This window comes from Nicotiana tomentosiformis, chromosome 8 (assembly GCF_000390325.3).
Source record: "Nicotiana tomentosiformis chromosome 8, ASM39032v3, whole genome shotgun sequence".
NCBI lineage: Eukaryota > Viridiplantae > Streptophyta > Magnoliopsida > Solanales > Solanaceae > Nicotiana > Nicotiana tomentosiformis.
Genome location: NC_090819.1, coordinates 97,983,179 through 98,047,977, shown reverse-complemented (window position 1 = coordinate 98,047,977; position 64,799 = coordinate 97,983,179). Strand labels below are relative to the sequence as shown.

At 36.1% G+C, this 64,799-nt stretch overlaps 4 protein-coding genes and 3 non-coding genes across 9 annotated transcripts; 2 read left to right on the top strand and 5 right to left on the bottom strand.

The window, feature by feature from the left end:
• Positions 1–11,147: 11,147 nt before the first annotated feature.
• Positions 11,148–18,548, top strand: LOC104108025 (putative B3 domain-containing protein At1g78640). Of its 2 annotated transcripts, XR_688925.4 has the most exons (3): positions 11,148–11,533; positions 12,183–13,509; positions 17,025–18,548. XR_688925.4 is itself a non-coding variant. In XM_009616980.4 (2 exons), exon 2 carries the CDS (start codon positions 12,185–12,187, stop codon positions 13,304–13,306), a length of 1,122 nt encoding a protein of 373 aa, XP_009615275.1. In that variant the 5' UTR covers positions 11,148–11,533; positions 12,183–12,184; the 3' UTR covers positions 13,307–13,856. The 2 variants fall into 2 exon arrangements, 1 of the variants encoding a protein (XP_009615275.1); XM_009616980.4 differs by lacking the exon at positions 17,025–18,548 and having other exon boundaries at positions 12,183–13,856.
• Positions 18,549–19,536: 988 nt separating this feature from the next.
• On the bottom strand, positions 19,537–23,959 carry LOC104108024 (elongation factor 2). Of its 2 annotated transcripts, XM_070182542.1 has the most exons (4): positions 23,882–23,939; positions 22,985–23,028; positions 22,475–22,610; positions 19,537–22,191 (listed from the first exon to the last, which is right to left on the bottom strand). In XM_070182542.1, exons 3-4 carry the CDS (start codon positions 22,563–22,565, stop codon positions 19,751–19,753), a joined length of 2,532 nt encoding a protein of 843 aa, XP_070038643.1. In that variant the 5' UTR covers positions 22,566–22,610; positions 22,985–23,028; positions 23,882–23,939; the 3' UTR covers positions 19,537–19,750. The 2 variants fall into 2 exon arrangements, with proteins under 2 accessions (XP_070038643.1, XP_009615273.2); XM_009616978.4 differs by lacking the exon at positions 22,985–23,028 and having other exon boundaries at positions 23,882–23,959.
• Positions 23,960–27,924: 3,965 nt separating this feature from the next.
• On the top strand, positions 27,925–31,108 carry LOC104108023 (IQ domain-containing protein IQM1-like). The gene is made up of 9 exons (XM_009616977.4): positions 27,925–28,079; positions 28,601–29,083; positions 29,172–29,286; positions 29,384–29,449; positions 29,570–29,658; positions 29,748–29,835; positions 29,942–30,172; positions 30,257–30,358; positions 30,471–31,108. The coding sequence occupies exons 2-9, from the start codon at positions 28,647–28,649 to the stop codon at positions 30,903–30,905; spliced, it is 1,563 nt and encodes a 520-aa protein (XP_009615272.1). The 5' UTR covers positions 27,925–28,079; positions 28,601–28,646; the 3' UTR covers positions 30,906–31,108.
• Positions 31,109–50,008: 18,900 nt separating this feature from the next.
• On the bottom strand, positions 50,009–50,197 carry LOC117273776 (U2 spliceosomal RNA). Its single transcript, XR_004503798.1, has one exon. It is a non-coding gene; the product is annotated as a U2 spliceosomal RNA (small nuclear RNA).
• Positions 50,198–50,865: 668 nt separating this feature from the next.
• On the bottom strand, positions 50,866–56,523 carry LOC104084460 (uncharacterized). Its single transcript, XM_009588311.4, has 2 exons — positions 55,050–56,523; positions 50,866–52,330 (listed from the first exon to the last, which is right to left on the bottom strand). The coding sequence occupies exons 1-2, from the start codon at positions 56,422–56,424 to the stop codon at positions 50,886–50,888; spliced, it is 2,820 nt and encodes a 939-aa protein (XP_009586606.3). The 5' UTR covers positions 56,425–56,523; the 3' UTR covers positions 50,866–50,885.
• Positions 56,524–58,198: 1,675 nt separating this feature from the next.
• On the bottom strand, positions 58,199–58,394 carry LOC117273774 (U2 spliceosomal RNA). The gene has a single exon (XR_004503796.1). It is a non-coding gene; the product is annotated as a U2 spliceosomal RNA (small nuclear RNA).
• Positions 58,395–59,731: 1,337 nt separating this feature from the next.
• LOC117273775 (U2 spliceosomal RNA) lies at positions 59,732–59,927 on the bottom strand. The gene has a single exon (XR_004503797.1). It is a non-coding gene; the product is annotated as a U2 spliceosomal RNA (small nuclear RNA).
• Positions 59,928–64,799: the final 4,872 nt, after the last annotated feature.

The following is a 64,799-nucleotide window of genomic DNA, read 5'->3' as shown; positions in this document are numbered from 1 at the left end:
TGCTTGGCAAGTCTTTGAGGATATGGAGGTGGAGGCTTAGGCAATGGTTCCTTACCCTTTTGCACTATCGGCTCCGGTATGTTAATAACGTATTCCCTAGAAGAGTTCACCTCATCTTGAGTCTCTTACACACTATCATCAATGTCAATCTGAACTTCATCATTAGGTTGCACCACATTGTTCGGGATCTCTTCTTCTTACATCACTTGATCATCATTAACAAGTTGCCTTCCACTTGAAGTAGGTGCATTCCCGCCTCTTCCACTTATTGTGATAACCGTTATGACATGCCACGTGTTGTTACCACCCTTTGGGTTTACCACCGTGTTACTTGGTAGTGCCCCCTTAGGGCGAGAATTTAGAGCTTGAGAGATTTTCCCCATTTGAATTTCTAGGTTGCGGATTGATGTGTTATGTGAGGCAAGTTAGGCATCTGAATCGGCATTCTTTTCAATCATTTGTTTGAACATATTTTCAATATAGCTCATCTCATTGTTTGAAGAACTCGAACCATAGGAAGGATAAGGAGATGGATTGCTTGGTTGTTGGTACATTGGGGGCCTTTGAAAACCCGACCCCTGATTGCCTTGACTGTTGTTCCATCCATCTTGATTGTTACCTCCCTAATTTTATTGATTATCTCCACTCCAATTTCCTTGATTGTTGTTTTTATGCCAATTACCTTGATTGTTAGAATTTCAATTGCCTTGATTGTTTTGAGGTCGCCATTGTTGTTGCCCTTGAAAATTATTCACATATTGCACTTCCTCTTCTTGTTCATTATAGAACTCATCTTTCTCAAATCCACCATCTTCTTGCACATATTCTCCACTCGATTTTGCACTTGTGGACCCTTAGTCCTCCTCCTTTTCACCATCATGTTCACTCCTTCCATAGCATTGACTTGCTTCGGAGTTTGCACTTGATTTATTTAGTCCTTTGCTAGTTGAGTCATGGTAGTTATCAATTCGACAATGGCTTGCCCATGGTCTTGCAATTCTTTGTGAATGTGGATCATATTCGGGTCACCTTATGAAACATTGGCCCGGGATTGCCAAGCCAACGATGTTTCCTCCATCTCATCCAAAATCTCACACACCTCCACATAAGGCGTAGTCATAAAGTTTCCACCGGCTAGCTGATTCACTACACATTGGTTAGTTGTGTTAATCCCATGATAGAAGGCTTGTTGAATTAAATTTCCAATCATATCATTATTGGGACATTCCTTATCCATTGTTCTATGGCGCTCCCATATCTCGTGTATTGGTTCATTCGGCTTTTGGTTAAATGCCAAGATCTCATCTCGAAGTGTAGCCATGTGTCTGGGAGAGAAGAACTTAGCAATATTTTCCGCCAACTCATCCCAAGTGTGAATTGAATGGTTCGGCAATCGTTCCAACCAATCTAAAGCTTTCCCCCGTAGAGAGAAGGGAAAAAGCCTTAGCCTTAATGTATCCTCAAAACACATACTTAAATTAGGCTCGCTAGTCAAAGATAGTATAGTATAATATCGCATCCACAGGGATTGGAGTTAAACAGTATTTTTGTAGTTTCTAGCTTGATTGCTATCCAGGAGAATCAACAATTGAGATTTATATGATTAATAACTAAAATTGACTAAGAATCTAAAGCTATTGACTAATGACTATCGCAACAAAGGTAAGCAAGGAAGTTATCAGTGGTAGAAAAACAGGGGTTGATAGGATAAGTGCAAGATAATTATTTGGGATCTAACTCTAGATAATTCACTTCTAATGTTTAAGTGAGTCTCTCGAATTCACTTAATTATTAGTTCAAATGTCTAGCAGAAACTCCTCTCTCGATTAAGTCTCAACCTCACAAGATGAACCAATTTAAGCACATGAAGATATGCAAGAATGCGTAGTGGATTGGTCTTTAGGAAACTATTTTTCGATTATTCTCCTAACTAGGTTTAATCAATAATTCAACTAACCTCTTTCGATTACTAAGAAGAATTAATGAACTCAACCAACAATATAATGCAAAGATATCACAAGTTATGCCTCTCTCGGTTACATGAACAAGTGAACATAGATGCAACTGTTAAATCATCCAAAATGATTCAATACATAAAACTAAAGTTATAATCCACAAACAATCATCAAAACACAAAATCCATCAAACCCTAAAGGGAACTACTCCATAGATATGGAGAAATTTATCACAAATAAAGTTAAAGTATAGGAAAACATAAATTCAATCCAAACTCGTATCTTGAGTGAGGAAGGAATGATGAAATCCTTGTGCCCATGTTCTTCCCACTCCTCCTTAGCCTCCGTAGGTCAAATATGTGTCAAAAGTCCAGAAAATAATATTTTTCCATGTATTTATACCAAGTAGGGTCGGGCCCAGACGAAATCGCCTTCTCCTAGCCGAAATAGGATTGTCACTCTGAAAAAATTGCACTAGCGTGCCACATGGGGCAAAACGCTATGTGGGGCATTAGTGGGAAAATCCAGAGAACTAGTTCTAACATGAAGCAGGAATTTTTCACAGCCGCGGGGTGCCACGCGCCGCACTAGTGCACTTTTCTCAGAGTACGGATTTTTCTTGCGTTTTGACGTCCAGACTTGGTCCTTGACCCCCGAACACGATCCCAGCTTAATCCCTTGGGCTTTTACTCATACTTCAAAGCTCCAAATCACTCTAATTCATTCCATAACATCTATATAGCTCGAAATCACTCCTACAAGGCATACAACACACAATTAGTGCAAAACATTATCAATTAAAGCTCAAAACAAATAAAGTGCAGTGAATTGGAGTGCAATAAGCGACTAAAATACGAGATTATAGCCTACCATCATCCACCAAGACACATTTGATTTTAAAATCTAAAACATTAAGAGAGATTACTCGGGCATCGTTGTGCGGTAGCAGTAGTCCATCTGCGTCTTTCTCCGTGAAAGTAATGTCATCCTCAGCGACTTTCCAAAGTCTCTTACTGTGGGTTACTGACACCTTCATCTTTTTTGCCGCCGAAAATATCACACCATTAATCTCGTTCCCCCCCCCTCCCCCCTCCCCCGAAAATCATATTGATCGTTAGATGAGGAGGATTTTCTCCTGCTTTCGAGGGTTTCATGTTATCACGATTGCGGCCATAGTTGTTTTTAGCCCGGTCGCTTAAGAATTATCTGAGATGGCCATTTTTCAGCAATGTCGCCACCTCCTCGCGCAAATATTGGCAATCCCTAGTCCGGTGACCGTTGGTCCTATAGTATTCGCACCACAAATTAGGATCTCTCTGACTGGGATCGGATCTCATTGGCTTCGGGAACCATGCTTCCTTAATGTTTCTCATAGCCGATACTAGTTCCACTATGCTGACACTGAAGTTGTATTCGAATAGCCTGGAGGAATCTCGGGAACCCGATATCTCCTTGTCCTGCAATGATCTGTTATTTCGGCCGTGATCAGTTCTCCTATCAGTAGCAAATCTATCCACCGACCGGAAACCTCTGTCGCGTCCTTCGGCCTTTTCATAGGGCAAAAATCATCTTCTAGAAGACTGTCGATCTGTGTCGAAATCATCCTTTGATTTCTCCTTATTCTTCTCCCAGTCCTGATCCTTGGTTGATGCCGGGAAACCGAGATGGTCATCCTCAATTCTTATCTTCGACTCGTGCCGGTTGTGAACATCCGCCCATATTATAGCTTGGAACTCAAGCAAACTTTCTTTCAATTTTTGAGAAGCGCCGAAACTTCTCAGATTCAGCCCTTTAGTAAATGCTTCAGCTGCCCATTCGTTTGGTACGACAGGAAGTAGCATCCTTTCTTTCTGGAATCTGGTCACAAACTCCCGCAGCAATTCGGACTCTTATTGTGCAATCCTGAATATGTCGGTCTTTTGAGCTTGTACCTTTCTGGCCTCAGCATGGGCCATGATAAAAAAATCTGTGAGCATCTCGAAAGAATCTATTGAGTGCTCGGATAAAAGCGAATACCATGTCAGGGCCCCCTTTATGAGGGTCTCCCCGAATTTTTTCCGTAAGACTAACTTAATCTCGTGCGGAGCTAAGTCGTTCTCCTTCACCGTCGTTGTATATGTGGTGATGTTCCTGAGGATATGAAGTCATATCATATTTCGGCATGTCTGGCATCTTGAACCACTTCGGGATCAACTCTGGTGTCGCGCTTGGTTTGAACGGCAACTAGGTGTATTTCTTTGAATCCGGTCCTTTCAATACTGGTGGTGCGTCCCGGATTTGATCCATTCGGGCATTTATTTCCCTCATAAACCACATGAGTTCGGTTTTAAAGGGATCATTCTCATTGTTGTTCCCGGGACCGCTACCGTTCCCCCTCCCTATCAAAGCCGACTTCGCCTATCGGGGTGTTATTTTCAACCCTCTGCGCTGTTTGGTTTGCAGGAGCACCGAAAGGAACTGAACCTCATCCATTTACGTTGTTGGAAGCACCCGATAACGCCTGCCTTAACTTCGACATGACCTGATCCTGTCGCGAGAGATGGCCCATAATAGCCTTTTGTTGCTCCATCAAGATCCTTATTGTTTCAGCGACATGATCATCTTCAACATCATCAAGAGTTGTCTCTCGAACATGTCGTGGATATTTCCCACTATGGGCTGGTGTGGACTCATCCCTCTCGTTGCAGGTATCACTAATCGAGTCTTCGTGCTGATGCTGATTTCCTTGGGCCTCAATGTTGTTTGCGATGTTGACATTTTTATCTGCCATTTTTTTTATAATTTTTGCTAAGAACAAAAAATCAAACAGGTTAGTAATAGATGCAGGGATCAACTCAATTACACAATTGTCTAAGCTCCACGGTGGGTGCCAAACTGTTTACCCGTAAAATGGTACAATTGAATTTATACAGAGTTTATAGACAAGTGAATCGATTTGATCCCAAAATAAAGAAATCTTGGTTTCGGGATCACCGGAGGCAGTAGTAACGATATTAATAAGCAAGAAGATAAAATATTATTAAATTTTGAACAGTATATAGTATAAGCTTGTCAGAAAATTCGTGTATCTTATAATGGTTGTTGAACTTACTATTTATAGTTGCTCCTAGGGAACAAGGTCCTAGGATCAAGCCCCTCTTAAATGATAATTATGGGGGCCATTGAAGAATGTGTAACGGCATGCTATAAATGTCATATTCTCTGTAAGGGGCTATGTACTTAATGCTATATAATATTCTCCATTAAATATTACCGGGTGACATGCATTTATTTCGTCTTTATGAGCAACATTCCCTTCGGGAACAAACGAGATTGCTGCCCTCGGACTTGATTGCCATTTGTCTCATTTTTCATCTATTTTCGGCTTCACGTGTCACTTTATTATGCGAACATTTAATATGAATATATTTTACCTTATACAATGTGTGTGTGTGTGTAGAAAGTTTAAAATTAAAACTATTTTTAAATATAGAGTATGTCATTCCTTTTTAGATGAACTTAAAAAAAATTAACGTGACATATATGTAATTGTTATGAAAATAATTATATTGTGGATGTTCATTTATTACTCCGCTATAGATAATCTTCCTGAAGAAGATTATCCATTTAGTACTGTGTTGAAGTTTATCTACAAGCAGCTGATGCAGGCAGGTTGCAAGCAGCTCAATGAAATGATTTGCAGCAGCTTTTTATTAAACAGGCAGGTTCCAAGCAGTTCATGCAGACAGCTTACAAGCAGCTAAAGAAAAGCCTTGCAGCTGCTTCCTGAACAGCCTCGCAGCTGCTTCCTTTCTTCTATAAATAGAGGAGTTTTCAGTTCATTATGTACAGAAGTTTGAAGTTTGAATAATATATCAGTTTCTCTCTATACTTGTCTTTACTTTACAGTTTTTATTTTATAACACGTTATCAGCACGAGACTCTGCCATCCCGAGAAAATACTTTGAAAGTATCAGAGGTACGAACTTTCTTTTTCTAAATAATGTCAAATCTTTCTAAACTTGAGTTTGTAGCCCTGGATATATCGGGCAAAAGCTACATGTCTTGGGTGCTTGATGCCGAAATTCATCTTGATGCGATGGGTCTGGCAGACACCATCAAAGATAAAAATCAGGCATCAAACCAAGACCGTGCCAAAGCAATGATATTCCTACGCCATCATCTTGATGAGGGCCTGAAAATAGAATATCTTACTGTTAATGATCCAGTCATACTGTGGAATAATTTGAAAGATAGATATGACCACCTGAAGATGGTCATTCTTCCACATGCACATTATGATTGGACTCATCTAAGGCTACAAGATTTTAAATCTATCAGTGAGTATAATTCTGCTATGTTCAGAATTATTTTCCAATTGAAATTATGTGGTGATAATATTACTTATCATGATGTGTTGGAGAAAACTTTCACCACTTTTCATGCCTTGAATATGCTCCTGCAGCAGCAATATCGAGAGATGGGATTTAAAAAGTATTCTGAACTTATCTCACATTTTCTTGTAGCCGAGCAATATAATGGGCTATTATTGAAAAACTATGAAAGCCGACCTACTGGTTCTTGTCCATTCCCTGAAGTGAATGAGACGAACTTCCACCAAGCTAAGCGTGGAAGAGGACATGGCCCCAGTCGTGGTCATGGCCGTGGTCGGGGAGGAAACTCTAATCGTGGTAATAACAATGCACCAAAGAACCCTCCTCACCATCAACAGTGGAAAAGGAAGGAACAAAAGTATGAAGCGGTGCAAGAAGCAAAGCCAGAAAATGCATGCTATAGATGTGGAGGAAAAGGGCACTGGTCACGTACATGTCATACGCCAAAGCACTTGGTTGAGCTGTATCAAGCCTCCCTGAAGAAGACAGAGAAAAATGCTGAAGCAAATTTTATTTCTGAAGATAATTTAGACTTCATGCATTTGGATGTAGCTGATTATTTTGCACTCCCAGAAGGAGAAACAAGTCATGTGATCGGTAGTAAATCTGTAGAAATGTAAATATTTTAATTTTTGTTTTTTGTAGTAGATAGTATGGTTATGTAATTATTGTACATAAATAAAAGTTATGCTTTGATAATAATGTTTACTATTATATTTGTTTTGTTTATGTCATTTTGAAGAATATGGATAATCCTCAAATTATGTTTGGATCAAAGACCAATCATGAAGATATTTGTATAATTGATAGTGGAAAAACTCATGCCATATTCAAAGATCAGAAATACTTTTCTTATTTGCATAAGGAAAAAGCAAATGTTTCTACAATTTCTGGTAATATAAGTTTGATTGAAGGCTCCGGAAGAGCTATTGTATTTCTGTCTAAGGGAACAAAACTTATTATAGACAATGCATTATTCTCCCCCAAGTCCCGAAGAAACTTGTTAAGTTTTATAGATATCCGCCGAAATGGGTATCATGTTGAGACAATAGATGAAATGAACGTGGAATATCTTTGTATTACAAAGAATATTTCTGGCCAGAAATGCATTGTAGAAAAGTTACCAACTTTATCTTCTGGCTTATACTATTCAAAGATTAGTACAGTTGAAGCACACTCTATCGTAAACCAGAAGTTTACTTATTCAAATACGTTTGTGCTTTGGTATAGCCGTTTGGGCCATCCTGGATCAATAATGATGAGACGAATTACTGAAAATCTTGTGATGCTTGTTATCAAGGCAAAATGATCACTAGACCATCACCAATGAAGGTTGGCATTGAGTCCCCTACCTTTTTAGAACGTGTACATGGGGATATATGTGGACCTATTCACCCACCAAGTGGGCTGTTTAGATATTTTATGGTCCTAATAGATGCATCTTCATGATGGTCTCATGTTTGCCTACTATCATCTCGCAACCTGGCGTTTGCAAAGTTATTAGCCCAAATAATTCGATTAAGGGCACAATTCCCAGATTATCCTATAAAGGCTATTCGCCTTGATAATGCTGGAGAATTCTCATCTCAAGCTTTTGATAATTACTGTCTATCAGTTGGAATAAAAGTTGAACATCCTGTAGCTTATGTTCATACTCAAAATGGCCTTGCAGAGTCATTTATTAAACGGCTGCAATTGATAGCAAGACCACTACTTATGAAAATAAAATTGCCCACTACTGTTTGGGGCCATGCTATCTTGCACGCAACATCACTTATCCGTCTCAGACCAACACATTATAATAAATATTCTCCGTCATAATTAGTTTTTGGTCATGAACCAAATATTGCCCATCTACGAATTTTTGGATGTGCTGTATATGTGCCAGTAGCACCACCACAACGCAGTAAGATGGGCCCCAAAGAAGGTTAGGAATATATATTGGGTTTGAATCACCCTCTATTATTCGCTATCTTGAACCATTGACGGGAGATTTATTTACTACTCGATTTGCAGGTTGTCGATTTGATGAAACAAATTTCCCACAATTAGGGGGAGAGATAAAGGAAATCAAAAGAGAAATTATGTGAAAAGTTTCATCATTATCTCATTTTGATCCACGTACCCCTATATGTAATCAGGAGGTCCAGAAGATCATCCATTTACAAAATATAGCAAATCAAATACAAGACGCGTTTACTGATTTGAAAAGGATAACTAAGTCACATATCCCTGCAGAGAATGTACCTATACGAATTGATGTCCCAGAAGGACCATCTACTAGCATAAGAACTAGTGAACCTAAAGCACGCCTGAAGCGTGGTAGGCCTTTGGGTTCTAAGGATCGAAATCCTAGAAAAAGAAAATCGACAAATGATCAAAATGATATTATAAAGGGATCTCCTGAAGAGACCTAAGATCTGATTAGTTCTGAGATTCCTGAAGAAATCAATGAACCCGAGACTCAAGTGAGTAAGGAACTTTTAATAAGTTCTACTGCTGATGGGATTAATTTAAATCGATTTGAAATAGTGGTGGATAATATTTTTGCATATAATGTTGCACTTAACATTATGCAAGATAGTGAGGATTGTGAACCCCGATCTGTCGAAGAATGTCAACAAAGATCTGATTGGCCAAAATGGCAAGGGATAATTCAATCAGAATTGAACGCACTTTCTAAAAAAGAGGTCTTTGGACCAGTAGTCCAAACACCTACTGGTGTAAAACCAGTTGGTCATAAATGATTTTTGTGCGAAAAAGCAATGACCAAAATGAAGTTGAAAGATACAAGGCTCGCCTTGTCGCACAAGGATTCTCACAACGACCTGGAGTCGATTATGAAGAAACATATTCACCAGTTATGGATGCCATAACATTTCTATATCTCATCAGTTTAGCCTTACGTGAAAGACTTAAAATACATATGATGGATGTGGTTACAGCTTATCTGTACGGGTCACTTGATAATGAGATTTACATGAAAATCCCTGAAGGATTTAAAATGCCTCAAGCATATTCGAAATCTCGGGAAATGTATTCAATCAGATTACAAAGATCTTTGTACGGTTTAAAGCAATCTGGGTGCATGTGGTATAATCGCCTTAGTGAATATTTACTGAAAGAGGGTTACATAAATGATGTTATTTGTTTATGTATTTTTATAAAGAAAATGATATCAGAATTTGTTATACTTGTTATTTATGTTGATGACATAAATCTTGTTGGAACTCCGAAGAGCTCCAAAAGGCAATTGAATATCTTAAGAAAGAATTTGAGATGAAAGGTCTTGGAAAAACAAAACTTTGTCTTGGATTGCAAATTGAACATTTAGCAAACGGGATCTTTATGCATCAATCTGCCTATACAGAAAGGGTCTTAAAACGCTTTTACATGGACAAAGCGCACCCATTGAGTACACCAATGGTTGTTCGATCACTTGAAGTGAATAAGGACCCGTTTCGACCTCCAGAAGAGGATAGGGAACTCCTTGGTCCTGAAACACCCTATCTCAGTGCAATTGGTGCACCTATGTATCTTGCTAATGCTACAAGGCCTGACATAGCATTTTCTGTTAATTTACTAGCAAGATATAGCTTTTCTCCTACTCAGAGACATTGGAATGGGTTTAAGCATATTTTGCGATATTTAAAGGGAACTCTTGATATGAGTTTGTTTTATGCTAACAAAGGTAGTGCAAATCTTGTTGGTTATGCAGATGCAGGTTATTTATCCGATCCCCATAAAGCTCGATCTCAAACCGGGTACGTGTTTACATGTGGAGGTACTGTCATATCATGGCGCTCCACAAAGCAGTCAATTGTTGCTACTTCTTCAAATCATGCCGAGATAATAGATATTCATGAAGCAAGTAGGGAATGCGTATGGTTGAGATCAATGATTCATTTTATTCAAGAAAAATGTGGTTTGGAGTGTGATAAAAGATCCACAATTTTATTCGAAGACAATGCTGATGCATAGCCCAATTGAAGGGAGGATTTATAAAAGGAGATAGAACGAAACACATTTTACCAAAATTATTCTACACACACGATCTTCAGAAAAATGGTGACATTGATGTGCAGCAAATCCGTTCAAGTGACAATCCGGCAGATTTATTCACTAAATCTTTGCCAACTTCAACTTTTGAGAAGATGGTATACAAGATTGGAATGCGGAGACTCAAATATTTGAAATAAGGTTTTCATCAGGGGGAGTAAAATATGCGATGTACTCTTTTTTCCTTACTAAGATTTTTCCCACAGGGTTTTCCTTATAAGGTTTTTAATGAGGCATCTAGAAATGCGTATTACTAAATATGTGTACTCTTTTTCCTTCACTAGAATTTTTTCCACTGGGTTTTTCCTAGTAAGGTTTTAACGAGGCACAATACCTTTTAATGAACATCCAAGGGGGAGTGTTATGAAAATAATTATATTGTGGATGTTCATTTATTACTCCGCTATAGATAAATTATCCATTTAGTACTGTGTTGAAGTTTATCTACAAGCAGCTGATGCAGGCAGGTTGCAAGCAGCTCAATGAAATGATTTGCAGCAGCTTCTTATTAAACAGGCAGGTTGCAAGCAGCTCATGCAGACAGCTTACAAGCAGCTAAAGAAAAGCCTCGCAGCTTCTTCCTTTCTTCTATAAATAGAGGAGTTTTCAGTTCATTATGTACAGAAATTTGAAGTTTGAATAATATATCAGTTTTTCTCTATACTTGTCTTTACTTTACAGTTTTTATTTTATAACATTAATAATAATAATTTATTTATCTGTGTTTTAAAAGGAAAAAAACTGGACTAGTTGGAGCGTATCTTGGGTAGAGAAGTGAAAAAACCTAAAATCACACCAATTGGCTCTCCCAATCCCTCATTTTCTTGTTTCTTCTTCACACAAAAAGCATCAGCACCATTCAGGAGTGCACAATCATCATTCTCTCTCTGTGGTAAAATAAGACATGACAATTTGCATTATTTTTGCCCCAATTGGAACCCCTCCTCTTCACATGTTTTTCCTCCTCAGAAAATGTGTTTTTGTTCATCATTCTCCTTCTTGTTGGCCCTCCAAACCCTTGTGATCTCTCTCTACCTTTTCCGAATATTCACTTTCCCATTATATATACACACACTTCTTAACCCATAGCTACCACTCAACTTCTCTCGATCTGTTTTCAAAGACATACTCCTTAGTTTTCAACAAGTAAGAACCCCATAATTCACCTTTGTTTTTCATTATTCCCAAACCCCTTTCTGGGTTAGAGTATCAAAGCTGATGCCTTTATGAAGTGATTAATATAGCAAAATAAGATTCTTCTGCATGCTCTATTTTATCGTTGACTTTCCAGATTTTCATGCTTTTATTTGGGCATGTGTATTATTAATAGGTTACTTGGTACAGAATTGGGGTATTGAGGATATAAATGTTCAAAATTGAGGCTTTTGATGTTGATTATTACGTATGGTTTCTTCCCTTTTGTGGTTAATTGATGTCAAAGTAGTGTGCTTTTCTTAGTCTGAAACAGAAACATTGCTTTTCCGGTTTTGAATGCCAAGGATGTTTTGGTTCTGTTCTAAACTATTGTGTACAATATGATTTAGTCATCCGTATAATATATGTTGGAATCTTACTATATAATGGTTTAAATGTTGAGGGCGTAAGCCCGAATAAAAGAGGGCGTGGTAGGCTGACTGCCACTGTAAAAGTAGTCTAAATCCTCTGAATTCATTGACTGACCCTATAACTAGTTTGGGCTTGAGGCATAATTAATTGAGATTCTTTGATAACGTTGTTGATAATTTTATAACATTTATGAACCCGGTAAATTGATTCTTGTCAATGCTTGTTGCAGAAATGAAAAGAGCAGCGTACTATAGTGCTGTACCCCAAATGCAGGATCTTTGGCCTATCAAGAAGGCTCTCACATTGTCTGATGTAGATATCACTCATCCATTTCTCACTTTGTCTCGGCAACAAGTAGAGAACCACATTGTATTGCATATGACAACACAACAACAGGAGCATTTGAGAGCCCAAGGCCAAGTAGATTTTAATGCCCGGGATGATGATACAGGTGAGATGTATGTGATGAAGTTGAAATGGCGGGGAAGCTACTACAATCTTATTGGTAAGTGGGGCAGAGTCGTGCGGGGGAAAGGACTTGATGTTGGGCAAGAGATTAAAGTACGTTGGGAAAATGGGTGCTTACACTTCTCAGTCCCACAACAGCAGATTGTTGCAGTCCCACCAATTCGGATGGTGGCAGCACCTGTGGTGCAGGACCACTGGCCCATTAAGAAGATCTTGACACTCTCTGATGTGGACACCAATCATCCATTTCTCCCTCTGCCCCGTCGGTTAGTTGAGGATCATATTCTTGTGCATTGGACAGCTCAGCAACAAGAACAACTGAGAAAGGAGGAGCCTGTGAATGTAAATGCCCGAGATTATGATACTGGCGAAGGTTATATAATGAAATTTAAGTGGAGGGGGAATTACTATAACCTTATTGGGAAATGGGGAACAATAATTCGGCAGAAGGGACTTGGTGTTGGGAAAGAGATCAGGTTGCGCTGGGCAAATGAATGCTTGTTCTTCTCAGTTCCCCAAGAGCGGTATGTTGCCACGGCTTCGGGGATGGATAATTGGCCTATTAAGAAGGCACTTACATTGTCTGATGTCGATACCAATCATCCATTTCTTACTTTGCCCGGCAAAGCTGTTGAAGATCATATTCTGTTTTACTGGTCACAGCAAGCCCGAGAACAACTGAGAAATGAACATCAGATAAATATTAATGCTCGAGATGATGACACTGGAGATCCTTATTTGATGAAGTTAAGATGGCGGGGAAGTTACTATAATCTCATTGGAAAATGGGGAAAAATCATTAGAGGGAAAAAACTCCAGGTTGGAATAGAGATCAGACTACGCTGGGAAAACGGATGCTTATTCTTCTCAGTTCCTCAATTGTAGCAGTGGCGGACCTGTAGATGTAGGAGAACTACCAAATCGCTTTTCCCATTTCATGTGTCATTTCAACATGGAATGCGCATTGGAAATTAAAATTGTTTCAGGAAATAATTCATTGAAGTAGATGGTTTAGCAGAGCTGGAACTAAAACTATCCAGGCAGCAACTGACTGGCACATGGGACTGACCAAGCACAAATCTTATCAGGTGATGCACCGCAATGCAACAGTTTTACTTAAACTACTCCTGTGAGGGTGTAATAAGTGGCACCTTTCCTCCTGCGATTGTTCCACCCCTACCTTACTTTTTTGTGTGTAGTTTGGATTAGTCAAGTTGATGTTATGGGATTGGTTTTTCATTCATTTGATCTTGATATTCCCCTTCATTTCATCCAAATATTTCCAGCTTGTAAGGCTATGGCTCTCTTATTTCCTTTTCATGTTTGATTCTTCAGTGGAATTGAAAAGGTGTTAATGCAACTTCTTTTCATCAATAAAAGTTATGATTACTTATAAAAAATAAAATAATTGAACTGCAACTTCTTTTCATCTTCATATGATTTTTCCTGCTTATTATGTTTCACGCTTTTTTGTGATCAGCAATGGTATTTTTATTGATTTCAGCAGCACTAAGATGGTGCTGTGAGTGATGCACATCTGAAAAGCAAAAAAGAGGGTACCTGGCTCAACTATTTAGGGAGCCAGCACAATCTAACGGTGTTTCAGCATCATTTACATGTTTCAAATTATACCAACAAAGCAATTAAAGTTAGCAGTTGATCTTCATGATTGAGTTAATCTTCCCTTCAAAATACCTTCTATTTCTTTCTTTCCGCAAAGTCCATAATATACATGCTGGAATAGTGGGCCAACTTTTTTCTCAAACCCTTGTTCCTACTTTTGTTGTTCCAACGTTCTAGCAGCTTAGATAAAGGACTCATGCCAGTTCCATAATATTCGCAAATAGATGTCAGAAACAAATGATTGGCACTTTCTTTTCCCCCAGTCAATGTAGAAACAAATGATTGGCACTTTCAGCTTTTTCTCCACACATGTAGCACCTATGCTGAGTTGATAACCTCTTCTTTGTAAGTTATCTTGAGTCAGGCAAGCTTCCTGATCAACCAAGCACACTAAAAAGCCTCTTTATAGAGTGCTTTTGATCTCCGTATCTGCTTCAATGGCCATCGGCCAATCTGGTCTGGTCCTCTCGTCAGAACTGAATTGATTTGACTGTGAAGATGTCTTTGTTTTTTGCTTTACAAGACAGCTGGTCTGATCCATCAGAGAAATATCGGGAGGAGCCCAAGACATTGAAGAAATTTGTCATGCTTCCTATTTCCCAATCATTGAAGTTCCTTCTAAACATGACAATCAATTTGGTCCTTACTCTTTGCCAGACTAAGATTAGTATCTTGTGCCAGATAAACAATATTGGGTATTGTTCTTTTAGAGGAGAATGCATTAACCAATTGTCGTGCCAGAGAGAAACATTTCTCCCATTTCCAACTTTGTACACAATGTTTTCAGCAAAGAGTGGCCACTGTGATCTGATACATTTCCACATCTCATGTGGTTCGGATCTCAGGTTTGTACACCATTCATTTGATAGCCCGATATTCTCATTGATCATTGTTAGAGTTTCTTCTTCAAAAGCAAATCTCCATAGCCACTTCATGACGATGTTCTTATTCTATACCCTTAAGTTTTTTATTCCCATTCCTTATCCTCTTTCTTTATGCACACAATACTCGACGTAACTAGATGATTTGCTATTTTATTCTTGATTCTTAGTCTATCAATCCTATTTTCCACCTTGACAGGCATGGCAAATAAGGACATATGTATGAATAGAGTTCAAAATACTGTTGTTAGAATCAAATGACCTCACAATGACAATATTGTCTCTTTCAACTGGTTAGCCTTTTCTCACATTTTTCCATCACCCCATTTCATATTGCATCTGACCTGTGTTTTGCTCCAAGAGGAAGGCCCAGATATGTAGCTGATAAACTTTCTATTCTGCAACCCAAAGTATTTGCTAATTCCTCTATGTTTTGGAATTCATGACCGGAAGAAGTTTTCTTTTCCCCCAGTCAATGTGAGGCTCTAACACTGTGTCAAACACTGGTAAAATCAGCCTCTTCAAGTTATCATCTTCATAAAATGTTGAGTTGCTCAGATTCTTTTGATGTTCTCTGGATACATTTTTTTTTTTAATCCTCTGGATGCATTGAAACCCTTTATCCATCCTTCCTGTACAGCTGTCCTGAGCGTCCTACTTAAACCCTCCATCACTAATATGAAAAAGAAAGTGGAGAGAGGGTCCCCTTGCCTGATACCCCTTTCAGTGACAAAAAAAGCCTTCAGGTATCTCATTGATGAGAATAGAGAGTTTGAATGTGCTGATTCGATGTCTTATCCAGTTTAGCTATTTCCTTCCAAATCCCATTTCGGAGAGCTTTTGAGCAAGAAAGCCCCAGCTTACATAGTCATGTTTTTTCAATGTCGACCTTTTTCCCATTCATTTGCTATGAGCACCGAATCCATAACTGGCCTCCCTTTAATAAATGCCACTTTTTGAAAACAACCTTTTTTATCTTTCAGTTGGGAGCTTTGTGATTATCTTATAGAAACTATCAACAAGACTAAGATGTCTAAATTCCTTTAGATCAGTATGGCTTGTGTTTTGAACTCCTATAGCTCTCCATCTTTTGTTGGTTTCAATCTAGAATGCCTTCCAATGATGATGTTCAAGGAACACAAGCACACACAAAAATATGTTACTCCCTCTCCATTTTATGTGATGCACTTACATTTTAATTTGTCCCGAAAAGAATGACACCTTTCTTTTCTTCCGAATTGACACCTTTCTATATCTAATTGCATTTACTTTAATTTTCCCATTTTACTCCTAATTTTTAGCCACACTAATCTCATGGCAAGTTTAAAACCATATGGTTCAAAAGTCTTTTCTTTCTTAAACTTTGGTCCCGATCAAAAACCTTCACACTAAATGGGATGGGGGGAGTAATATTTTTCTATGAAGTTGGGTGGGTGTATTAATGTGGAGAAAATTCGTCCTGATTCCGGAACATGTGCTTCCAATCTGCCACTTGTCCATGGGACCAAGCAAATGCAAATGTAGGCTGAGGAAGGGTTGGGTTGGTGTGTTACTGTGGGAGAAATTCGCTCAGTCCCAGATACTGCATTTTCTAATCTGCCACTTTTCTACCAGACCAGTTGTGAAGACAAACATGGGATTAAGTAGAACCTTTTACAAGAAGGTGGTTTGGTCTTTTGATTTGTTTTCTTAGAGTGTTTCTTGGTTTAATTACTCACTTGATGTTTGAACTTGAACTAGATTATTTTGGTCCCATTTCGTTCTTGATGATTAATACTTACATTGTAGCTTTCATTTTTTTTTGTTTCTCTAAATAATTTTTGTCAAGGATATTTGTTAATATTCTGTAATTAAGGACTTAGATCAGGGAATACACAATATATCTGTTATAATCAATTAGGGAGATTTTAATCTGGTAAGTTGTGCATTGTTTAGACTCTAGAACATGTGTACACATTAACCCAAATAGCATCAGAGAGAAATCAAGTTGTGCATTCTCGAAATGTCTTTCTCTCTTCTTCTTACTCTACAATTTTGACGGACACGAAAGTCCAGATGTTTGGTTGTTTTGAGACTAACTGTTGTGTCCGACTTTTCAGGCTCTTAAGATTACAAAGACAAATTACCCCTGCTTTAGTTGAACCTGATCAATGATGGAATTTGTCCAGACTAACAGATCGATTTTCTACTGAGCCTTCTGCTGCACATTGTTCAGTGACCACTACAATCTTCTCATGGTATATAACACCATCTGCTCATCTTTGGGTGCATGATGGTACGGCAGCATAAATAACTAGATGATTCCAGCTACTTGAAAGTCTTCAAGCCAGACGTGATCCTAATGAGCACAGCTACTGCAGTCAATATGACCTCTACCTTTGTTTTTTGCCGAAAAAGGACTGTAGTTTTCTACTAGATATTTATAATTTGACCCTTCAGTACAACCAATTGGATATTCCTGTTTTGTGGTAATTCTTTTTTACTAAAAATTACTAGGAACCTCAGAGGTTCTGGGCTCTCAAAGGAGAGAGAAGGGATAAGGAGAGATTCGTGGAGCCTTCAGTGTTTTGGTTTAATGGTAAAAGTGCAGTGTGTGACATGTGGATTAGGTGCACATCACGGGTTTGAACTCTGCTGCAGACAAAGGCATGGTATTTAAGTGGTGAAGGGTAAAGGGGCGGGCATATTATCCCTGAGTTTCGAACCATGCGCCAGCTGGCTCTCAGCGATTTTTCGGTTTATCCAAAAAAAGAGAGATTCAGGGAGCATATATATACGGATGGAAAAGGAAGGGTATGTGTCCCTGCATAATTTGCGCAGTTGAGAACTAGGAAAGCTGGGTATCAGAAAGTGACTGCAGCATAGGAGTTATGTGCTGTGTTAGGCTGCTGAAACTGAAAGCAGTAGACATGATTGCAGGACTTGATCAAATTGCTTCACTGGCTGCACAAGAGTATTTGGCATCTGCTGGTGGTTCCAAATAAGCTAGAAGCTTCACTAAAGTTGTGTTTGGTGACAAGTGAGGCTTGCTTAGTTGGTAAAAGCACCTCCACCTACGACCATAAGTCCTGGGTTCGAGTCACGCTGGAGGGGAAGTGTGGAAACACTATAGATCCTCCTAATTTGGGAGGGGTTTAAAAAAAAAAAAAATTGTTGTTTGGCGGCGGGCGGCTACTGTTTGGTTGTGTGTTTAATTAAGTAGTGATATTTACTAGATCATGATTGGTTAGGTAATCTCTCATTTGTCATGTGTCAGATCAAAGCTGAACCGTGTAGGATAAAGTTGGGAATGTTGTTTGTCCTTTATATTTATGGTTTCGTTCGGAGAAGATGGAGAAGAGCATAAATCTACGAGGATGTATGCTAATTGCCTAATCAAGATTTTCCCTTTTAAGATTGGTCTCAAGAGCCAAAAATGTCAAAAGTGGTGTGTGTAAGTCATCATCTCTCTATCTCTTGGTCTTCAAAAATTTGGACCAAAGAAATTTGCTGGATATGACAATTCGTTTTGATAATTGTGAAATTACCGTAGGCTAGTATGTAAAACTGGTGACTTGTACAGTGTGGTAGCATGTATGTTCGAGTATAACTTGTTATAGAGAGTAGTTCTCCTAGTTCATTAATTGATCTTTGACCTCCACAATGTCGGAAATTAATGTTTTACATATTTCTCAGAACTAGCAGTTCCACAGTTAGCGACTGCTGAAACTGAGTGAGGACTCTTCAGAATGTGAGTTATCCCTATTTGAATTTGGGTGCAGCATAAACAATGAGTTGTAACTTACCTGCTGTGTTGCAATTCTGATTCTCTTCTATTGACTTGGACAAACAATCCCCGTAAAGTTACTAAAGAAGCTCATCGAACCAAATATCCACACGGCCATACCTCGTGCAATAAATCAAAGTACTAGGAAGTAGGAATATCGCAATAATTCCCCGTGTTATTAGTGGAAAGCAGACTACATCATCACGTGAACACTGATGTATTGACATTAAGAAAATAGAACAAATCCCACCCTTGCTCTCTTTTACCTTTTGAGTTTTCTTCTGGACAGATACCAAAGCAGAGAAGTAGGAGAACTAGCATATTCATGTCAAGGCACATCTGAATGATGCAAGTAGAATCTGGCAAATTGAGATATGGAGAAACTATAAATTTTAGGAAGTGTTGCGGGATAAAAGTCATTTCTTCAATCGTGCGACAAATAACTCTCATTCCAACGAAGTGTTTCTACTGTGCTGTGGTTACAATGTGCTTGATTCTTGGAGTTTCTACTAGGAAAAAAAGAAAAAAAGTCAATACTGTTCTGCAGTTGCAATACTGCTGTCAGTTATCACATCCTTTGCAAATCACTTAAAAAACACTAAATAGAACCATATACTTCCATTGGAAGTTCCATTGGTCGAAGACTCCTAAAGTGATTGTCTCTTCACTTACAGTGATTTTTGTGCATTCCAAGTCACACATTACTTAGGCTAATCAATTACCATTAAACCTGCAGAGCACTTTAAAAACTTTTATTTCATAATGGAAATAAAGGACATCGCCCCCTTCCACAAAACTGCAATTGTTAGGTAACCAGCTAGCTGAGCAGTAGAAAATTATCTAAATGAAGTGAAAGATATCTTTAAATAAAACACGGCAGTAACACTCTTAACACCGTAAAAGACAGGTGTAACAAGTCCCGCAACAACAAGCTTACAAACTAGCATCCTAATACAAGACAAAAAGTTCAAATTAATGTCCAAACAGATAAATGCAAACAAAACTATAGAAGCTCCAATTGAGCAGGTTAAATATCTTTTGCCAGCTTGAACATCCATCTTATAGCTTGTCCTCAAACTCAGACAGAGGAGTCACCGCCTGCTTCAAACCCTTCCTCTTGCGGATATCAAGGACGAGTTGATGAGCTTGTGTACCAGCATCCAATGGATCAGATGACATCATGTCCCAATGATCGAACACACATTGTGGGAAAGCTTGACCAGATGTAGCAGCCCTCAAGGTACCTGAGAATCCAAACGACTCGATGACAGGAAGGTAAGCCTTGATATTGTAAAGAGGAGTTCCTGGCCTCTGCATCTCCTCGAACACATGTCCACGCTTCTGGTTCAGAACACCATAGATGCCACCAAGGGCTTGCTCTGGAGCCTGAATCTCCACAAGGTAAACAGGCTCCAACAGGCGGGGCTTGGCGGTAAGCTGAGAAGCATAGATAACCCTCCTAGCAGTGGGAATGACTTGGCCACCACCCCTGTGAATAGCATCAGCATGAAGAACAACATCACAGACTTCAAAGCAAATACCTCTCATGTTCTCTTCAGCCAATGCACCTTCCTTGGAAGCCCACTGGAAACCAGCAACAACAGAATCCTTAATTTCATTCAGGTACTGAACTCCCTTACACATATCCACCACCATGTTGGGACCAGTTGTCTCTGGACCAAAGCACCAAATTTTCTTTGCAAGATCCTTATCCCAGCCAAACTCCTCAGACAAGATCTTGGAACGAACTTTGGGATCATCCCTAGGGCCAATGCGTCCATCATCAATAGCCTCAGCAAGACCTTCCTCCATGGGTCTAGCTTCCATGTACAAACGGTTATGCTTGTTAGGAGACTTGCTCATCACAGTCCTACAAGACTTCTCAAGGACAGTCTCACGGAAGGACACAACAGGATCAGACACTATAATTTCAGCACCGCCCATGAAATCATCCTGCAAGTCCTTTAAGCAGATCTCAAGGTGGAGTTCTCCAGCACCAGCAATGATATGCTCTCCAGACTCTTCAATAGAACAAAGAACCATAGGATCAGACTTAGCCAGACGCTTCAACCCTTCAACAAGCTTGGGAAGGTCAGATGCAAGCTTGCACTGAACAGCAACTCGCACAACTGGTGAGACAGAAAACTTCATTGCTCTGATTGGATGGGCCTCGACTTCCTTCTCATTGGTCAATGTTGCATTCTTGGTAATAAATTGATCAAGACCGACCATAGCAACAGTGTTACCACAAGGGACATCCTCAACAGTTTCTTGCTTCTTACCCATCCAAATAACAGTTCTCTGCACATTCTTAACATACAAATCCTTCTTTTCACCAGGTACATAGTTGGGACCCATGATTCTGACCTTCATACCAGTACAAACCTTACCAGCAAACACACGACCAAAAGCAAAGAATCTACCCTTGTCTGATGCTGGAATCATTTTGGATACATAAAGCATGAGTGGCCCTTCTGGGTCACAGTTCCTGATGGCATTGGCATATTGATCATCAAGAGGTCCCTCGTACAGGTTTTCCACACGGTATCTTTGAGCTGTGGAAGGAGATGGCAGATGAAAGATCATCATTTCCAGAAGAGCAGTACTTGCAGGAAGCCAGGTCTGCATCACACGCTTCATCAGTGCCTTGCCCATCAACTCTTTCTCCTCAGATTTCATGGTTACACCAAGCTTCTGCAACATTGGCCAGAGCTTATCTTTTTGATCGTTCATGCAAGTGTTAATAATCTGCTTGATTGGCTCATAACAGAATTGAACAAACCCACGCTTGCATGTAGCAGACCCGGTATTTTTGGTAGTCCACTTTTTGGTGGCAGGGTCAAAGAAGTTCTCACCCCACAGCCTTTCCATCATCTTAGACTCGTCAACTCCAAACTTGGAAGCATACATCTTGGCAAAGTTGGTGAGAGTGAAAGCCCACCCATGCAATCCAGCTGAGAAAGCAACAGTACCTTTCTCGGGATAGACCTGGACATCACCGAGAAGGGGATCCTCATATGTAGCCATGATAACATTAGCATTCTCAATAACCCTGGAAAATGTCTGATAAGCCTCCTCTCCATCAACCTGAAGCTCAAGGAAACACCTGTCCATCTTGTTAACTGTTAAGACAGGACGAATCCTTTCACCGAGGGCCTGACGGAGCACAGTCTCTGTCTGGACACAGACACCTTCTACACAGTCAACCACAACAAGTGCACCATCAGTAATACGAAGGGCAGCAGTCACTTCAGATGAGAAGTCAACGTGCCCAGGTGAATCAATGAGGTTGATGAGGTACTCGTTCCCATTTCTCTCTCCCTTGAAGTTCTTCAAGGATTCATCAGTCATCTGATAATATAGTGAAATACCAGTGGACTTGATGGTGATACCACGCTCAGCTTCATCTGCACGTGTATCTGTCATTCTGACATCACCTGCGACTTCCTGAGCAATAATACCAGCAGCCGCCACCAGAGAGTCGGTGAGGGTAGATTTTCCTGTCAGATCAAAGATAATCAGGTAACTAGAACCAGAGATGGTATGCTATTAGCAATACCTCAAATCTGTTCTACAGACGGAAAGGAAAACTGGAGAAGAAAACTAATGAAATAACATTAAGCAAAACTGTACTACCCAAAAAATACATAATAGTATGATGTTATTGTCAAGATCAACTCCAGGTGATCAGTGGCAATAAAGTTTCTCTTCCTCGACGTGAACAAAAACACTCAAGAAAAACTATAATTAAGTAACATCATCAGAATTATTTCAGTTGCTTACCATGGTCCACATGAGCAATAACAGACATATTACGAATGTTATGCTTGTAGTCCATAATGTTTCTAAGCTCTTCAGCTGTGAACTTCACCATCTTGATTACTTGTTAACTGTAACAGCTACAGAATTATTTATGTTCCTGACATTTGAAACAACAACACAAATTAGACTAACCAAAAAGATCCACCAAAACATAGTTTATTACCCTAAAAATCAGACCCATGTGGCTAAGCCACCAATTATCAAACAGCAATCTAATCGAAAAGATTCAAACAGAACAACAGGTAGAACTAACACATCTCATATGCGTGAAGGTTTCAAGATTGTTAATAGGTATAATACACACATATAAGAAATAGACGGACACTCAAAGGTTCAATAATAACCAAACCGTGAAAATTTCAAAAGATAGATTCTAAAAAGACACACCAGACCACATAAAGTTTTTTAAAAGGAAGCTTTATGTTTATCAGAGTCATCAAACAACAATAAAGAAGAAAAAGGATAGCTTACACATCATATTTGCACGAGGCCTATACAACCCCACTGAGCATAAACTGACAATGAAATATACAATATTTAGCTCAATAAAACCATTAGTCCATCATGCTTGCAAACTACAGACACTAGCTAGACACAATTTTAACACACACACACTCAGATATCTACACACAAACATATATACATATACATATACACAGATATATCAGGAATTCATCAGAAATGAAAAAACTCAACATGAACTCAACAGCCAAATTGTAATGCCATAAACCAAAAACATCAAGCAAAATACACATCCTAAGACATAAACCAAAAACATCAAACAAGTGATTGAGATATTTGCACCTATTTAACAACCAGATATTATGAAAAGCTCCCATGATTCATATCATCTATATACCTATCTGACGTAGACATAAATCTTAAAATAGATTGGGAGACATCTCTACCCAACACATATCAATTAATTGTGACGAATTTCAGGTTACTCCAGCTGTTTACACCGTATATCTCCTACCTAAAATGTCTTATTATCAATCTTAATACTTAATGAATAACATGATACCTATGCAAAGAAGTAAAATTAGAAAAGTTTACAAAAGAAAACAACATCTCTTTCACTCAATTGGGTTATCATATTATTCAATACATAATTCAACGATGCGAGTTTTATACTAATTTAGTAACCTTAAAAAAAACTGGGTAAACAAAGATCCAAAATTTTCAACTAAAAAAGAAACGGTTTTAAGAAACAATACTAGTATTATATATACAAGGGAAATGAAAATAGCAAGTTATCGATAAAACACTTAACGTAAATAAACAGGCTAAAACTACGACTAGCATAAGAAAGATTATACGAAAAATACACATGAAAAATTGCAAAGAGATGGAAAATGAAGGCCTTACAGTGCAGAGAGAAGAGAAGGAGGCGGCGAGGTCTTCTCTTTGCAGCACTAAAAATCCCTTGTGCTACTGCTGCTATAAGGGTATTATATACTATTTGTAACTGGGTCGGTCACAGTCGATTTATGGGCTGGAATGATGGGCTATTTGGGGCCTTATTTTGTATCTTTATTAATGGGCCTTACTCGAATGTGGGAGAGAGTTGGGGTAAAAATTGCAGGGGCCGCCCTATTTGGTCGTCCCTTTTTAATTTATACCTGTTTTATTTTTCCGTTTGTATCCGTACCCATTTTTTGTTAAAAGCATTTTAAAAAGACGATTTTGTCCCTTTTTTAATAAAAGACTATTGACAAAACTGTAGACTGCATGGCAAAATTTCAGCATGTTTTGGTATGAAATTTTAGCAAATGAACTAAATAACCTCAGCATGCATTAGAAAAAAACTAATTAAGAAATTACATACTGCAAGATAAAAACTTAAGTATGTTTAGTCTGAAGTTTTAGCAAATGAACTAAAAAACTTTAGCTTGTTTAGACTAAAGTTTCGGATAAAATTCATGACAAAACTGTAGACTGCATGACAAAATTTCAGCATATTTTGGTATGAAATTTTAGCAAATGAACAAAATAACTTCAGCATGTATTAGCAAACATTCATTCGAAATTTACATACTGCAAGACAAAAACTTAAACATGTTTAGTCTGAAATTTTAGCAAATGAACTAAAAAACTTAAGCATGTTTTGTCTAAAGTTTTAGCAAATGAATTAAATAACTTCAGCATGTTTAGACTGAAGTTTCGAATAAAACTCATGACAAAACTGTAGACTACAGGATAAATAAATTCAGCATGCATTAGCATGAAGTTTTAGCTTCAATGTGAAACAACGTCATGCTATATTAGCACGAAATTTTAGCTTCAACATGAAACAACTTCATGCTACATTAGCATGAAGTTTTAGCTTAAAGGTGAAACAACTTCATGCAAATGTGATTCTGAAGATGAATCTGGATAAGTTTCTGGTTTTTGATAAAGCTGCTGAGAGGAGAAGAGGAGATCTTTTTTCACAAATGAGGTTGCAGATCACGCGATTAATGCGTGATGCATATTTTATATCTTTTGTCAGGATTGTAATTGTCATATTATTACGGATTTTTTGTCAGCTGGCTAACAAATCAATAATTTTTAAAAATAAGGTATAGGTTAAAAGGTGACACAAATATAAGGTACGGTTGCAAATCCCCGAAGTTGGGAGTATTTGAAGCCCGTGGTCTAGCAATTACAATTTGTTTTGGGGTATAATGCATAAATATCTCCTATACTTGTCCTTTTTTCCCAATCGAACACAATGCCAGCTCTAGGGAGAGCTACTAAAGCAATTGCTTTAGGTCACTTAGAATTGAAGGCCCCAAAAATTTCAAATTATATACTATTACATATTATAAAATTATTATAAAATATACATATTTTATACTTTTTTATTTGGAATGTGATAGAGGTTATTCAAATAAATAACTCGAATTTTATAATGGATATGCAATATATGACAAGAAACAATTGGATGACGACTTTGTTAATTAAAGAACAAAGGTTCTTGTAATATCTTTTAGAGTTGATTATTTTTTATAAAGAGTGGATTAAGACATTTGTCACTTCGGTAGATTTGAACTATTTTAAATAATAAAATTATGTTGCCATCTATTTAGTGGTAGAAAACTGAGATTATTAGAATAAGAGAATTTATAAAAGTATTATCTTAACCGTTAATATATGTTTCTTATAAAAATATTCTTTAAGCCTTAGTGAGTAGAATTATTAAATATTTACAATAGTGAGAACTAGCAAGTAAATGAATGAATGATCAAGATACATACAATATCTTCGATATCATCACAAAAAATAAAAATATATTAAATTTTATTTAATAAATTTAAGGCCTCTTATTGAGGTTTGTTTTTAGGCCACCAGTATCGTTAAGCCGCCTCTAACTGAACATCTTAACTTTTTGTCCATTAGGGTTCCTATTTTCGTTGAGATGAAAATATGAAATACATAAATAGCTTTAAAAGTGGATGATCTTAAGTTTTTGTCCCCGCTTGTCTCATGGACAAAACTTTAAATTTAACAAGTGTTGCCTCTCGCTTGACCCATGGGCAATACTTTTAACTTCTGACTTTAAAGTTCTGTCAATAGGGCAAACATAGTCACAAATTAAAGATTACCCCAAATATTTCTACATTATTTTGTTTCCATTTGTATACTTGTTTGAATTGGTATAAATATGGGATCTTTACACAAATAGCCGAACGAATTTACTATTTACTTTTACTAGCTGGTAGGGGTGTACAAACCAAACTGAAAAATCGCACCAAACCAAAAAGTCAAACCAAAATGATTAAATAATTCAACTAGTTTTGGTTTGATTTAGTTTGGTATTGAGTAAAAAAAACTCGAACCAAACCGACATATTAATATATAATTCTCATATATACTTTTAAGATTTTATAGAATTTTCTTTAAAAAACGCCTATTGAAATTCTCTTACGTGATATAATATTTAATAGAATATGAAGTGCTCCATCTTTATTAACTTTAAATAATGGGTTGTATGATCACTTTCTTATCAAGTGTTACTGAAATGAGTCAATCTCTTTGTTCTTCCATATTCATATGTCAAGAGCTATTAAATTCTTATATCTTTTTTGATTTTGAAGTGGTTATTATTATTTTGGGTATCATATTGATTTCTATGTTTAATTACTAAATTCGGTTAACCTTGAAAGTATAAATCAACAAAAAATTATTGTCAAACGACTAAAAAAATAACTATCATGTGTTACTAAGAAAATTCTCCCATAAGAATATTTTAATAGATAATATGTTTGTCAAGTTTTTAAATTTTTACTAAACATATGTTTACTTATCAAAAATTTAACAAAATAAGATTTAAATAATATCTAAGTAACAAAAAATCTGAAAAATCCAAAAAACCCGATAAAATCGAATCAATCCAAAATCGATATAGTTGGTTTGGTTTGGTTTTGATAAAAAACGAACCAACCCGGTCCATATACAACCCTATTAGCTAGTATACATAATTATACATATATTATACATCTGATGGCTATTTTTAATTTAAATAATTGGGTGGACGGATATTTAGATTAATTATTCTATAAATATGTTCTATTGTGCCCACGCGACACATGTAGTGTTTGCACGAAATGGGTAGCGCGTGAGAAGAAATATATATATATATATATATATATATATATATATATATATATATATATATATATATATATCTGGCCACGCGTGTTGCGCGTGTACCTCTTATCGGTGAATATAATATTTTAAAAATGACATAGATATTAATTATAAAACAATCAAATATAATTTCTTGAAAATGATAAGGTGTACGACCTAGATAAGTCAAGAGAGGAAGATAATTAAACTGTTTTTGTTAATATTGCATAAATGACATGTTTAACTTTAATTTCATGTGCTTGAAGTATTCAAAAATAATTAATTACCCAAATAGACTTTTAGATTGTTATTTTTATTAGAATGTGGATTTACATGTTTGTACAAAAATATTTCTTAAATAATTTTGTTTGAAGGGCAAAATAGTCATTCAACTTTATATGACTATTTTAATCTTTTAACTTTGACTTAGGATTTTCACATATGATATATATATGGAACGTAAATAGTTTTGACTTGCGTGCTAAAATATTTTTGCCCATAATAATGGCATTCATCTAACAAAAGTACATGATAGCACTTGGCTTGAGGCAAAAGCCCCACAACTGAAATTATTACAAACTCTTTTTTTTTTCTTTTAATTCCTCTTGTTTGTTTATGCACAATTCTCTAGATTTCAACACCAGAGAAAATCTAAAAATTATTTCACGAGTCTCAGTTACCTGCTTCTTGATCATTTCCCCTTGCTTTCAATGAAAGTCCATGCACACTTATTTTCTGCAGCAGTAGGACCCTAGTAATAGGAAACCACCTACTTTTCTACTACACAACTTTGATTATTCAAACTACTCTTAGTATAAATATGTGACTGCTAAGAAGTCAGACTCCTACACATTATTTTCTTGCTTATACTTATCCCTTCAAACTAAAACTCGTTCTTTAATTTGAGAGCAAAAAAGAAAGGGAAGAATTCAAGAGTCTGCTTTTGTTTTTCAAGGTGAGGAATTACTACAATTATGGGTTGTTTTTTTTACTGCTTCTTTGTTCTTGGTGTGTGGGTAGAGTTTGTAGGTTCAGTGTTAATTTCTTGAGCTGTTGTGTTTTTGTTAAAATTAAGCAGATGATAGTGTTGCTTGAAACTATTCCTTGAAATGACCTGCAGACCTTACATATTTCATCAATTTTGAAAACTACTAGAGGTGTAAGTTTGCTCTCCCCGGCTTTTTGTCCATTGATAATTTGTATTTTGAGTTTTTTTTTAAATATTAATAATGTTGCCGAAGTGCCCTTTTTCTGTTTTAGAGAGAAGACATGTTGATTTTCCCACTGTCCCTTCTCTAGTTACAGAATTTTCTTGAATTCTTTTGTTTTTATGCTATTGCTGAAAAAAGTTAAGGTTCTCCTCTTTTATTTGTGGGGTTTTTGGGAAAAGTTGCTATTTACCTTTGGAGTTTTTAGTGACTTTGAATTATTTGGAATTTCCTAATTTGAAACAAAATCAATGGTTTCTTTTAGCAGGATTCATTATAAGGCATCTGAGGTCAAATTGCAGCTTGTCCAGTGAATGGGACTCTCTCTTTCAATACTCTTATCAGCATGGAATGAAATTCTAAGGCATAGTTATCTTATTTTTCCGGACACAATGGGAAGATCTATTGTCAGATCAGTAAGCATTGAGAGGAAAAATGGAGAACTATCTTTGAGAAAACTCAGTTTCAAAGAAAAAGATGCTAAGAATGTTAGGATGTCTGATTACTCAGAAGAAAGTCCAAAATATGAGAAACAAAAGCTTAAAACTTGTACTCCACTTAATAGTTTGGTAATTGACAATGGAAAAATGGATTCAGTACCAAGACTCTCAATTCCAGAACCCTTTGTGTTCTCTTCTCCGCGACCTGTTACTGAGCTTGACGCTGCTGCGACTAAGCTCCAGACGGTGTACAAGAGTTATAGGACAAGAAGGAACCTTGCTGATTGTGCTGTAGTTGTTGAAGAGCTCTGGTTTGTTTCTTTTGCCGCCTATCTGTTGTGTAAAAGTCAGTTACGTTTGAAGTCCTGGTTTCTAATTTTTGTCATTCATGTATTTTAGGTGGAAGGCATTGGATTCTGCAGCTTTAAAACAAAGCTCTATATCGTTTTTTGATGTCAATAAACATGAAGCTGCGGTGTCACGATGGTCACGCGCCAGAACACGAGCTGCTAAGGTATGTTAACGAGAACCAAATATAGGTCACATTACTGAATTTTGATAGCAAAAAGTTTTACTCAAGAATTGAGCAAAATCGTGTTTATGATCTACAGGTAGGCAAAGGTTTATTGAAGGATGAAAAGGCTCAAAAACTGGCTCTACAACATTGGCTGGAAGCTGTAAGGCCTTGCTGCTATCTGATTTTTTTATGTATATATATTGTTTAACGCATGATTGGCTGGTATTATCAAAATTGCTTAGGAAGATGGCGTTTGAATTTGCTGTTTTTTTAACTGCAGATTGACCCACGTCATCGTTATGGGCATAACTTACACTTCTACTATGATGTATGGTCCAACAGCAAAAGCACCCAACCTTTCTTCTATTGGTAAGATCGCCTCTCAAAAGCACTAGTAGTTTAGCTTCATTCATCTGTCAAGTTTCCCCTTACATAGTAAGCCTGCTTCTTTATTGAAGGTTGGATGTGGGTGATGGCAAAGAAGTAAATCTTGAGCGTTGTCAAAGAGTTGATTTGCAACGTCAATGCATCAAGTATTTAGGACCTGTAAGTCCAATCCAATCTACTTCTCTCTTTTGTAATTGTTGCACTTGCAATGCATATGTTAGAAGGAAGATAATATATTCAACTTTTTCATGCTTTGTTTTTGCAGAAAGAAAGGGAAGCCTTTGAAGTAATTGTGGAGGATGGCAAGTTGGTTTATAAGCAAAGTGGGACGCTCTTGAATACAACAGAAGGATCGAAGTGGATTTTCGTTCTTAGCACTTCAAGAACTCTTTATGTGGGAAAGAAAAAGAAGGGTGTTTTCCAACACTCTAGTTTTCTATCCGGTGGTGCTACGACAGCAGCTGGTAGATTGGTTGCTCAGGACGGGATTCTTGAGGTAATATTCTCAGATCACACAAAAATATACATATGAATTTCTTTTGTATCATTTCACTGATTTTAGTCCCATTTTCCCCTGCAGGCAATATGGCCATACAGTGGTCACTATCTTCCTACAGAAGATAATTTCAAGGAATTCATCAGTTTCCTTGAGGAGCACCATGTTGATTTGGCTAACGTTAAGGTAAATACACCGTCTTTGCTATTCAATGCACATATTCTTGTCCAGTTTAGTGCCGTTTTTGCAAGTAGTAATAATGCTAACGGGCAATTCACTAATGATTTTATCTGTGCAGAGATGTGCAATAGATGATGATAGACCTTCATCTAACAAAGACATGGAGAAAACTTTATCACAAACTTGTGATGCAGATATAGCTAAGGACGATAGCCCGGGCAGTGATATGGCGAAAACAACTGCTCATCAAGAAAATTTTGGGCCTACCGGCGAAGACCACACAGAGGCACCAGTTATTGACTTGACCAAGCGTTTATCTTGTAAGTGGACAAGTGGAGTTGGTCCCCGCATTGGCTGTGTGAGAGACTATCCCATTGATCTTCAATCTCAGGCCCTTGAGAAAGTTAATCTTTCTCCAAGGGTTACATTGTCTCAGCCCAAGAATTGTTATCCAATCCCTTCACCACGACCGAGCCCAAAAATTCGTGTCTCGCCTAGGCTTGCATACATGGGACTTCCAAGCCCAAGGGTTTCTGTTACTAGTAGTACTTAGGTTGTGAAGTCTCAGGGGAAGGTGAATGATTTATTCGCTGATTTTATTGACCTATCAAGTCTTTAACTGTTACTAGCAGTACCCTATCAAGTCTTTAACTCTTAGTTTTAGCTGCAGTGTTTGGTTCCTGAATTCTTTGTTGTACATAATAAGATTAAGTTCTTTATAAGAATCATAAGAATATGTTAAAGATTTTTTCTCTAGCTTGCTCTTAGCTTAAACACAACATTGATACTTAGAATTGGTGGGGCGTGCCGGGCGAAGGCAATAGTGGCAATAGTTCTCTAGCTTGCTCTTAGCTTAAACACAACATTGATACTAGAATTGATGGGGGGTTCCGGGCCACAAGATTATTATAACCTTGTGGTATCTGGATAGTCTGATGAACAAAGGGAACTGAATACACATCTGAATATTAATATGTGTATTAAGATTAAAATATCCAAATCTGAATTCACATCTAAATATCAAGATGTTATATTAAGATCTGAATATTAAATAATTAAAACTGTTTGTTTTCTCTACATCTGAATGTATAATTTTTTTCTTTATTTAAATATTAATAAATATGAATTCAATCAAATAATACTAATTAATTTTATATTATATTAGTAAAATATTTTTTAAAATTATAGGGTGGTTGATGGTGGTGATTGCTAAAGGTTGTGGTTGTGGGTGTTGACTTGGTAGTACTTGCTGGTGGTTTTGATTGATTGTAGTGATTATGGCTAGTAGATGGTGGATAACGGTAGTAGTTAACAGTGGTGATTGATGGTGGTGGTGATTAATAACTGCGATGGATGATATATAGTGGTGGTTGATAGTGGTGATCGATGTTTGTTGTGGTAATAGTGATTGGTGGTGATGGTTATAAATGATGGCTAGTGGTGGTGACAACTAACATTCGTGCTTGACATCGATGGTAGTTGTGGTTGAGGATTGGTAGTAATGGGTGGTGGCTAGTGGTGGTGTTAGTCTATAATGGTGGGGAACATCGATAGCAGTGGTGGTGGTAATCTATAATGGTGGGGAACATCGATAGCAGTGGTGGTGTTAGTTAGTGGTGAAAGTATAGGAGTTATGGTGAAATGTCATTTTTTACATAAATTCTTGAATGTATAACATCTTAATGATATTAAAACTACTAAGATCTATTCAGACTCATTAAGTGGTTGTAAATTTTTTTTAAAAAAACAAACAGACTTAATGGTTAACATTAGAATTATTAAGATTCAGACCTAGAAAAGAAATGCACTTAATGACTATGATCTGAATTATTAAGATTCAGACTTCCATTAAGTGCATGTTAGGGATATATTAAATATGCCCTAGATCCAATCTCATATTTGATGATTTGAACATATTTTTGTGAATGTTATTTGATATAAAAATATATATGGCATTTGATATTCATTTATCATAATTATTATTAATTGCTTGATTAATTTAATAAGGTCCTTGATTAAATTTTGAGACTTGTCATCATGATGGAATCACGATAATGAGAGTAAAGTCTCTTACAATTTAATCTAAATTTTGTTCTTGATCGTAGGATTGTTAATTTGGACATTAGTAATCCGATTAGATCAATATTTATGTGATTGTCTTTATGGGATAAAAATTAATTGATCTCATTAACTAAATAACATAAATAGATGATGCATATAGAGATATGATAATTGAACCGATCATTGGATAATTCCTAATGGTTAGAATTACCATAAACCGTCAATAAGATATTCTCTTGAAGAATGTGATGTAAGAGTTTCCTTTGACCTGATATCATCATAGTAATTGACAAGTTATTTATTATGCTTTGATACTAGACACCTATGGCCCTAAGGCGATAGTTGAAAGGATATTGGGTACGATTAAATACTTGTAGAGTTAGTGATTGATCAAGATAGAATCTGTCAACTCTTGGTAATGAGTTTAACCAACCAAATTAAGACCTTGGCCAGGGCGATTGAATGAAAGAAGAAAAGAGTTTCTTAGGTCATTCAATGGTCGATTATTTTTGACATGAACACATAGTCGGCCGCCTATTAGAATTTGACAGTTGAACCATATCCTAGGGTGACCCAGAGCTATAAGAACAGAAGGAATTAATACATTATTCTTCTACAGATTTTTGAGAGTAAATTGTATACTTCATGTTATCCGGCCGTTAAGGAGTGTTGCTAGACGCCACCCTTGATTAGCATATTGATGTGATCAATTTACTACCAGTTTAGTATTGAACCTATGGGGTCGCACACTAACGAGTGTTCTGATCTTTGCTAAAGGATTAATTACTTTATTATTTGATAATTAAATTAAAGAATTTAATTAGTCAAATAAATTTAGTTATTAATCCAAATGAAATATTATTATATTCTTTGCTAGCACAGAGGATATAATTAATATCGTGAACAAGTTGAAGTTTTCTATTTTAAATAAGAAAATTAAATTACATCTCTTGGTTGATATATATATATATGTGTGTGTGTGTGTGCGCGCGCGCGCGCGCGCGCGCGCTTGGTAATTATAATTAATATTTGTGTATATGAATTCCATAAATGAGTTATATATTTTTATTTTAAAATGTTGACTAAGTTGTAGAATTCAATTTAGAATTGAATTCCATAAATGAGTTACATGTTTTTATTTTAAAAGTATGACTAAATTATAGAATTCAATTTAGAATTGAATTCCATAAATGAGTTATATATTTTTATTTTAAAATGTTGACTAAGTTATAGAATTTAATTTAGAATTGAATTACATAAATGAGTTACATATTTTTATTTTAAAAGTATGACTAAATTGTAGAATTCAATTTAGAATTGAATTCCATAAATGAGTTACATATTTTTTAAATATTTACTATAAAAGCATGTGATTTGTATTTTCCAATGGAAATTATGTGCATATATATGTGTGAGTCCTAATTAAGAATAAGCAAGATATAGATCTTATACATATTGTAAAGTCATGTAAAAACCAAGAGAGTTATTCTTGAGAAGAAAATTGTTTTGAGAAAGTAATAGTGCAATACAAAGCCAAGATAGAAAATACTAGTACGAGAAAATTATTTCTTGTTCTTCTACCTTTGAGTTGAGATTTTTGAGAAAAATTTCAACACAATATTTTCATTCAATTTGTTCGCAGAATTTCATTGATCAAAGAGTTGATAGCAAGGATTAGTCTCGATGTGGATACGTATAGAGTCTTCGCATGTCACGACCCGAAATTTCTACCCTCTGGACCGTGATGGCGCCTAACATTTCACTTGCTAGGCAACCCAACGTTAGAATAATATAATTCATTTTAAAACAATATTTAAATTTTTTAATAACAAAGAAACAAATGCGGAAGTAAAGTCTGAAATGTAGTGAATAATCCATAAAAATAACAATATCTAAATACCATCCCAGAATTGGTGCCACAATTGCACGAGCTTCTAGAATAATTTAAATAAAGGTCTGAACAAAATAAAGCTATCTAGAAACAAACACACAGCTAAAGTAAAATAGACGGGGACTTCAGAACTGCGGACGCCATGCAGTTATACCTCAAGTCTTCTCTGGTATCTGAAATCCGAGCAAGTCTATGGGACGCCGCTGGGACCAACTCCAAAATCTGCACAAGAAGTGCAGAGTGTAGTATCAGTACAACCGACCCCATATACTGGTAAGTGCTGAGCCTAATCTCGATGAAGTAGTGACGAGGCTAAGGCGGGTCACTTACATTAACGTGTACGCAATATTAGTAATAACAACAAATAATAGAAATAAATCAGGTAACTCATTTATAATAGTTGAAGCCAACTCAACAATCATAATCAATTATTATTTCAACCAATTTCCGTTGTAGCATGCATACCGCTCCCACAATATATTCATTTTCAATCCTCCAATATATTTATTTTAATCAAATATATATATATATAGACTTTTAGATAAGTCTGTTGCGGCGCGCAATATGATCCCCCAATATGGACTTTTAATAAGTCTATTGCGGCGTGCAATCCGATCTCCCAATATAGACTTTTTAATAAGTCTATTGCGGCGTGCAATCCGATCCCCCAATATATGTGTGTATATATATATATATATATATATATATATACTTTCATTTCTGTTGCGGCGTGCAACCCGTTCCCCCAATATAACTTTAAGCAACTCATAAATGTAATAAATATTTCTCCAATAAATACCACGTCCAATGAGAAACTATTAAGCATCAAGGTACACAATAAATATAATTTATTTATGAACAAACAATGGCAATTAACAATTAATTATGAAAATCGTGGAGAAAATAGACAGTTTAATATTTAGTATGCTAAATGTTAAATAACAATTAAGACACATAAATCAATTATCTTGTAACAATTATTGCAGGAATTCAAGAATTAATATTTGACAAAGAATAGGAGAGAAACAATTATTATAACAATTAATTCATGATTTAAAACGATTTATGATTTTTTAAATAATTATGCAAATAATTAATTTGACGACGTATAGACACTCGTCACCTCGCTTATACATTGTTCACATGCATTTCACATAACAAATAGTTTAAGGGTTCTATTCCATCAAGTAAAGGTTAACCACGATACTTACCTCGCTTTGTAAATTTTTAATCAATTACTCGACCACGGCTTTTCTCTTTGAATTTATCTCCAAAAGCATTAAATCTATTCACAAACAATTCGATATACTCAATACGAATCATAGGAATTAATTCCATATGAATTTACTAATTTTTCGGATAAAATTCGAAATTCATTTTAAAATTCGACAGTGGGGCCCACGTCTCAAATCTCGAAAAAACTTATGAAATTCAAACACCCATTCCGAGACGAGTTCAACCATACAAAAATTATCAAATTCCGATGTCAAATGGACCCTCAAATCTTAAATTTTTGTTTTTGGAAGAGTTTATAAAAATCTGATTTTTATTCCATAAATTCACGGATTCATGATGTAAATGAGTATGGAATCATAAAATATATCTATATAGGATAAGGAACACTTACCCCAATGTTTTTCTGTAAAAATCGCCCAAGAATCGCCTTACCCGAGCTAAAAAATTGGAAATGGTTGAAAATGGGTCGAAATCCCATTTCCAGAACTTAAGTTCTGTTTTTCAGATTTTTACTCATCGCGATCGCGGAAATTCGTTCGCGATCGCGTAGAACAACTTTTCCCCAGGTTCATTTTACTCTTCGCGATCGCGGGAATGGCTTCGCGATCGCGAATCACATTTTGGCTACCCGTATTTTTAACTCTACGTGATCGCATAAATGGTCATGCGATCACAGAGTACCTTTTCTCAGCCTTACGCGATCGCGTAGCACAATTGACATGCTTAACTTCTGCCTTCCTTCCTTCTACGTGATCGCAACTTATCCCTCGCGTTCGCAGTGCACTGGGAGTTTACCTTCCGCGATCGCGTGCCTATCTTCGCGAACGCGAAGGGTAAAACTCATGACTTACAATTTCCTCTTCGCGATCGCAGGAATGGCTTCGCGATCGCGAAGTACAATGCACCAGATGACAGCAGAAGCTAAAATCAGCTTTTCTAAGTTCAAAATCATCCTGTAGCCTATCCGAAACTCACCCGAGCCCTCGGGGCTCCAAACCAAACATGCACACAAGTCCTAAAACATCATACAAACTTGCTCGCGCGATCAAATCGCAAAAATAACACCTAGAACTACGAATTGAACCCCAAATCGAATGAAATTTTCAAGAAAACTTTAAAACTTATATTTTCATAACCGAACATTCGAATCACGTCAAATCAACTCTGTTTCTCACCAAATTCGGTAGACAAGTCATAAATATTATAATGGACCTATACCGGACTCCAGAACCAAAATATGGACCCGGTGTCACTAAATCCAATATCAGTAACTTCTTAAAAATCATTAAGCTTTCAAACTTTTAATTTTTCATCAAAATTCTATATCTCGGACTAGGGACCTCAGAATTCGATTCCGGGCATACACCTAAGTCCCAAATCACGATACGGACCTACTGGAACTGTCAAAACACTGATCCGAGTCCGTTTGTTCAAAATATTGACCAAAGTCAACTCAGTTGAGTTTTAAAGCTCTATTTCACATTTTAATCTATTTTTCACATAAAAACTTCCCGGAAAATTATACGGAGTGTGCACGCAAGTCGAGGAATGATAAATAGTACTTTTTGAGGTCTTAGAACACATAATTAATTATCAAATTTAAATATGACATTTTGGGTCATCACATCGTACTATCGAAGAAATTTAAAACGAGACTTTCTTCACCAGGTACATCTTAGATCCGATCTTTGGCATGCAAAATAAATTTTAAACACAAAAAGTTTTGTCTGGGATTGTTATTATCTTCCGTTGCGTGCTATGAACATCTCTACGCAATCCTACAGTGGTATCATAGCCATGGTTTCTCGTGTCTAAAATTTATTTATGTAATATTTTAAGATTTTATTTGAAAAGTTCAAACCATTATCCTTGTGTCTTGTGCAATAGTCAAATTATTTGAATGTATATGGATTGATATTATTTTATTGTGAATAAAATATGTATTCATATAAGTTAAACGATTGACATTGTTCATAACTTGAATTTGAAATTTCGTACAAGATACGACGGTAATCTATAATAAGTTATTAGATTATACAATTATTTTAATTGTTACTAGTTTATGAGATATAAATTAATAATAATGTTCTAGCATGAATTAGTTTATGTGATATATAAGATAAGCATGTTAGAAGTATGTTGAATTTCATTTTATGTCATGTGCTTGTTCGTTATATGATTTTGAATTATTATTACATGTGATGTAAATTAATTTAGGAGTAAGCATGTAGACAACTTGAACTAAATTCACATGCTATAAAAGATTTGATCTTTATGTTATAAAAAATTATTTTAGTAACAATTTTCTCTTACTAAAATTTGAGTTCTTAAATAGTAAAATATAAGATATTTTATTGTAAAGCTATTCATCAAAATAAATAATTTTATTTATTTCTTGTTTATAAGGAGCGACCTGACAACCATGAGAGTTGTAGTTTGAGAATATGTTAAAATTATTTATTGCATTAGATATATAGATTGGAAGAATTATTTAATTTTATACTAGACGCCTGGACTACCCGGGGGAGTATAAAATTTAATAAGTTCTTTGCTTTCATGATGGTTGAACTCAACTATGCCAATAGGACCGACCTGACTACGGGGGGACTATTTGACATAGAGCTATTTAAGGATATTGTATAGGGATACAATTGGTAAGAGTACCTACCTTTAAAATATACGTGAGAAACGACTTGACATCCAAGAGGCTCATACATATTGTTAAAGGATTCCTTTACTCCACTAAAAGAAATAGAGATTTCTTAAACTATAATGAGGGTAAATAATTTAAAATAATTAGTGGAAATATCATTTAGATAAAAGTCCATGTCTTTATGATATATATGTAAATATGTTCTTATATTATTGCCTTTTCATTTTCATATTTTAGATTTCTCTATATGTCTGTTATATCACTGTGTGAAATACTTTAGACCAACAAGTTGGTAGGACCAAACTTTGATGACTGGTATAAAAATTTGAGAATTGTTCTCATGCATGAAAAGCTCATTGATGTGATCGATAATCCTACAAAGATAATCCCACCAGAGAATGATGTTCAAGGTACCAAGGTTTATCAGAAAAACTTGGAATGGTATTTTCTTTATTTATTATGGTGATGATTTATATGTGAATGGCTATCTCCAACATGATGTTTATGTCTTAACTAATGTGAATGCTAATTCGATTATGCATGTTTCTAGTCTTAAAAGGAAAAGAGATGATCAAGTAAATCATACATACCTTTGGCATTGTAGGCTTGGTCATATTAGAGAGAAAAGAATTAACAAGTTGTACAAGGAAGGGTACCTTAATAAGTATGATTTTGAATCATATCCAACTTGTGAATCTTGTCTCAAAGGAAAATTGACCAAATCTCCATTTACTGGAAGTGGAGAAAGAGCTTCTGAATTATTGGGACTAATTCATACAGATGTTTGTGAGTTCATGAAAATTCAAGCTAGAGGTGGATATTCTTACTTCATCACCTTCATTGCTGATGTGTCAAGATATGGATTTGTGTATCTTATGAAACACAAATCTGAATCTTTTGAAATATTCAAAAGGTTCCATAGTGAAATTGAGAAACAGACTGGTAAAAGTATCAAAGTACTAAGGTCGACAGAGGTGAAGAATATCTTATTGAAAATCTTACTAAGTATCTCAAAGAGAATGTGATTCTCTCACATTAGACACATCCAAGAACACCACAATACAATGGTGTGTCTGAAAGGAGAAATCAAACCTTATTAGATATGGTGAGATCTATGATGGGGTTCACTGATCTTTCAATAAATTTATGGGGATATGCTTTGGAAGCAGCAACATACTTCCTTAATAAAAGTTCCCACTAAGTCAATCTCTACAACACCATATGGGATATGGAAAGGACGTAAGCCTAACCTCAAGCATATTAAAGTTTGGGGTTGTCCAGCTTATGTTAAGAGACTGCAATCTACTAAACTTGACTCAAGATCTGATAAGTGTAGGTTCACTGAGTATCCCAAAGAAACAATGAGATATTATTTCTATCACCCTTCTGACTATAACGTGTTTGTGGCTAGAGGAGCAACCTTTTTGGAAAGGAAATTTCTTTTGGAAGAAAATTATAGTGGAGAAATAGAACTTGATGAAGTTCAAGAAACTAATGAATCAACACAAAATCAAGATTATGAGACACAAGTTGAAGAACCTGTATTGGATATTTTGAAGTTGACAAGGAAGTTGCCATCTTCAACGGTTGAAGTTCAAGAACTAAATGTAGTTCAAGAATAGGTTAATGAACCAGTTCCAAACCAAATTGAACAACAACCAAATCCAACACAAGGTGAACAAGTTGTACAAACACCTTTTAGAAGGTCTACACGAGAACGTCATGTACCAACTAGATTAAATCTAATAGTACAAGATGATGTATCAAATGAGGTTGATCATAATGATGATGACCCTAAGACCTACGAAGAGGCTATACAAAGTTCTGATTATGAGAAATCACAAATAGCCATGGAATCCGAAATAGAATTTGTATATATATATATATATATATATATATATATATATATATATATATATATATATATATACTTGGTAATTATAATAAATATTTGTGTATATGAATTCCATAAATGAGTTACATGTTTTTATTTTAAAATGTTGATTAAGTTGTAGAATTCAATTTAGAATTGAATTCCATAAATGAGTTACATGTTTTTATTTTAAAAGTATGACTAAATTGTAGAATTCAATTTAGAATTGAATTCCATAAATGAGTTACATGTTTTTATTTTAAAATGTTGACTAAGTTATAGAATTCAATTTAGAATTGAATTTCATAAATGAGTTACATATTTTTATTTTAAAAGTATGACTAAATTGTAGAATTCAATTTAGAATTGAATTCCATAAATGAGTTACATATTTTTTAAATATTTACCATAAAAGCATGCGATTTGTATTTTTCAATGAAAATTATGTGTATATATATGTGTGAGTCCTAATTAAGAATAAGGAAGATATAGATCTTATACATATTGTAAAGTCATGTAAAAACCAAGAGAGTTATTCTTGAGAAGGAAATTGTTTTGAGAAAGTAATAATGCAATACAAAGCTAAGATAGAAAATACTAGTACAAGAAAATTATTTCTTGTTCTTCTACCTATGAGTTGAGATTTTTGAGAAAAATTTCAACACAATATTTTCATTCAATTTGTTCGCCGGATTTTATTGATCAAAGAGTTGATAGTAAGGATCAGTCTCGGTGTGGATACGTATAGAATCTTCACACTATCGGAGAAATTTAAAACGAGACTCTCTTCACTAGGTACGTCTTAGATCCGATCTTTGACATGCAAAATAAATTTTAAACACAAAAAGTTCTGTCTAGGATTGTTATTGTCTTCCGCTGCGTGTTATGAACACTTCTACGCAATCCTATGGTGCAAAAAAATGAGGCCTGAGGGTATTAGACTATCCAGGTACCACAAGGTTATTATAATAAGATATCTTTACAGAGGAAAAGAAAGAGCATCAATTTTACTGCTAAAAATCTGGTAAGGAAGAATATTAAGTACGTAAGTTACAATTCTTATGGCAGAATTCAATTAGTTGGACCTTTTCTTTTTTCTAAGAAAAGCCTTTTATTGATAAACAGAAACAAAACTATTACAGTAGAAGGTACTGAACGAAAAGTTACAGTCCCTTTGTAGGTTTTTGAAAGAAGTGTATCGGACATTCTGACTATAGAAAAAGCCTTCCTGCCTAATTTTTGTTAAGATTTTTCTTTTCTCTCTTTGCAGAACTTTTGATCAACCATGCTTTTCTATGTCAGGCAAATGATAGATTTTTAAAGGAGGATGACCTCAAAAATTCAGTTTTCTACTTTAGGCCTTAACCATTTAAGACACAATCTTCAATGTGTGCGCGCCTGAATTTTTCTTTTTTCTTGACAGGTAGGGCTGTCTAATGGTACGGCATTACCGGTACCCGTACAGAACCGTATTGATACCGATGCTGTACTGTACCGCTCCGGTGGTTGGGTAGGGGTGAAAAATTTGGGGGGGGAGGGTAAGGGTAATAGTAGGGTACCCGATTGAGTACCCTTAAGACCGTACCAGTACCACACCTGTACCGGTACCCAATATTTTTTTTTTTTAAATCTAGCATTTTTTGTACAAAAGAATTTTCTGGGGTATATTATCTAACTATTTCTAGTATGTTGATTTATATAGCTGGAATTTCGATGTTATTTTTTGAGTATAAACAAAAAGAAGATTATAAAGATGCTATTAAAATAAGGTTGACAAATTTTAATTTTTTCTCCTATTCCTGTTATTTACATTATTGTTGTTGTTTTACATCCTCAAATAAAAGTTATTGGTGCAAAAACACTTATTGAAATAATTTATTTTAATTTAGAAATAGAACCAACTCTGTCACGACCCAAAATCCCACCACATGCGTCGTGATGGCACCTAATCTCTAAGACTAGGTGAGCCGATTTCAATTACATTTTGAAGCCATATTTTTTTTTTGAATTAAATAAATAATCAAAGCTAACAGCGGAACAAACATGAATATACAACCTTCCAAGACTGGTAGTACTGAGTCACGAACTCTAACTGAATACATGGAATGATCACGAGTACCGAATATACAATATTGTTTGATTAAAAACTAACAGTACAATGAAATGAAAAGACTCCAAGGGACTGCGACGACCAAGCAGCTCTACCTTGAATCCTTACGATCCCTCTTTAACTCTGCTCAAGTCCGATATCTCCAATACCTGGCTCTGCACAAAAATGTGCAGAAGTGTAGTATGAGTAAACCACGGTCGGTACCCAGTAAGTATCAAGACTAACCTCAGAGGAGTAGTGACGAGATATAGTCGAGACACTCACTAGTCAAATAACCTGTGCAATATAGCATGCAAAATAATAGAAAACAAATAGCAGTAATAACAACATCAATCAACTAGTGATTTAAACAGTAAGGTAACAGGAACACCATAACTATTGCTCAAATGAGTAATAAACACAGGTACAACCAATTAATCAGGTCCTTCAGAATATACATCTTTTATCTAAGTTATTCAATAAAAATCTCTGGAATATAATCCTTTTCAATAAATATATTTCCGAATATCATTCTTTCAAGTAAATATCTTTCAAATATAATTCTTTCAAGTAAATACCTTTTGAATATAATTCTTTCAAGTAAATATCTTTATAATATAATTATTTCAAATAAATATCTTTCTAATATAATTCTTTCGAATAAATATTCTTCAAATATACTTCTTTAAAGTAAATATCTTTATAATATAATTCTTTCAAATAAATATCTTTCTAATATAATTCTTTCGAATAAATATCTTTCAAATATACTTCTTTCAAGTAAATATCTTTATAATATAATTCTCTCAAATAAAAGTCACCATGTGACGCCTCATTTAACTTTCCTGGCGTGAGAAATACATTCAACATATCACATTAAATGGCACGCCAATACCTTCGTGCACTTATCTCATTCTAAATATATATATATATATATATATATATATATATATATATATATATATATATATATATATATATATATATATATATATATGTGTGTGTGTGTGTGTGTGTGTGTGTGTGTGTATATTCAAATCAATTGGCACGGCAATACCCTTCATGCATTTAAATCTTTCTCACCGTATATTATGGCTGTCCAACGGGACGAGACAACATTTAGCCGGGACGATGGCGGGACGGGACGAAATGGTAGGCCCATCCCGTCCCGCTAACAAACGGGATGGGACAGGACGGGACGGACAGTAGGCCCATCCCGTCCCGCTAACAACGGGATGGAACGGGACGAAACGGGACGGGACGGGTTCGCGGGCCTTAAGTGCCATTTTAAAAAAAAATTATTTAAGCATTGAGTTTGGCAACAGATATTCTTTTGACAATGACTAAGTTTTTAAAGTTTGCAACATCTAGTTTTTTGACTTATTTAATAAACTTAAAAATTAAACGAAAATTAGGAAACAAAGTAAAGAATTATAAAATATTAAAACAAAAGACTTGTAATGAAATATTCTAGCAATTATAAATATATAATAGAGTTATAATTTATTTAATATAATTTTAATCCATTAAGTAACTAAGTAAGAGTGTAAGACAATTCATAAAACAAATTCAACGCTTAGAGCCTTTTATTTTATTAATAGAACTTTCAAATCTCACATACAAATATAATTCTTTTGAAGAGCACCTAATCTACGCAGCTACCTTCTAGGAAGGGTTCTGTTTGAACTAGGCCTCTTAGTAGCCAATTACAAATTATCATACTAATATTTGTAAGCTCCTATATAACTTCGTTGTAACTTATCTATAATTTCTCTCGGACATTGTTCTGGAATTGGCAATGTTGATTGATGTTCCATAAGTTCCATGCCGTCATCGCTCCCAGTGTTAAGTATCTCATTGCATTCTTCTTCTTCCCTAGTGGTTAATTTTTTAAAACCAAGATTTCTTCTTTCTGAATTAATCCTATCTCTGAATAATACGGAAATCTCTAGGCTGTCCTCCGATAATGAATGTCTATGATCTCCGATTTGAAATCTTGCCGCGCTAAAAGCACTCTCCGATGCTACTGATGATGCTTGAATAGCAAGGATATCTCGGGCCATTATTGAAAGTGTTGGAAAAGCCTTGCCACCCTCCCTCCACCATGCCAAAAGTTGTTCGTTGCCTTCTTCGCCTTTAATACTTTCCAATCCTTGATTAAGATAAGAATCAAGTTCATCATCAATAGAGGAATCAAAACCTGTTATATCATCCATATCTTCCCATAGAACTTCTACTCTAGACTTAGAAGTAGAAGGAGCAGTTTCACCACATGTTGTTTTCATAGATTTATATTTATCAAACATTGATCTAACATAAGAATATATGTTGGCTTGGCATTCTTCGAGAGATGGTTTTTCATTTTCTTGACTTGCTAAATTCTCATAAATTTTACGAACAAGTCCCTTTGCACCTCTTAATTTTAAAGATGAGTTAAGTATAGTAGAAATTAAATAAACTTGGGAATAGAAAAAAAATGCTTTTTAAAATTTGTAATCATTTCATTAATGGACGGTGCATAAGATGGATTAGTTTTAAGATATTTGAGAGAGAATAATTTATTTTTGTGGGAAACAATGAAGAAGGATTGGGGTATTTATAGTAGAAAATAGGGTCAAAGTATAATTTAATAGACTTAGGAATTATATTAAAAGTTTGGGGGGTAGGGGTTGTTGTTTTTGGAGTAGGGGTGTTTTGAGGGGTGGGAGCCAAATATGGCCGTTGTGAACGACTATTTTTGCAATTATAGCCGTTGCCCAACGGCTATAATTCAAAAAAAAGCGACGCGGGACGGGACGAAACAGGACGAAATGGGACGGGATAAACGGGACAAAATGGCCATCCCGTCCCATCTCGTATCCCGTTTAACACGGGCCCACTCCGTTTAAAATTAAGTGGGACGGGACGGGACGCGGGACGGGACGTCTTGTCCCGTTGGACAGCCTTACCATACATACATATAATAGTACCAACTAGGTGGGAGAAATGCCAATAACAATAAAAGAAATAAAGTGGAGACACACAAAAAGCAACAACGGTTACAAGTCACATAGAAAATATAGGTGCACAATAACATCTCAAGATAAAGGCATGAATATATACATAACAAAACGATATCACAATATAATATATGTCTCTCGTCCTCGCCTGCACGGAATCACCCTTCGTGACATGAATATATGATAACATAAAAAAATAATTGCACGGCATCACCCTTCGTGCTTTTACTCTCATCCTCACCTAATAATATAAATGAAATAGCACGGCATCACCCTTCGTGCTTTACACTCTCAATGGCATGACATCACCCTTCGTGCTTTACACCCTCAAATGGTACGGCATCACCTTTCGTGCTTTACACTATCAAATGGCATGGCATCACCCTTCGTGCATTACACTCTTACTTACCAAGCACATTTATATCATTAACAAGCAAGGTAGGAAGCATAAATAATATCAAGGAGAGTGTTTAAACCACAACACAATACAACAATTCATATCGCAATTTTCCACTGACCACAACCAAATTTCCAATATGTAGTAGAATTAATAAATTTTTCAACAAATAGCCCAAGGCTCCACACAACGTATAATAAAACTCAAAACAATCAACAGAGGTGAAAATTACTCAGTATAGGGCGACGCCTTCATTAATCCAAATTCTTGATAATTATATTAACTCCTCAATTTAAACTTATTAATAAATATTTGCAGATAAGGGTTCTATCATGAATTTAATTCCAAAAAAAATATCAAATCAACAAACACACGGAATTCACATAAAATTCAAGTGACAATAACACCAAATTTATTATATAAAATACAAACTTGACAAATAAGGAACGAGACGTGATAATTCAAGGATTTACTAATGCCAACAATTATCTAATTTAATACATAAACATGCCTAAAACTTTAAACCAATAAAATTTGCACATATAAGCCCGAGTACGTACTCGTCACCTCGCGTACTCAGCTTTTCACATTTCACAAATGGCACATAAGACTCGATGCCTAAGGGGTAATTCCCCCACTCGAGATTAAGCAAGACACTTACCTTTTTAAAGTTATGCCGATATTTCAAAATCGCATTCTTGCTTGAATTGTCCTCCAGACAGCTCAAATCTATCCAAATAAATTGTATAACTTTATTAAAATTCATCGAAAATAATTTCGGATAATAAAACGTCGACTTGAAAATTTATTTTAAAAAGTCAACAAAAGTCAATGCAGGGCCCGCCTCTTGGAACCCAGCAGAATATTTACGAAATTCGAACACCCATTTCGATACGAGTTCAACCATATAAATTTTATCAAATTCCGATAACGAATCGACCTCTAAATCTTCAATTTAAAGTCTATAAAATTTCTACTATTTTTAACCCAAAACACTAATTTAATGATAAAAACAACAATAGATTTGGGTAATTTAAACAAAATTGAGTTATGAACTCTTACCCCGATATTTTTCTTGAAACTTTCCCGAAAATCGCCTCTCCCCGAGCTCCAAATCGTCAAAGATGGAAGAACTTAAATCTACTGCCCAGTCATTTCATCTATGCGATCGCGGCAAAACACCCGTGATCACAAAGAACAAAAATTTTCCAGCCCTTTTTTACTCTATGCGATCGCGACCATTTTCCCGCGATCGCGAAGAACAAATTCCCCAACAGCCTTGTCCTACTTCTTCCGGACAGCCTATACTATAATGGTCATAACTTTTTGTATAAAATTTTAAATAATAAATAGTTTAACTTTCTGAAAACTAGACACTAAGAGCTACAACTTTTATGTTTTGGTCATCTCCCAATTTCTTATATATATATATATATATATATATATATATATATATATATATATATATATATATAAAAGCTTCCAAAGTCAGCTCTATGCAACACAAATTTCTTCTTTGCAGTTTTCAAACTCTTCCAGGACAGCCTGTAGTATATCAACTATAACTTTTGGTATACAACTTCAAATAACAATTTCTTTAATTTTCTAAAAACTAGACACAAAGAGATACAACTTTTATTTTTGGATCATCTCCAAATTCCTTATAAATTGCAAGATATAAGCTTTCAAAATCGGGTCAGTGCATCAGAAAATTTCCTCTATGCGATCGTGAAACACTTTCCGCGATCGCGATTCCCTGGTCATTTTCCCCCATTTTGTGCTTCGCTATCACGTCCAATTCCACACGATCGCATAGCACACTGCTGTAGCCAAAAATCAGCAGCTATAGATGGCCTAAAAATGGTCCGAAATTACCCCGAAACTCACCCGAGCCACTCGGGACCCCATCTGAACATATCAACAAGTCTCAAAATATATTACGGACTTAGTAGAAATCTCGAATAACATCAAACAACGTTAAAATCACGAATCATACCCCAATTCAAGTTTAATTAACTTTGAAATTTTAAGTTTCCACAAATGACGTCGGGACCTATCAGATCAATCCGGAATGACTTCAAATTTTGCACATAAGTCATAAATGACATAACGAAACTATTCAAATTTCCAGAATTGGATTCCGACCCCGATATCAAAAAGTCAACCCCCCGATCAAACTTTCCAAAAATTCATCTTTCGCCATTTCAAGCTAAATTCCTCTACAGACCTCTAAATAATTTTTCGGACATGCTCCTAAGTCCATAATCACCATACGGAACTATTGACATCATCAAAATTCCATTCCGGAGTCTTTTGCTCAAAAGTCAACTCTCCGATCAACTCTTTCTATTTAAGCTTCTAAATAAGGATTGTTCTTTTAATTTAATTCCGAATCTTCAGTAAATCAAACTCGATCACACCCGCGGATCATAATACATATTGCAGACCTTAAGTCACTGAACGATGCGTTAATTCTTAAAACGACAAGTCGGGTCGTTACAAACTCAAAGACCAACTATTTCTACTTGTTTAGATAGTATTCAACAAAATGCTAAAATCGTGTATGACTATTACCAAAGATAAATGAAATGTGTTAGGACCAACTAGTGGTGCCTCTAATTCTTCATCATCTCAACCTCTTAAAAAGACTGTTGCAAATAAATCTTTTGGTGTTATTCGGCAAATGATTGTCAATCGCAATCGTCACAAATTAACGAGCTTGATATTTATTTACTTGTAGGAATTATTGATATTTGCGATGATGAAGGGAATGAAGACTTACTAAAATATTGGAGAATGAATGAACAATATATCATTTCCGATTCTTTCAAGAATGGCTCGAGTTGTGCTAACTATTCAAGCTTCATCAGTAGCTTCCGAAAGCGATTTCAGTGCAACACGATTTTAACTTGGAGACCACAGACACTCATTTGCAGAAGACACCTTGGAAATTACTGTTTTATTCAGAGATTGGATTAAAGAGGAGAGAAGAAACTTTGGCCTTTCAGAAATAATTCTAGAAGACGACGATGCATATAATGAAATACTATCAATCAGAGATGGCGGGAACGTAGATGAACAAGTGCTACCAATTCCAACTGAAGAGCCACGAAAAGTTATTGAAAAATTACGTAAATCGTTCAAAAGAAATATGTAATTTTAGTTTTACAAGTGTTGAAATACAAATAAATACTTGTAACTTGTATTAGAAATCTAATATTTACATTGAATAAAATAAAATAAAAGGCACTTCATAGCCTTGAATTTTTTTCATCCATTAAAGCTTGTTAGTATTTAAATATATATTTTTTTAATTTTTAATTTTTAATTACCCCTAAGTATCCCAAAACGAACCCTTAAGTACCGCACCCTTAAGTACCGCACCCTTAGGACCGGTAGGGGTACTAGTAGGGTACACAAAAAAATACCCTTAACCCTTACCCTTAAATACCGTTAAAAAAAGTACCCTTAAGAAACTCTTCCCTTACCCTCCCCTTAATTAACCCTTAACCCTTAATGTACCCGTGCCCTTCCCTTAGACAGCCCTATTGATAGGGTACACACTGTTATTTAAAATCTTATGCTATGTTTTCAATTGCATAGCTATGTATTGGGATCTTTATATAAATGGCCAACTGATATCACTAATTACTTTCTAACTGGTATGCATAAATTATATACATATTAAACATGATTATACATATAATATATATTTACCTACTATTTTTAATTTAAGTGATTGAATAAACGTCAGTTTAGATTAATTGTTCCGCTCATAAAGACGATGTTGCATGCAGTTGTTTTGTGCTCTTGTGGTTACGTTAACTCCGTATGGCTAATGAATACTCCGGTCCATCTTATTTTGTGTGTCACGTTTTCGATTGTCCCAAAAAGATTGTCATTTTCTACAATTTTAAAACTATCTAATCTCGTTATCCTCATTTTACCCGTAATAACTTAGGACCCACTTGACATAGAAGTTAACCTTATCACGAGGAAAGAACATGAGAAAACACGTTGAACTTCATGCTACCACGTCTTATTTAGTTGTTGATAGTAAGGATAATTTGACACTTCGCATCATTTGGCTTATGCGTTAAGGGGTCATTTGGGTCACATATTAGTTATTGGAAATTATAATGTATGCATTGTTTATGGCGAATAATAAAGAAAGGATTGTTACGCGTGGCTATTATGCATGGATTATTGTTATACAACGAATAAATTTGAAGGGATTACTTGAATTAAGCTTCAAAATTGACCGTGGGTTGTTTCCTCCCTTCGTAGGAAGCAGTTTTTTAAAGTGAAAAATCGCAATTATCTAAAATGGGATCTTGAGCTCCTACTACTATTAATGTACAACTTAGTAGGACTTCTATCAAAGAAGATAAAGTTGATCGCGACAAACATTAAGTTTTGTTAAGCTCATGACTCTTCTGGCTTAAGTTACAAACACAATATTGGAACTAGAATTGGTGGGGTGTGCCACGCCAAGGTAATAGTGCAACACCGATAGCAAGCTACCGTGGTGGACTCTCCCCTTAAATTAAGTTAATATCGTGTAAGTCACTGACTCATATATCAGATATTAAACTGATAAAAACAAATACTACACTTGATCTTAGCCAAAAGGCCGAGAAAGGTATGCTTTCCTTCTTCCCGAGTCGCTCAAATTATAGCTGATGTTCTCTGCTCGTTTCCGTTTCCATACCCGATGTGGGAATACACTAGCAAGACCAAATGAAGTTACTTTTATAGCAGACAACTGGTACCATATTTTCAAAGCTACGGCCAACTCTGTGCTTACTCCCTGAGGCTACTTTGGTATTTGCAAACAGTTTACTGAGCTGTTGTAAATAATTGTCTTGTGAAGTCTTTAGGATATTTAAAATACAATTTCTAATCCTAGGCAGGAACGCACTCTTATTTAGCCATATAAGCTGCAACTTGGTTATTCATGCAAATTTTAAAAACTCAGACTGCATTGGCTAATGTATATGGCCATATAGTGGTTAGTACATTACTTTCGCTATTCAATTCAATACACATATTCTTCTTTCAATTTTTTGTAGATAATAATAAAATAAAATAGTTTAAGTAAGACAAGGTACGATTCTTGAATATATGAAGCAACAAGAACAGTTCCTAGGCAAGGCACATCAAAGTCTGCCATCTTTAAAACAGAAATTTCCGCACTATTTTACCATAAAGACGATCAAAGATAGCCATGTCATTGCCAGCTTAACAGAGTACTGATATATTTTCATATACTAAACCATTCTTAGCAGAATAATTTTATTATTTTCTATATTTGTTATATCAATATATCTAAATTCAACGAGTAATGTGAGCGATGAAAGAATCCATCTCAGCACGATTCATGCCCCCATCCATCACTGATTTCTTGATAGCATTACTCAAAACTGCTGCTCTTTTCCTCATCTCATCTCCCTCTGTTGAATCCATCAAAGTTTTCACAGTATTTTCAACCATTTCTGATGTAACATGTTCATCTCTACGCGTCCATGGCCTAACAGTAACTCCAATTTTCAAGTACTTAGTTACAAGTTGAGAATTCCTTGGCTGATCAGAATGCATTGGCCAAGCTGCAATAGGAACTCCAAAGGAAATACTTTCCATACACGAATTCCATCCGCAATGACTCATAAAACCACCCGTTGAACTATGTGCCAATATTTCCAATTGAGGTGCCCAATCTCTTACTATAATTCCTCTTCCTTTTATTCTCTCTTCATATCCTTCAGGCAGTTGAATTTTTCTATCTTCACTTGCAAAAACATCTCCTTTGTCAGCATCTCTAAGAACCCAAATGAACTTTTGCTCGCTTTCCTCTAGACCAATCGCGATCTCTTTAATTTCTTCGTTAGACAACGAAGTAGTCGTTCCAAATGACACAAAAATAACTGAGTTATGTTCTTGTTTGTCAAGCCAATCCAGGGACTTGTGGCGTTCGCTGGAGTCTTTGTTCTTCTCTGTTAGCACCACAGGATTGAATGGACCTATAGCCCATAGCTTCGGGTTATTGAACTCTTTAGCCATTAGATCAAGGTACAAACCTTCTATCACACGGGATGAATTGAAAAGTTCACCACAGCTGATCTTACCAACAAAGGGTACAACTTGTGCCTTCAAATATTCCCAAAAGTCTGCAGAAAAACAGCCTTTAACTGATGGAATGTCCTCATAATGTTCGGTTCCAGGGAGTAAAGTCTTTCCTTTCACTTCCCAAAAGTACGAATACCTATGGAAAGCCGAGATAGGATTGAAACAGTAGCATTCAGTATTTGGCATTTCAGGCAAATCTTGAACAACCCCAATCATCAAATTATCATAAATAACAACCACTTTGTTAACATTCGTCGTGCTAGCAAGTTCGCGTGCTAGAGAGCAAACTGGCTCGCGGAGATGGGATGCTGCAAAGAATGAAGGGATTAGCTGGCTTGGAAATTTGTGAGGAGCATTAGGATTTGGCGAGGGAGTTTCATAAGAAGGTGTTGGAAATTCATGGAACTGAATGTTTGTTATTGTGAGAGGATCAAAACCATGAACACGAGTTTTCGCTTGTTGAATGTGAGCATTGGTTCCAACATAATGGACAGGGATATTGTACATGGAGATGAGCCTAGAAAGGTGGAGAAATTGGTTGAGATGGCCTTGTGCTGGAAGTGGTACCATTACTACAGCCACTTTTGAAGTGCATTTATCAGCCATTGGTATGCTTTTAACTAAGAGGAATAGAAGTATTAGAGAAGAAAAATCTTAGAATTGCATGCTTGCATATGTCACAATACAAGTGTATATATAGGTACAAGGAAATCTTTTTGAACTCTAGTTACATAAATGAATTTGGTTTTATGGATAATATAAAGTCTCATTTGCACCTATCACAATGAGCTTTGACCACATAGGTAATGTAAAGATAACATATATACCTAATGGATTCATTTGTAGAATATCAGAAATTAATGTTATATAAGATCTGGGCCTTTTAAGTATGTTATATTCAAATGAAAATTAAGACCTCTTGAAAGGAGTAATATTGTTGATTCTAATGAAGACTAGTCAGCCATTAGTTAACAGGTTTGACTTTCTAGATTTTTTGTCCATGTTCAAGAATAATGCAATTAAGGCAAGTAGATAATGAATTAGAATTGTTTCATTAGACGGAAAGAATATGGATCTTTGAAATGAAAAAGCTGATAAACCATCACCATTAGTATATACCTATTCTGCTGCAGTATGTGCAACTCCTGTTTGTTCATCTTACTTGGCTTTAACATATCTTGAACAAAACTTGGAAGTGTAATGTTGGCATTTTAAATTTACTGATCTAGAATATGATAGCTACTGGGGATGTTTTTAACTAATAAGTTGGATTAAAGATGCAATAAGGAAGGTGCATGTAATTTTTTCAAAGTTCTAACATGATTCCTTTACATTCAAATTATTAAGTGTGGAAAAAGAATATTCCCCTTTTCTGAGTTGTTTTCGTTGAACTTCTACTCATGCCAAAGAACTTAATCCATATACTATTCAGATGACCCAACATCTTATGAGTAGTGAACTTGTTATCCTCAATAATATATCTAAACGTCCCAAAGCTAAGTCATAGTGGTATTTGATCTGTTACATCCCAATCTCCTCCATAGAATCCATCATGTCCTAATTCTATCTATTTCATGTTTTCCTCAAAAAAAAAAAATGACAATTGTTAGGATCGGGAACTTGGGTAGTGCGGAATATAGCCAAACAACGGTATAATGGCAATAACAAAGACAATGGAAGTTGATAACAACGACAATTAAAGTAGATAAAGAAGACACAAATTTAACGTGGTTCGGTCAAAGTGACCTACGTCCACAAGCGGAGAGGAGCAATTTACTATAACAATAAGAGTACAAAAGAGAGTACAAAATTAGAGTAAACACTCTAATTAATCCCAAAAACCCTAAAAGAATAACCTTACAAGATCACTTCAAAGAAAGGGTTCACACAAGTGCTTCCCAACACTAACTCTCATACAAAACACTCTTAATAAAGGAAGAAAGGAAAAAACAAGAATCGAAGACAAGTCTTGTTGGTGTGTCTAAATGAACTAATGGCCTTCCTTTTTATAGGCAAAAAAGTCTTGGCCTCTTAGGTGTAAAAGAAGAGATACAACTTGTGCAAATGATGTCCAACACACAATGCAATATTTTTGGGTCCCAAAGAATATTGCCACCAAAGTCTACACTTTGCAAAGATGCTTATGCTTATGTGAGATGGACTCCATTAGCCAAAATATTGGCCATAATTACAACAATATCATTCCAATTTCAAAATCTTATAATTTACGAAAATAAAATAAATGAATTAGTTTTTCTTTGTAGTCTGTTGAAGTTGAAGGACTAAATTCTCCCCTTCTTGAATGACTACAGTTGTTGCTTACTTTTATCTTTCAATGGTAGGTTATAGCTATGGAAACTGATTAAGTTGGCAAGTTTTCCGAAGGAACAAGTGATTCTGAGAGCTATATGTACGGAGGACGCTAACGACAAGGACCACCGCCCTTAATGACATGTTTTTATAGCCACAGAAATGTCATGGCTTGTTTAAGATTATATGTTCTAAAAGTCTTTCTTTGCTTCTTAGACACCATGTCCAATCAAACATCTTCGTATAAAAAGAAACGGAGGGAGTAGATTTTATTGCTCTAAATTATGCTTGTATATCTTTATCAAGTGCTACAACATGCTAGCACTTAGCACTAGTCATAGCACTTGCACTTGCCATGTTTCAAGAATAGACATGAAAGTATGTCACCTAATTTAAGAATTGTCTTCTGCATTTCCCAGTGTTTCAAGAATAAACTGTTTTTTTCATGTGGATTTCTGGCTGAAATTGGGACTCTACATCCCTTATTGTCAATGACAGGCTTCTTCCTGTCTTATGTTCTAAAGGACAAATATCAACATTGTTATATATTTAATCCCAAGTACAGCGTACATACGAATCAAACATCATTGAAGAGTAAGAAAAAACCAACACAGCACATAGGAATTTATGAACCAAGTCTTTTGTCATAAAAGAGTCCAATATAGGACATATGGGTACAGCCAATTTAGCATATGCAAACAACTGATAAATGCTTACAAGATTATTCTCCTCATCAACCCTGTATTCCACATAGTTAGAACCAGATTAATTATCTATTAAGCTACACTCTTCAGTGAAAGAAATACAAAGCAGTCATTTTTTGATTATCATAAAAAGCTTCAGATATTGAACATACCGAGATCAAAGAAATTTAAGGTAATATAAAATAGTCTGAGCCAAGAACCAGACAATTGACAGGTTTAAAGAACATTGAGAAAGTAACCAAAATACTTGAAAAGAGAAAAACAAAGAAGAACGATCTAGAAACCATGGCCACCCAAGATTGTGGTGAAAAACGAGTCTATCTTGTGATATGCGCGATGAAAGAATCCAACTCCTTACGAGAAGCACCCCCTTTCTCTGTGGACCGCCTTACAGCCTCTCCTAGTTCTTCTGCTCTTTTCCTAATCACATCACCTTCTTCTGATGCCATTAACTTCCTCACAACATTCTCAATAGTGGATGCAGTCACCAGCTCCTCGCGTTTCCTCCACTCCCTAACAAGCATTCCTATTTTCAATATTTCCGTTACTAAAAATCCATTTTTTGGTTGGTCAGAGTGCATAGGCCAAGCAGCTATTGGCACTCCCATAGTAATGCTCTCTATGCAAGAATTCCATCCGCAATGACTCATGAACCCGCCTCTCGACGAATGAGCCAAGATTTCTGGTTGTGGTGCCCAATCTCTAACTACTAAGCCTATCTCTTTTACTCTTTCCTCAAACCCTTCTGGCAGCTCAACTTTTCTAGCTTCTCCAGTAAAGATATCTCCTCTATCGGCATCTCTCAACACCCATATGAACTTCTGTTTGCTTTGTTCTAATCCCATCGCAAGCTCCTTGATTTCTCTATAGGAAAATGAAGTTGTTGTTCCAAATGATATATAAAGAACTGATCTTGGAGGTTGTTTGTTAAGCCAGTCCAAACATATATTGTTCTTTTTTGAGATATGATCTAATTTAGTAGGGAGAATTGGTCCAATTGCCCATTGTTTCTTCTTTTGTTCACTTGTTACTTGTGCCAACAAATCAAGAAACTTGCCTTCGATTACTTTACTCGTATTATGGATATCACCTGATCTGATTTCCATATACGGTTTCTGAGAAGCTCCGAATTCTCTGATTTCATCTGTCACTATTCCTTGAAGGGAAGGTAGCTTTTTAAGCAATTCTTCCTCAAGTTGGATAGACATTCCCTTAGTTATGCATATCAAACAGTACAAAGTGAATACTGAAATGCAATTAAATACATAAGATTCCACATTGGGAAAGGACGAAACATCCTGAACATTGTAGGACATTAAAGAATCATGAACAACAACTCGTCTTGATTTTGAAGAAATATCGCGAAAGAAGGAAGCAATGGGCTCGCGCAAAAGCATACAAGCATCCCATGATGGCTGAAGATGAACGGGAAATTTGCTTAAGGAATTAAAGTCAGGTTCAGGGGAGTCAAATTCAGGAGTTGGTAAGTCATGGAAATGGATTTTGGCTATGTCCAAAGGATTTAAGGCGTTAGCTCGAATCCTGACTTGACGATTATGTGTAGCTGAGCCAACATAGTAGACAGGAAGACCATAAGAGGAGATTAAACAAGAAAGTTGGAGAAGTTGGTTGAGATGGCCTTGAGCTGGAAATGGAACCATGATTATAGCTACTTCATCTTTTTTCAACCTGCTAATAAGTTCATGGTTTGGTAAATTCTCACAGCTACCCATAGAAGAAGAAAAAACAGGTTTAGGATTCAACCTTTTGTATAAATTTCTTCAAGGTAACGACTTGAAGTAGTTTATGAGAATTGAACAAAAGTGGACAGAACTAAGAGATTTTTTTATATATATAAGAAAGAAAACTGTCTCAAAGGTCCTTTTCCGTTGAAGTCGGCAATGATTAATATGTACAAATAGTATGCTGTATATCGTTACGTCATACATTTTGTTCGATCTTGTCAGACAAAATATAGTATCCACCCATATATATATATGAGTGCTTTGCACTCCTCGTCCAACTTAACCTAATAGGTCCTGGTTGATTGACAGGAATGACCCTGGGGCTTGTTTTAATGTCCCTAAAATTGGCGGTGTATAAAAAATGACCCCCGATCCGCACACAGTTATTGCTCTTCGGCATTTCTGGATTGGTAGAGTTTATAGTATTATATTTATTTTACCTATCTATTAAGTTATTTATAAGTCTACCAGGTTGACATGATTTTACTCTTTAGGAATTTCTCTATTGAATTTGTAAAGTTTATTCTATATTTACACTATCAATTAAGTTGTTCATAGAAGTCTATTCGATTGACATAATTTTTCTTTTAAACAGAGTGTTCTTTGAATTTGCAACTTTAATTTCAATCAAACCACCCCAAATATGCTTCAAATGATCTCAAATTTGAAACAAAACTTCCAAATACCAACACAAATAATTTTCAATCACCAATTTAGTCAAATAACACCAAATCAAAAAGATTTATTTTGTCTTTTTAATACTTTCTAAGGTCCAACAATGAAATTTTGAGTTTTCTTTTACATTAAATCGGTGTTTGAACTAGAAATTTAAGCATAAATTATCACCATTCAAATGATTTTAACAATAATGGATCATTAACCTTGTACTTTCCACTACCAAATAAGAATTTCAAGCTTTAAATATTGATAAACTATGGTGTTCAAGTAAAAATAGGTTTATTTCAGTAAGACAGTCAAAAATAATAACATTCCGCCAAGATCAATCCGTTGGGGGTGTGCCGTACAATTTTTTTACAGGTCCTTGCTTCTTTGTTATATGTTATGTATAACTGTTTTTCACTTGAGCCACTCTTTTTGCGAATTGGTACAATACTGGAGTTTCAGTTTTTATATTTTATTAATAAAGAAGAATTAATCTATAGTCGCTCATCCAGCCGATTAAATTAAAAATAAATGGGTAAAGAAACAATATATGCAATATTCATATATAATATGTGTAAAATCATATATAATCAGTGGATCATTTATGTATACCGGCTAGAAAAGGTAAACAACAAATCTAACCGATTGTTTGCGTAAAGATGGATGATCTTACTTTATTAAGCCTTGTGTAACGCTTGAAGTTATTGCAATTTTTACAAACTTGTGCGCTTGAGAATCTTGCTTATCTTAGCAAGAAACTATGTTGCCTAGTTTGTTTCTTGTAACAATGTCTCACTTTTGCTCAAGTATATGAACATTTAGCTACTAAATGACTGTACGTTTGTAACGTTAAACCTAATTATAATTTCAACCAGTACATCATATTGACTTACATGCTTTTTGTGTAGGTGAAAAAGGATAGTATAGCAAATCCAGGTCTTTTAAAAAATGTGTGATTTTTACCTTAAACAGTAAAATTAGTGGCGGACTGTTCTTTATCACTAACCTTGATTTTGTTATGCTCAATAAAAATCCGGTATAGCAAAACAGTTCTAGATTCTGTTAACTTGAGATTAAAGGTAAAATTAGACTAGAATTGGTAGGGTGTGCCAGGCAAAGGCAATAATGCGACGCCAATGCGACACATGAAAGCCCCGATAGCAAGCTACCATGATGGACTCTCCCCCTTAAAAAATTAAGTTAATATCGTGTGAGTCGATGACTCACATATCAGATATTAAACTGATAAGAACAGATACTACACTTGATCTTAGCCAAAAGGCCGAGAAAGGTATGCTTTTCTTCAGATTGAATAGTTCAAATTATACCTGATGCTCTCTGCTTCTCTTCGTTTATATTCTCGATGTGGGAGAAGCTAGCAAGACCAAATAAGGTTCCTTCCATTATGAACCGGAAGCATTAAATTTTTTCTATGTTACATATAAATCTGTGCTTATTGAGCTGCTGTAAATGGTAATAAGAATCTTTTAATGAAATAAAAGTTATAATCCTATGCTTTGCAGTAGTACATTCTCTTTTAGCCAATTAGCTTATAAATTTACTTAAAATTTAATCAAAACCGAGAAAAGACATAAAAAAAGAAATTTAAATGTAAGCTCAGTTTCATGACGATTACAAACAGTTGCGCGCGTCTGGTAATATATAATCAGAAATAGTGCACATGTTTTTCTTCATTGCGTTACTTTAACGCAATGCAGCTTGCTCGTAAACTTTGAAAACAAAGGTTGTACATGTTAACATACATTATAGTAAAATATCTGAATCCAGGTAGTACAGGTCAATATCTCTAGTGGAAGATCATAATTAAATACGAAAGTTACAATTCTTCCTGAACTTGAAGAAGCGTAGTCGCGCTTTCCTGCCTACTTCTTGTCTATATTGTATGGACGCTTCAAAATATTGCCATACCCGAACCCGTGTTGGGTCCTCCGAAAATACACTACTTTTGGAGGATCCAATACACGTCTAACGACAATTCCGGAGAGTCTGAGCAACATAAATTTTTGTTCGGATGCTTTTCTAAGTCATTTATTAAGTTGACTAAAATTTCGACAGGCCTATGATATAAGGATTGTTGGAGGACGACGACCTCAGAATTCAGTTGTCTGCTTTTGGCCTTAACCATTTTATTCTTTTTCTCTGACAGGGTACACACTGTTATTTCAAATCTTATGCAATGCTTTCAATTGCATAGGTTAGTGTTATAAAGGAGACTCATAAAGAGATATTTTATGCTGTTGCGGCTGGGCGGAATCTATGGGGGCTAATAGTAGATATTTTCTCAGTTTTACTCTATATGACACTTCATATTTGTGGAATTGGACAGCTTTTTCTTTTACTAGAAAATTTTCATATATCATTTAACTATTACAAAAAGTTGTACTCCAATTAATAAATAGTTATCTTGTTTCAAATTATGCTAGATATTTTAGAAGGATAAAAATTACTGAAAACATGGCTGTCCAAATTGAGACAAATTTATTCTCCAGTTCTTTGATTTTGGTGTACAAAACAAGATTAAGTTCTTCATAACAACCATTTAGTTCCGCTAAGATAATTACTGATCACTCATCTGTTTTAAGGTTCCAAAATTTACATTAAACTAGAATTGGTGGGGTGTGCCAGGCCGAGGTAATAGTGCAACACCGAGGCGATACTTGAGAGCCCAGATAGCAAGCTATCATAGTGAACTCTCCCCTTTAAAAAATAGAGTTAGTATCGTGTGAGTCGGTGACTCACATATCAAATATTAAACTGATAAGAACAGATACTACACTTAATCTTAGCCAAAAGGCCGAGAAAGGTATATTTTTCTTCTGCTTGACTCGCTCAAATTATACCTGCTGCCCTCTGTTATTTTGCTATCCATATTCGATGTGGGAATAAACTAGCAAAGACCAAATAAAGTTCCTGTATCAGCAGACAACTGGAACCATTTTTCCGAAGCCACGGCCAACTTTGTGCTAATATCTGTAGAGTGAGCTTTTGTTAGTTGCTTAAAGCCTTAAACCATCTTGCGCCTCATATTGTTTAAACAAGAAGTACAGTAGGACAGTAAGAGGGCATTATTTTGTCCAGTTAGTACTTTTTTCATTTAAAATAAAATGTCTTATAAAGCAGACGGGAATTTAATTTTCCGGTAAAACCTCGATAAGAAGATAATTGTATGAGGTAAAATATGTTATATTAAATGATCGCATGAGACAGTGACATGCGGAGTCGAAGACAGAGGATAACTGAAATCGAAAGCAACGATCTCGTCTGTTACCGGAGAGAATGATACTCATAAAGACGAAATAAATGCATGCCACCCGATAGCATTTTAATGAAGAATATTCTACTGCATTTAGTACACTGCCCGTTACAAAAGAATATGGCATTCATGCCCGCCGTTACACATTCTTCAATGATCCTCATAATTGACATTAAAGAGGGGCTTGATCTTAGGACCTTGTTCCCTAGGTGCAACTATAAATAGTCAGCTATATTATCATTGGAAATGATACGAATTTTCTTGCAAACATACGCTATACTCTGTTCAAAGCTTAATATAATTTTATCTTCTTGCTTCTTGATTTCATTGCTGTTGTGTCCGAAGCCCTGCTCCCGGAACTATTATTTCTGCTATTTTGTCTCCATTTCAAGGCCCCGACTATACCTCAAAATGTAACGTACAACGTGAGATGACATGAAGCCCGAAACATAATAGGGATCACCAAGATCTACTGAATAGAGAGTAACTACTAACGAGGGTCAAAATCACTTGCTGACGAACCACCTATATCCATTGAAGATGCAGCGCCTCCGGCAAAAGGGACGTTAGTACATATGGAATAGTACTAGTATGTAAAACTAAATATCCACTTTCAAAATAGAATGCCAATATAAGAAAGGGAAAACCATAGAAATAGCAAGTCACAATCAACAATATCCAAATGCCTAGTTAAAACATACAAATTTTCAAAATACGAAAATAATATATATTTTTGGTTGGGAGATCATTAGCACCGATATACCACCGTATTTTTAGCACGGAGTCCGATCACGCCCGATCGGCTAGGCCGTCTCCCCACGAACAATGCGGTTTGACTTGTGGTGCGAAAGAAACGTGTTACCAAGAGTAGTACCACCATGTGCGCAACATGGCGTCCGATCTCCACCCGATCGGCTAGGCCGCCTTCCCACATATGCCGTGTGGGTTGACTTTCCAATTCCAGCTAATATCAATCTCATCCCAAATAAGGGGAATAATCACAATCCACCCTTATACCGACACGTGTAATTTCGGGTGTGGACCTTATGACCCACCCTTCCTCGGTTTGCTCATGATACTCCCATTTTTATTTTTTATTTTTGCACACAAAGGTAATATAATTACAAATGTATTCACCTCATCATATATATATATATATATATATATATATATATATATATATATATATATATATATATATAAGAGCAAAAGACACATTGAAAATACTTACAAAGCATAATATTAGTTAAAACAACCATGTTTGGGCACAAGTATAACTCTCATTATTAGCACGGTGGCCACACTTTCCATCTCCAACCACTTCCTTCACTTTCAAGCATCCTTATAGATTATCAATAACAAGACATTTTAATTTAAGACTTTAGACACACATTTGAGCAACTAACCAAATTAAGGGTCTTAGACATATGTGATTTCTTACACAATTCGACATGCTAGTTTTCATTAGAATCATGCTTCAAATCGTAACATATTAACACACAGCCCATGTTTAATCACCTTCTCAAATAGTAACTCAACAAAGAAGAACGTTTGGAATACGATTTGAACGCATATATCTTTTGATACAAGGCTTGTTCGGAATAATCAATTTATAATGAGCAACACGGAACTTACAAGGCCATTGTGGGGTTCAATTCTAAAAGAGGAGTTTAGCTAACATACCTTGTTTGGGCTTTCCTTAAGTTACTACAACGTCCAAACACTTCTAGCAATAACAATCTATAGGAAGATAGCGAAAATCGGATAATAATTAGAAGGATTCACATGGTGTAACTCTCTTAGAAATTTTATCAAACACCTAGTATGCAAAATAGACTATAAAGCTTTATAATGGTAATCTCTTCCTCCCTCAACTAATTTCAACAAGAAACTAACCAAAATGGTTCATTAATCCCACCCACTACAACCTATGGTCACATGCATGGCCTATTTCCAACCCCCACAATATATTAGAGCACATAACCTCTTGCATGAAAGCTTAGAAGTAGGACTTATCCGGATATATGATAATCTAGTGATTAGTTTCCTTGATTCTTGAAGGTTGGTGCAAGATTGGGATGATTAGAGTGTTAGGTTTCCTCCTTCTTTCTCTAAAATGCTCTTATCTCACTCTAAAATCATCAGGTAATCGCCCCAAAGTAAGCCCCAAAGGCTATTTATCAAAATGGGGCCGGATTATAAAAATAAAAAAATGGACCCTCCGAACTCAGGTATGCGGTCGCAGAATGGACCGCATAACATGTATGCGGTCCACAAAATAAACCGCGAAACTGATGCCTAAAAACTGGGCTGCTCTGGACTGGTCTGCGATAGGTCTGCGGTCCGCAGACCACTTATGCGGCTGCAGAATCCCCCAACGGATTTTCCTCATGCTAAATCTGTGATAGAAATGCGGACCGCGAAATAGTTATGTGATCGCACAATGGACCGCAAAACAACCCTCAAAATTCAACAACTTTCTACTCAACTCCGCGATGATTATGCGGCCCGTGAAACGGTTCTGCGGTCGCGAAACAGACCGCAGAATTGCCTTCTTCTGCCAAAAAATTTCATCCACTCCCTATTGCATTCTTCAACCCAAAAAATTTGTACTTCTACAATCCTCAAACACGTAAGCCTACCTCGGCACCACGAACCCTTAAATTCCTCGGTAAAATTTTACGGGGTCTTACATTAAGTGTGTTGGTACCAATTGAAGCATGGTTGACTCTTCGAGCATGACTTAATTAGGTCTTTTTATTCATCACTGCTACTATTATTACCTAAACACAAAAACGGACTCATTCCCTTAAGAAGGTTGTCACGCCATCCATCGTTGGGACGAGTCACCCGGTTCACACAACAACTACCTTTGGAAAGAACCGTGTCATTAAGATACCAAAGGATTATTATCGGCTCTACCCTTGCATCCGTGAGATATTCTGTAATAGTGTTGGGATACGGGTAGGACGAGTCATCTTGCCGAGCAATCACTGAGATGTTGGCCGACATCACGACCCCTACATTGATAGGGTACCCGGCCATAATAAAAGCAACCAGAACTGCACGAGGAATCAGAAGGTAAGTCTCATTCTAGCTCAGGTCCAGTCTGCTGCAGATAAAGGTTTGCCACCTTTTCGCCTCGAAACTCAGAGTGCTTCAGTGGATAGGAACCCCAGCGGCAATCCATGGAGGTGGTGGCCATAGTGCTGCTAGAATCTCCGCTAACCAATGTCAGGTTGTGTCTCCCAATGCATACTTTTCTAAATATTCTTTTGGCTCAACATCTTCGAAGCCAAGTACGTGTTGAGTGTATGTTGATCAAATCTTACTTTTAAGTTACGTACTTCAATCACTTTTGTCTCCTTTTTGATGTGAGCCACATTTGCATAGAATTCCCGGACCAGGTACCCGTTGCGTTCCCAGAACTGTCTCAACACTGCTGGGTTGTACCTTTCCAAATCTTTCAATAGAAACTGTCACTCGAGAATTAACGACCTCATTGGACACCATGTACGAAAGCTGGTGAAGGTAGCCAAGCTGACAAATCGGTCCTCCCAAACCTCTTTATTCTTCGACCTTTCAAGGTCGACAGCTGCAGCATCTCCCTCTCTACCATCATTGGGGATATCCTGAACTGATGTATCTTATGCCTCAGGGACAGGTGTAGCCGATGGCTCAGAAGCCTGACTAGCACTCTCCGAGTCCTCAAAAGTGTTATAAGATGAGGACGGCTCGTCCTTGAGTTGGTATCTCCCTTACGGCCTTGACTGTACGGTCAGCTGCTCCTAAACAGAGGCTGAGTTGCCATCTGATTCTTCCCTAAATAGGACATATGAGCTCGTCTCGAAGAGATCTGCACCTCTCCCTCTACCGACTGTAGCTTTCTTTATAAGTGTCTTTTGTTGGACAAGAGGTAAATCATGCCTCGACCCCGAGAAGGTTCACCCATCTCTTTAGATGTGTCGCCTCGTCCCTTAGATCGAACCATTTTATGTATCAAGTAAAGGTGATTATTAGTTGCAATTCAATATTCAAACATACCAGGAGACATGCAAGTAAGATATAAACCAGAAGACACGGTGAGGGTACACATTCAAAGCATGCTTACAGGAAACCAGATCTGTGGTCCGTACAATTTTCTTGCGGTCGTAGATTTGGACATGCAGACCGCACAATTTTGTCTTGCGGCCGCAAAAGTGAAGTGCGGTCCGCACAATTTCACTTGCGGCAGCACCTCTGATCCCAAAAAGTGCCAACTCTCTGATGACAGAGAATTGGCTGATGTGAGGCCGCAACCTGTTTTTTGCGGTCCGTACAATTAGACATGTGGCCACACATTTGAGTCAAAAAGTGTAGACTCTCCCATGACAGTAAAAACGTTGTTTTGCGGCCGCGATGGGAAATCTGCAGTCCGCACGTTTTA

Coding starts and splice junctions, on each gene's coding strand:
- LOC104108025 (XM_009616980.4), top strand. CDS start 12,185: ATGAAAAGAGCAGCGTACTATAGTGCTGTACCCCAAATGCAGGATCTT.
- LOC104108024 (XM_009616978.4), bottom strand. CDS start 22,565: ATGGTGAAGTTCACAGCTGAAGAGCTTAGAAACATTATGGACTACAAG. Junction 22,192..22,474: donor TATTGCTCATGTGGACCATG/GTAAGCAACTGA, acceptor TTGATCTGACAG/GAAAATCTACCCTCACCGAC.
- LOC104108023 (XM_009616977.4), top strand. CDS start 28,647: ATGGGACTCTCTCTTTCAATACTCTTATCAGCATGGAATGAAATTCTA. Junction 29,450..29,569: donor TACAACATTGGCTGGAAGCT/GTAAGGCCTTGC, acceptor TTTTAACTGCAG/ATTGACCCACGTCATCGTTA. Junction 30,359..30,470: donor TTGATTTGGCTAACGTTAAG/GTAAATACACCG, acceptor TTATCTGTGCAG/AGATGTGCAATAGATGATGA.
- LOC104084460 (XM_009588311.4), bottom strand. CDS start 56,424: ATGGGTAGCTGTGAGAATTTACCAAACCATGAACTTATTAGCAGGTTG. Junction 52,331..55,049: donor AGAGAAAGGGGGTGCTTCTC/GTAAGGAGTTGG, acceptor TGCAATTCTAAG/ATTTTTCTTCTCTAATACTT.